Source organism: Gymnoscopelus microlampas (genome assembly GCF_963454915.1).
Source record: "Gymnoscopelus microlampas genome assembly, chromosome: 20".
NCBI lineage: Eukaryota > Metazoa > Chordata > Actinopteri > Myctophiformes > Myctophidae > Gymnoscopelus > Gymnoscopelus microlampas.
In genome coordinates this window covers 41,809,048-41,881,136 of record NC_139957.1, presented here as the reverse complement: position 1 = coordinate 41,881,136, position 72,089 = coordinate 41,809,048, and the positions used below count along the sequence as shown (strand labels likewise).

Here is a 72,089-nt window from a genome sequence, read left to right as displayed (position 1 = left end):
TGAACCGTTTGTCATGAGACCTCACTGGATCTGGTTCAGGGTCCTTTTTTTGGATTAATGAAGGAATACGTTATTGAATTGCCACCTAAATTGTGAGTGGAACATGTGTCTGTCAGATTGGATGGATTTGTAGTGAGTAGAGCTTTGGCTGCCTATCAGGCTCTGCTCGCCTCCCTACACGTACTTTTTGCTTCATAGCATTTGATAGAGGGATAATAAAAACACCAAATGTACATAAACGCTTTTATTACACTTTAAACACAGATTATAGAGAACTTTAAATCAAAACAAGAGCGTCAACTTGTATTTCTCTTTCCTGGAACAACTTCGATTCTGTGTTGTTTTTAAATTTTTTGAAATAATAAATGTTACTTGATTGTTGCTATGTCTTGGTGGAGCCTCGACCCATGATGGACTTCTTGGTGTTTAGTTCAGGTCTCAGCAGGATGGTATAACACTTTGGGCCAAACAATGCCAACAGTAGACCAAAACTAGATGCTAAAATAGCAAATACCTCCACTACATTTGCATATTTGCCTGGAGAGCTGATATATGCTGGGATGAAGGCTATCCACACGGCACAGAAGATCAACATGCTGAAAGTGATCAACTTGGCTTCATTGAAGTTGTCTGGTAGATTTCTTGCCATGAATGCTAGGATGAAGCTGAGTAGTGCCAGTAAACCAATATAACCTAGTAACACCGCAAAACCAACTGTTGATCCCACTTCACACTCATAGACTATCTTATCACTGTGGTATTGTGTGTTTTTATGAGGAGTTGGTGAGGCAGACACAAGCCAGGCTATGCAGATTATTGCCTGGATAAAAGTAAGAACCATAACTGTTCCTCTCTGCTGCATTGCACCAAACAACTTCATAATGTCTGCACCCCCAGGAGTGGAGGCCTTGAACACAGCCAACACCACCATAGTCTTTACCAGGATACACGAGACACACAGCACAAAGCTGATCCCAAATGCTGCATGCCTCAGCTGACAAGTCCAGAGTCTGGGACGGCCAATAAATAGAAGTGAACACATGAAACATAATTTCAGTGACAATAAAAGTTGAAAGCTGAGTTCTGAGTTGTTGGCGCGTACCATGGGTGTGTCTCGATGATAGATGAAGATTACCAGGACAATGGTACACATAAGTGTGCCTAGCAATGAAATGGTTGTCAAGGTGATACCCAGGGCCTCGTGGAAGGAGAGGAACTCCACGACCTTATGGATACAGTGGTCACGCTGGGGATTGGACCAGAATCCCTCTGGACAAGTGGCGCACTCTGTAGAGTCTAACAAGGAGGGCAAGGTTAAATGGACAGACTAGTACATCATCGCCCTAAAGATGACCTACTGTACATAGCTACATAATGTAGACCTACCAGTCTCATTGCTGATATCTCCCTCAGAACAAGCAATGCAGTCAAAGCAGCAGACAGGTTCCCCTTTCCTTCTGGCCAGACGGGTTCCAGGGGAACAACTCTCACTGCACACTGACCGAGGAGGCTACAGAGGAAAGCAACAGAGTAGCATTTCTATAACATATGGTGCAACTTTATGTTATTATTACGTCCCTTATGGGCAAAAGTGAAAAAGCTCTATAGAGGCATTTCACAATGATTCCAATTTGGAGTTGATTAGATGTTGCATTCATGATTAATGGCATTTCGGTAAGAAATAGGCTCCTCCCAATACTCTTTGAAGCCAATTACATGCAAATATTCTTAAATAATCTTGTTTCTTTAACACTCAGTGACATTTGAGCAAATCTGTTTTGGGTCCTTTTTCTTTTTTTCATCTCAAATGTTTTTGTAAAAGCAATCATAGCCCGTCGGGATGTAATAATCTGATAGATTGATCTTTATTACATGACTCCAGAAATGATGTGCCAAAAAAAGTAAGCCTCCTAGTAGTAGCAAAAAGTGTGCTTTAAAGAAAATAGAAAATGTTGGAAAATCGAGTTGGGCAGAAATGGGCCTATTACTTTAGTCATTTAGCAGACGCTTTTATCCAAAGCGACTTACAATAAGTGCATTCAACATAGGTAGGGAACAAAACTACTAATCACGAGAAGTCTTAAGTGCATTTTCTACAAAAACAAGCAACCAAGAGTATACCTAGCACTAAGGTAAAAGTGCAATATATCAGCTACCTACTTTATTAAACAGATGAGACAAATAGCAAAATAAAATCAGCAAGAGCTAAACAAATAAGTGTATTGACTAAACAAGATCCAATAAAACAATACAACAATAAGGCAAGGCAAAGAGGAAGAGCCTAAATGGGCAGTTACAGCATGATCCAAGAACATTTGACTGTACGACCTACAGCTCAAAAGTTATAGGCCAAAATGAAGTGGCATGTTATAGCGCCACCAAGAGGCTTATTTGAAAAATACTGGGAGTATATATGCTATGTGTCCTAGCAGAGATAATTAATTGAGTTTACATGATTAGTTCAACATTAGCTCTTGTAGAAATTAAAAGTTACCTTTGTGGATTCAAAGTTCCAGAAGATTCTGTCTTCATCAAGGATGAGTAGTTCACCCACGGAGGCTGACTTCTTGAACACACCTACCTCCTGAGACTTTGTGCTTCCATCAGGGACCAACGCCCAGTTCACAACATCATAGATTGGATAAGCATCCCCATTCTCATCAAATGATACTTCATCACCAAATGTTGTGGTGAAGTTGACCTTTTCCATGTAATACATAAGCTAGAAATGGTGATGAGCAAAGTTATGAAGAGCAAGATACTACTGCACACAATATACTAACAAGATAAGGCCCTTCCACTGGTGTGTGGTGTTTTTAGTTTTTTCAGTTTTTTTTTGTTCTATTTAATTTAATTTTTTCAGATGTTAAAAAAAACTGACAACAAAACTAGAAAAACCTGTGCCCCTCGGAGCACAGGTCTCCGCCAGGTCAGGTAGGTTATTGTGGCCTCCTGGTGGCGCTATAATAGGCCAATGTGAAAAGGGTTCCATTTCTTCATAGGTCTTGCAAGGCAATCGGACACTGCATTCATGATTTAAGGATTTGAAATTTGTACAAAAAAATTGTTTTGCTAAATTAGACCTGCTGGTGGCGCTATAACAGGCCAATGTTAAAAGGGTAGCATTTGTTCCTCAACATAGTGTGAATGTGCGTGCAAAGCTTGATCGCAATCGGACGCTGCATTCATGATTTGCGGCATTTTGTTCTATACGGGCCACTCCTGCAAACTTCAGATGTGAATCTTAGCCAATCGGTATGGAATATGAAAAATTAAACAGATCCGTCTTGATCACATGACCATAGAGATCATATGTACCGATTTGCATGAAATTTGGATAAGATCGGAAGGAGTAATGTAAAGAAATATGTTTTACATAAGTCGGCCTCCTGGTGGCGCTATAAAAGGTAGATGTGAAAAATGCAGGGCAAAGGTTTTTCCTTGACCTCTAGGGAGTGCGCATACAAAGTTTTACACAGATTGGTGCAGTTATAGGTAAAAACACGAATCGGGCTGTTATAGCGCCACCATGAGGCTGATTAGAAAAATCTCAAGTGGAATTTCTTCCTCGGCATAGTGGGAATGTGCGTGCAAAGTTTCACGGAAATTGCATGCTGTGTTCATAATTTGAGGCATTTTGTTGAAAACAAAGCAGTCCTGCAAACTTTGGAAGCCATTTTTAGCCAATCAGGGTGGAATATGAAAAATTTGAAATACTTGTTTCATTTAATGACTATAGATATATTGCGTACCGATTTGCGTGATGTTTGGACAAAATATATACTGTGAAAAAATGTGTTTTGCAAAAAGCGGCCTCCTGGTGGCGCTATAACTGGGTCATGTGAAGAAATTGGGGCAGAGGTTCTGAATTGGCATCCAGGGAGTGTGTGTGCACAGTTTGGCTGCGATCAAGCCAACGGTGCGGGAGATTAGCTGTTCACGGACGGACGGACAGACGGGCGGACGGACAGGGGGTAAAACATACTCTCTCGCCATGCCTTTCGGCCTGGCGGAGACAATAATAATAATCATGGGTCTCTGTGTGCAAGGTCCTGACAGGGACCAGATGTTTTCAAACATTTTGTGTCCAAGGCACAGCCATGGGTAAGTCAAAATCTCATGGCGAAAATAGCTGAAATACAAGCTCACATCTCATCAGAATGCAACATGTTATGAGCTTGTAGATGTACTAGAGGGTCGGGCACTCTGCCCCCTAGCCGCGCACGGGGCTCTAGTGAGGGCTCGCTTATTTTGGGGTTACAAAATTGTGGGTTAAAAATATATGTAAACATCGCGGACCCCCTGGGAGCCGCGTGAAACATCGCGGACCCCATATTGATATGTATATTATTTATATAAATCCACTGTCTTGCTCCCTCTCTCTTTTGTTTTTCATGAACCTGCTTGCTTGTTTCTGGCGCACAACCTGAATGAGTGGCGAGTGGGTAGTGTTAGAGGCTCCGTTTAGACACTGGCGCGGGTAATAATGTATTGTTTGGGATGTGCTTGGCACGAAAATGATGGACATATTAGCGTGAGTGTGGTGGGATAGAGACATTACCAAACCGAAAGCGAAAGCCAGAGCGGGGGTTGAAGTGAAGGGCTCGCGTCTGTCTGTGTTGGACGAAATTAATTATGCTCCGAGGAGGCAAATGTGTAGTGAGCAATGAAAAGTAGCCTACGCCACCCGTAAATTCATCGCACACGTCTTGGCTAGTGTTGTGGTGACATGTGATATGTTGTTGCTGTGTTTATCCCGAAACAATGAAATCAGTGTGGCGTCGGAAGCTGGGAGATTTCCTTTCTCAAATGTATAGATAGATACAGTAGACCTCCCGTCTCTTAAATGGTTGTCTGCTAATGTGCTGAGCAGGGAGTAATGTATAAGCAGAGCCTGAACACCAAGATCAAATATAATATTCACACTTGTATTTATTTATTGTATTTAGTTTTCTGACTGAACTTATGGTTATGGCTGAGTCATTGACATGAGCGGCCAGTCCTCCCGTAAGCCAATTTACATATAAGATATTATAGTTTTGGGGGTTTATCGAATTTGGCGCTGTTAATTTTACTCCGAGAGGGTACAAATGGAACCAAATGGGCCCGTAAGCCAGCTGTTTTAAGAGCCACCCGAACATAATTCCTGCTAAATAACTAGGCTACATAGTTTATGAGGAGTTGTGTGTGTGTGTTGGAGTTGCATGAATCAAGGCGTGAAGTGACGTCCTCTTCACGTTGGTTACAAATCCCCTGTCTGTCCGTCCGTCCACCGCTTTCTTTGTTACAAAAAAAGAAAAAAATGCCAACGCGCGACCCATATTTTGAGAACCTCTGGAATGGACTAGCATCTTATATAAACAAAATTGACACAAGGAATTGATAATCACTTCTGCTGATTATAGGAACATTTAAATCACAGAGATACGTGGAGAATTAGGAGAGAAGGAGACCTCTGAATGTTGTGCTGTTGTGCGCCCAGCTCGACTTGTCAACCGACATGTCCATTGCAGGCGCGCACTCTACCAAACAAATTTGGCACAGCGGTGGTTTTAGAATCCACTATGCTCTTTCCAAACGTGTTTTGGCAAGATGGAAATTTTAGGGAAAGCACACCAACACGCCCATGGGCACACCGCTAGGCGCAAATAACGGAGTCGGCATAATGAATAGTGGGTATAGTGGCTGCAAGATATCGTTTAGGGACAGTGCCCGCTCCCTTCATTCATGGGTAGTGGGCAGCGGGTGCGGGTAAGGCACCACCAAAAATAGGGCCCCATAGGCTATAATCCTAATACAGAATGTCCTTTTCCTATTGTTTTTACCAATGTCATATTTACACATTCTTTATTATTCTAAATTTGAATCCAACTAGTAACATTAACAGGTAAACTGTGAATTAATATCCCACCTGCCATGGCTGTATTGTCTGCAAACTGGCACAGCTCTGCCCAATGAAAGGCCCTCTTCCTGGCACACATTGCAACATGTCATGGAGGGCATGGGCCAGGGCATACACAGCCTTGTACACATTATAGATGATTCTTGGAACGGCAAAAAGAGTCGCCGAAAGGGCAGGTACTGTTCCTAGGTCCTCTTGTCCAGTACACACCCGTCCACCAGCATCCACCCATGCTGACGGAAGGGGTGCAAATTTGCACTGAAAAGTGTGTTCCCAAAACTGCCTCACCTGACGAAACACCATCAAGACTAAAGATCAATTTATACAGTTCATACTTTGCACAAGATAAAAGACCAAGAGCTGGGTGTGGCTGCGCACCTGTTGTGCATTGAGGAAATCGAGGCACAACAGGATTAATCAGTCATCTCCACAAACATTCAGGGAGAACCACTGTACGGACAGAAGGGTTACCATCTGCTTTCTTATGTAAAAGTTATTTTGTAGCTACAATATCGCAAGACCTAGAACCACAGCATGGCAAGCAGCATTCGATCCTGTATGGCTATGTGTGAAAATGAAGAGAACTTTGTGATTGTGAAACCTGGCTGTCATCTGTCCTACATAGGCTAGGTAGGACCTGGCTAAGATATGTATGCACTTAATTTAGGAGAGATTATCTCATCTGTCCTTGGCTAATATGACATCAAGGAACAATTTAGGAACTATGAGAAATTCTTTATCCAGGGCGAAATACTCAGAAATGACCACGCCCCCTATGAAATGACGGCTACTTCAAACATGGCTCTATCTTCTAAACCGTTGGAGCTACAGATTTTCTGAGGTGCTTTGAGCACAATACTCATGTTTAGTGAAAAATCGAAAAGTATAAAATGTCAAATTTTATATTTGATTACAGAACAGCTAAAACAAACGGCTAAAAACGGTCAACTTATTACAGTCCAGGGCCATAAGAATATCTTTGCGTGAATCAATCTAAAAGCACCAAATATGTCCCAGATATAACCCAGGGTATGTTCTGATGATGTAGCAAGGGTCCCCGTTCCAGCAACCTTTGGGATCATCATAGTCGTAGATATAGAAACCTAGATACCTCATTCGCCTCTGCAGTTCATTGGAGCGACCTGTATCGAATACACGGCTCTTCCGCAGGGCAAGCTGCTACTCAAAGTGACTACTGGCCAATCACAGCGTGTTGACTACTGGCCAATCACAGCGCGTCTTTTCCACGACTTGTCAGAATCTAGTTGTCCCGCCCCCACCTGCCTCTGATTGGCCTACCGGACGTCCCCTTCTGTGACTCACGCGGAAGTTTTCAGCTTGCCCTGCGGAAGCGGAAGCACGCTCGAGATACAGATGCCTCAGAGCCGGAGGAGGCGTCTACCTTCATATGTCTATGATCATAGTGGTCAAATCCAATATGGCCGCCACCTGAAAAAGGTTTTGGCTATGTTTGAACCAGATGAGCTACAAATGCAAACTTGGTGTCTAAATCACGTTTTTTGACCATTAGAAACATGGTGGAGTGCTTATCTTAATGATTTAATCTATCTAGAGGACTCTAATGTGCATATCACATATATGGCCACTATGTTATGAAACAACCAATGTATCTTACAGATGTAATTTTATTGAAACAATAGAATGATTTAGAGTATAACTCATTCCTAAGTATACAGCTACAGCTAGTACAGTATGTGCAACAATACACAGCATAAATGTAATCCTATCATAGGATGTCTAGAATTTGAACAATATATATTATTATACATTGTACATTATTGTCTTGGCAAAACAGCAACAGAACTGATACATAAAGTACTACACACACAAGAAAAAAACAATCATGAAAATATAAAAAGTGGTGCCTACAATATGTAAGTGAGTATAGTACTTATGTCTAGTTGTTGAGGTGACAAATGTTTTGCCTAATAACACAACCAGGTTATTCAAATATTGGCCATCATTGTTGGTGCAGGCACCCTCACCTCCACATATTGAGGTGCAACAGACTCCAGTGTTACAGCAACCTGCAGCACCCACTACATGACCTTTTGCAGCCACAGTGGAGGAGGATGGCGCAAGCTGCACTGGCATCTGCAAGATGAGTCCATTAAGGTTCCCAAGTCTTAGTCATAGAGTCACAGTACTAGCCCAACATACTGAAAACTAGGATATTTTGTTGGATGGAGGTTGCCTGATTCCAATAGAATCTTTTTTACATGCTGAATAATAGAATCTTTTTTACATGCTGAATCAGTGCAGCTTGGGCGGGAGGAACGTCCTAGAGGGACTTGGTACCATTTGAGAAAAGCCTTCATCTACTCTGCTATGGCCACAGCTCTTGCTGCATATGATGATGACCATATACTCCAATCTTTGGACATGGAAATCGGAGTTGATCTTTTCAGGCTCCAACTAAGGTGCTTTATGGACATAAAGCAAATTATGCGAAGCTGGAGTCTTTTGCACCTCGATATAGAAGTTGTATGATTAGAACAAAAAAATCTGTGATTCTAATTTAAACATAATATTGTTAAAATTCTATACACCTTTGACTAGTATGATGTTATTCAATTTATACTGAGTATTGCTCTGCATATGCTGTACTGGCTGTTGCTAATAATCATTTGGGTTCAACTCATATTGTTCTATTGTTTCAACATCTGTACACAGGTTGTTTCTTTTCTTCAGTTTGATCATTCCAACAACTCCACACTCAAATATGGATGAAACTTTATGTTACATAACATTTTTGATACAGGCCATATTTGTAATAAGCAAATCAGAGTGCTCTAGATGGCTTCAATCAATAATATGAGCGTTCTAATGTGTTTTTACAGCTCAAAAAGCATAAAATAGACACCAAGGTTGCAAAAATGACAAGGATTAACACATTGGCTGCCAAAAATGCAGATCTGCGTTCTATTGAGTCCTTAGAACGCAGGCTGCCAAAGACGCAGATCTGCGTTTTATTTTGATTTTTTTCTATTTGACCCAAAGACCAAGGAGATATGATTTTTCGAAGATTTAGACTCCCATCCACTTCCTTGTTAACTTAAAACTTAAAAAATCTGTATCTCGGCTCCTGAGTACTTTTTTGATTTCATTGAAAAAGTCTGGCAGTCTACTGTAGAAAAAAAAAATGCTGGCAGCCAAAGGGAAGTAAAACTAACTGTCAGATAGTCGCCATCTTTGAAATATGCAAAATAGAGGTCCAGCCACACCCAGTCATAAAGATAAGCCTTCCAACATGTTTCCAATTGTCAAAAAACATGATTTAGACACCAAGTTTGCATTCATAGCTCATCTGGTTCAAAAGTTATAGACAAAACCTTTTCAGGTGGCGGCCATATTGGATTTGGCCTCTATGATGACCTGTAGGGTTGCTGGGTCGGGAACGGGTTTCCCAAACATGAGTATTCTGAACATTTTGAGCACCTCAGAAAATCTCTAGCTCCAACGGTTTAGAAGATAGCGCCATGTTGGAAGTGTGGTCATTTTAAAAGGGGCGTGGTCATTTTCAGGTATTTCGCACCGGATAGAGAATTTCTCATAGTTCCTAAGTTGTTCCCTGGGGTAATATTAGCCAAAAACAGTTGAGATATTCTCTCCTAAATGAAGTGCATACATATCTTAGCCAGGTCCTCTACTAACAAGTGAACCTGACACAAGTGGTTAAAAAGCAAAAGCTGCAGCTTAAATACTACATCACATACCATGTTATTTTCTTGTCTGTAGTCAGGATGTATATTTAACATATGGTCCTTGAGACCTGGTATCTCTCCACGACGCGTGGCAAAACCCAGGGTGCCTCTCAGGTACGGCATGTAGTGAGGAGGCATAAACGGAATTGTGGTTGCCCAGTACCAAGGGGCTATCCATTGTAGACCTGTCACATTCTGCTTTACCACCTGTCAAATCGCACGCACATAAGCACGCACGCACGCATGCACGCACGCACGCACGCACGCACGCACGCACACACACACACACACACACACACACACACACACACACACACACACACACACACACACACATACACACTGTGTGTGTGTATATATACAGTTCTAAAAAGTATTAAGAAAAAAACATAACAGTTAGTTATTGCAGAGATCTGTGAATGCGCATTACTAGTACAGTGATCAAAGAAAAAGTTAAAATACTCCATACAAAATTAAAAACAAAAGCATTTAAATTCTGAGCCTAAGAAAGTAATACAATTACTTTACATTTCTATTTTTTATATAATCTTCACTTAAATATATCTCCCAAAATGAACATGAATCATGACACCAACCTCGTCCATGAGCTTAAACATATGGTACGTAGCTACAAATGTAACGACCACGCGAGCTGTGGATTTCATCATCACAGTGACAGTCCTCTGAAGGTCAGCTGGGTCACTCTCCTTTAGGTCATATGACAAAGCCTCCACATAGGCCACACAACCCACACCAGACTGGGCCAGCTCAGACTGGAATGACTGGGCAAGATCTTTGCTACTATAAACATCAACAAACAGCAATCCTATCCAGGTCCATCCAAACCTTCTCAGAATCTGGATTACAGCTCTCACCTGATTGGAGTGATAAGCAGTGGTGGAAGAAGTACTCATACTTTTTTACTTAAGTAAATGCAGCAATACCACAAAATAAAAATACTCTGTCACAAGTGAAAGGCGCATTAGCATCAATTACTTACTTAAAGACTTAACATTCTTCGAAATTTGACAAACCTTTTGAAAATAGCAGATCTACGAGCTCACAGGTCTTGATTAGACACAATCTGAGTTTGTAGATTGGCTGTTTACAATTAGATGATGTATACAATAGAGCTTAAGGGCTTAATGCATGTTTTGTGTTAATCAAAATCTTTAAAGTAACTAAAGATGTCAAATAATTGTGGTGGATTAAAACATATAAAACAGGAAACCGGTGCGGTAGTTCCTGGCCAAAGAGGAAACCGGTGCATTTCTGTTTCCGTTTCCCGGCTGGATGACGTCATTTTCACGGGAAGGACGCCCCCGCCACCGTTTCAATAGAAAATAGTTTATAAAAGGCTTTCGGGGGTGACATTCATGGAGTGAATCTCTATATAATCAGCACAACTCTTCCCAGACAGTGTGTTTTTTATTTCTTGTGCAAGCTTTGGACCCACATTGACAAAGAACTTATTGAAACCCTCAACCACATCATTCATATTGCTAATTGTTGTATCATTATCAGTAAAATGTTCAGGGTAGCTTGGTTTGGTTGGTCCGTTTTTAATAATACTGTTTAATATTTTCCACATGCCTTTAATATTATTTGTATTATTCTCTAGTATTTTGGTATAATAATTCTTCTTACATATCCTCATAATATTGGTTAATTACAGGGACAGAGCTCTCAGCTCTGTACCTGTTTTGATATTGGCAGTATTCTGTTTCTTCTGCCACTTTTCGCAGTTCTGGCTGAACCGTGCTGTCGCTTTTTACGAAACTCGGCCATATGGTAGATGGTCATGAAAAACAATCAAAAAATAATTCTCACAATCTTTCGTCCAAAGGTGGCGCTATAGCACTCAATTGAAAATGCCAACTTTGAACAGGTACAACTCATGCCCTGTTTGACCTACAGCCATGAAACTTGGATACACATATGCGTCTCCTCATGCTGAACAACTTTCACCCTCTGACTTTTGACCTCTGACCTTTAGATCTCTCACCATTTTGAATTATATGAAAAACAGTCATTGGCTCCTAACTTCTGCATTTTTTCACATATGGAAATTCCGCCGCCTAGAAGTTGTCGGCAGAGGTCCAAAGTTCAAGTGTTAAACGTTTCGTGCAGATTGCTCCAAAATCCTAGGATTCCATAGATTTTAACTATTGCAGTTTTATGAAAATTATTCATCTGCGCCTAAAACATACATGCAGACTCACATTTCTTTGAAACTTTGCAGAAATGTACAGGGTCATTCCAAATATCACTGAAACAAATCTTACTCCAATTGGCCAAAGGGGGGCGCTATAGCAATTTTTTTTTAAAGCAGACTTTAAACAGGCATAAGTCATGTCTCGTTTGGGCGAAAGTCGTGAAACTTGCTTACACTTGTGCCTTGACTCATGAGAAACACATCTATCGCTTTGACCAGTAAGCTCCGCCCTTAGATTGTCCGCAATTTTGAGCAGTTTGAAAAACACTTAAACCCAGGATTTTTCAGCTATTTGCGTGAAACTGTATCATCTGTGTGATCTCCTTTTTCACAGTTCCTTGTCTGTTGGTCCAATGGCGTCTCCCTTAAATGAGTGCCTAACAATCTCAAGGTCGTCAGTTCAAGCCTCACTTGCAGACTTCATTTAAGTTGAATTGCAAACAACATGACTGTATCAATGAATACATGTGCAAATGGCAAAGATAACCTGAAATGCATATTTGAGAGTACGTTTTTCAACGTATGACATACTTCATTCTGAAAATAGCCGATCTACAATCTCAATCTATTCCGTTTCCATGGCGCTCTCTCTCTCTCTCTCTCTCTCTCTCTCTCTCTCTCTCTCTCTCTCTCTCTCTCTCTCTCTCTCTCTCTCTCTCTCTCATCAAACTATTCCGTTTCCATGTCTCTCTCTCTCTCTCTCTCTCTCTCTCTCTCTCTCTCTCTCTCATCTATTCCGTTTCTATCTCTCTCTCTCTCTCTAGTTTCTATGTCTCTCTCTCTCTCTCTCTCTCTCTCTCTCTCTCTCTCTCTCTCTCTCTCTCTCTCTCTCTCTCTCTCTCTCCAGTTTCCATCTCTCTCTCTCTCTCTCTCTCTCTCTCTCTCTCTCTCTCTCTCTCTCTCTCTCTCTCTCTCTCTCTCTCTCTCTCCAGTTTCCATCTCTCTCTCTCTCTCTCTCTCTCTCTCTCTCTCTCTCTCTCTCTCTCTCTCTCTCTCTCTCTCTCTCTCCAGTATCCATGTCTCTCTCTCTCTCCAGTATCCATCTCTCTCTCTCTCTCTCTCCAGTATCCATCTCTCTCTCTCTCCAGTATCCATCTCTCTCTCTCTCTCTCTCTCTCTCTCTCTCTCTCTCTCTCTCTCTCTCTCTCTCTCTCTCTCTCTCTCTCTCTCTCTCTCTCCCATGATGGCTGTGTTGTGTAGTCAAATGGAGCCCCTCTCTCTCTCTCTCTCTCTCTCTCTCTCTCTCTCTCTCTCTCTCTCTCTCTCTCTCTCTCTCTCTAGTTTCCATGTCTGGCCCTGTATTATCGCTGCTTGCAGCTATATTTTATTTTTGTATTTCTTGTATTTTTGCTCTGCCTCTTTCGTTCTAGATTTTATAAATGTCCTATATAGCGTATTCTTTTTATTACAGGCACATTGCAGGCCCTTAGATATCCAAGGACTTTCTGAGTACTTGTTGTTACTGCTATATTGTTTTAATGGGCAGTTTCTATTATATAAGGTCATGAATATATCCAAGAATAAATCATATGCTTTGTCAACATGTTTATCCTTCCAATTATAATTTAGTAAATCCCTTCCAAGCATGGATACAGCTTCCTCAGTTCTCACTCTCCTGTATTTAATCTCCTTGTACTCCTTCCTCTTCTTGCGATTACAGTCATATATTATAAATACAGGCAGGTGATCACTAATGTCATTCATTAATAATCCACTCACAATATTGTCTTCCATATTATTTGTAAATATATTATCAATGGCACAGTGAGCTGTTATTCTACTTGGCTTTGTAATTGATGGAAAGAGACCCATGCTGTACATTACTTCACTAAATTCATCTGTCAATTTATGTTTGTTGGGATTTAACAAATCAATGTTGTAATCGCCACAGATAAAATTTACCTTTAGTTTTGTATCAGAAAACAACCTTTCCATATTGTAAATAAATGTTTCAATATTGGATCATGGTGTTCTATAAACACAGCTGACAATCACATTTTTCATTTTTTCCATACAAATTTCAATAGAAACTCACAAAAGATATACAATTTAACTTTAGTTTTTTTGAAAAAGTTACCTAGTATAGCTTTAAGTACAACAAGTACAACTCATATACTACCCACATCTGGTAATATGTAATATTGATTACACTCACTAGACAGCAATGAGTGTAATCAGTATTACCTAGTGTCTAGAGGGAGGTATTTCTTTAGCGTGTGGAACTGGAACATGAACTGCTTGATAACAACATATTTTGTGAAGATCTCACCTGGAAGGCATCATTTGGGATTGTTCTAAAGAATGACGGGAACTGGTTCCTCTCACTCAGACAGGAGCAGGTGTCAAGATAACTGATCTGCCAAAGACACAAAACATCTGTTCTATAATATACCACTGTTTTGAGAAACGTCCCTAATTTACAAGGCATTTAGCAGATGCTCTTATCCAGAGTGACTTACAATAAGAAAGGTAAATTATCACAACATAGAATGCAGAGAGACAGTGTTGTAGTGCCTCAGGAAACTAGGATCCCAGGTAAACCCTAAACCTAGCATCTGTGTAAACGGTATGCTATATGAATAACATACTTAACATTTGTGGTCAAGAAAAAAAAATCAAAGAAACAAAACATAAAACCTTTTTTACTGTGACCAAGATATGTGTGCATAGTAGCCATATCTTGGTCGCTATAGAATCAATCGAGAGAAGTTGGCAAGAAGTGGTACAGGGAGAGTGAAGTGTAGGGGGAGAGATGGAGTCGGACTCTCTCTTTTCCCGGTGCTTCGTCAAGGTCAACGTGTTTTTTAGGCAACATTTATAAGGTTAGGCATAGTGTTTGTGAGGTTAGGGTTAAGGTCAGGTTCAGGCATAGTTATTGTGAAGTGAAAGGTTAGGGTTTAGGCAACACACCACAAACTTAAACCCACATACAGAATTAACCACTATCAACCTGGCCATTGTAAGTGAAGATTCTTAAACATAAAAATAAAACAACCCCCACCTTTTGCAAAAGACAAAAATGAATAAAAGATTATCTGCAAGCTCACAAACTGTCAAATTGCATTGGACACAATATATTAGGGCATTTGAAAAGAAAACACACATAAAAAGATGAACAATGGAAATACAAATTTTCTGTCCTAGAGCGATGATATTTTATATTTGTAAATAATCAAATAACCTAAATTGAACATATATAAAATTGGTGATGATAAAGGTGGGTTCAAGTAGACTTACCATGGGCACTCTGTACAAACCTAATATTCTAGAGATCTGAATAGAACCTACTCCACACAACATTCCCAGCATTGGAGGGGACCCAGCACAGCTCTCATTCAGTTGAAACACCTTCTCTCTCCCACTGACCAATTTCAATGCTGCAGGGACAGCTCCAAAAGGGAAACAGCTGTCATAGAGACTATATCCCAGAGTCACATTGGGTAGAAGACTGGGGTTTCTGTTGATCTCAGTAATGGCAAAAGCCACGGTCTGGGACCATGTGAACCCTTGAATGAGAAAACTAACACACAAAATATTACTGTAACTTTGAATATTTATCTTTGTATAAATACACATCAACTATGTGGTACTATATATCTAAACAAGTTCCCTGTTCTCATGCTTGCTATTATATGTGTGATACTCACCCTTTGCAAGTGGGGTACTGTGGCTCGGAGGTGAAAGACGACTCATGGTAGACAGGCTGGTGGTAGATGGGAAACAAGCCACCCAGAACAATGTCTCCAGCCTTATACATTCTGCTGAGATTAAACTGTACCTGTAACTCACAAGAAGAGGAAGGTGAGGCAGACAAAGCAGAATATGAAGAGAACAATATCAAGGTCAAGTACAGGTATGAAAGCAGGTGTATGTCTAGAGAAGCCCTCATGACTGCCCTCCTCTGTCTGACCACTCCTTTGTCCAGTTGCTATGTTTTATAGACAGTGCTATGCCATCCCCTGTGTCAACATAGCACACTACGTAATGTTTCACAACAACATATGTGGCAGATAAATTAAGATAAATGAGCAATCCAGTCCTATCAAAATAATGTTTGTGTGTCAATGACACTATCTCACGCAACAATAATTATAACAATGACAATAATTATTATTCTGAATGGTAATAATGAATATAGTGGCAAGCAACAATACAGAGGGCCAAGCAATATTCACAGTAACATTATTCATAATAATAATAATAAATATAGCTGCAAGCAATTATACAGGGGTCCAAGCAATATTCACAATAACATTATTATTATTAATAATGATAAATATAGCTGCAAGCAGCAATACAGGGGGGCAAGCAATATACACATTAAGCCATTGCAACAGAATGGGGTGGTATTCTGTAATGACACTGTGATTATAGTATTAGGTTGAAATAAATTATAAAAATAATCTGCCTGATTCTGTAGCTTTTAAAGCAGCTGCCCACACATATCCTGCTTTAAACAGATATAGTTCTTCTCCTATGGCTTGCTAGTGCCATTTGTTACAACCTTTAATGCTACTACAACTGCTGCTATTATGACTGCTAATAGCACAACCATGATTTTGCTACGCTGTTACTGCTACAGGTAACGATATTTCTTTGATTCAAAATCTTTGTTTGGCCTTCCCAGTCGGTGATTAGTGAAACGGTGTGAATGGAGTCCTCCATACCGGAGCTGTTTATTTTGCCATAACCTTTGACCTGCTTATCATAGCCACATATGAGTTGCTTCTTTGGACTTGGTTTAGAGTCCTTGTCCTTCATTGGCGTTACTTAGATCCGCCCCGTTCTGATCGGTCGATATTTGATAGTTCCTATCCTTTGACATAACTTTACCTGCTTGTCATAGCCACATGCGAGTAGCTTCATTGGACTCGGTTTAAATTACCTGTCCTTCATTGGTGTTACTTAAATCCACCCAGTGTTCTGATTGGTCGATATTGTAGAGTTCCTATCTTCTGCCATGACTTTTGAACGGTTTGTCGTACAGAGTCATGAGACCTCACTGGATCTGGTTCAGGGTCCTTTTTTTGGATTAATGAAGGAATACGTTATTGAATTGCCACCTAAATTGTGAGTGGAACATGTGTCTGTCAGATTGGATGGATTTGTAGTGAGTAGAGCTTTGGCTGCCTATCAGGCTCTGTTTGCCTCCCGACACTTACTTTTTGCTTCATAGCATTTCATAGAGGGATAATAAAAACACCAAATGTACATAAACACTTTTATTACACTTTAAACACAGATTATAGAGAACTTCTAATTATAACAAGAGTGTCAACTTTTATTTCTCTTTCCTGCACCAAGTTTGATTCTGTGTTTGTAAAGTTTTTGAAATAATGAATGTTACTTGACTGCTGCTATGTCTTGGTGGAGCCTCGACCCATGATGGACTTCTTGGTGTTTAGTTCAGGTCTCAGCAGGATGGTATAACACTTTGGGCCAAACAATGCCAACAATAGACCAAAACTAGATGCTAAAATAGCAAATACCTCCACTACATTTGCATATTTGCCTGGAGAGCTGATATATGCTGGGATGAAGGCTATCCACACGGCACAGAAGATCAACATGCTGAAAGTGATGAACTTGGCTTCATTGAAGTTGTCTGGGAGATTTCTTGCCATGAATGCTAGGATGAAGCTGAGGAGTGCCAGTAAACCAATATAACCTAGTAACAACGCAAAACCAACTGTTGATCCCACTTCACACTCATAGACTATCTTATCACTGTGGTATTGTGTGTTTTTATGAGGAGTTGGTGAGGCAGACACAAGCCAGGCTATGCAGATTATTGCCTGGATAAAAGTAAGAACCAGAACTGTTCCTCTCTGCTGCATTGCACCAAACAACTTCATAATGTCTGCACCCCCAGGAGTGGAGGCCTTGAACACAGCCAACACCACCATAGTCTTTACCAGGATACACGAGACACACAGCACAAAGCTGATCCCAAATGCTGCATGCCTCAGCTGACAAGTCCAGAGTCTGGGACGGCCAATAAATAGAAGTGAACACATGAAACATAATTTCAGTGACAATAAAAGTTGAAAGCTGAGTTCTGAGTTGTTGGCGCGTACCATGGGTGTATCTCGATGATAGGTGAAGATTACCAGGACAATGGTACACATAAGTGTGCCTAGCAATGAAATGGTTGTCAGGGTGATACCCAGGCCCTCGTGGAAGGAGAGGAACTCCACAGCCTTAGGGACACAGTGGTCACGCTGGGGATTGGACCAGAAGCCCTCTGGACAAGTGGTGCACTCTGTAGAGTCTAACAAGGAGGGCAAGGTTAAATGGACAGACAAGTACAGCATCGCCCTAAAGATAACCTACTGTACATAGCTACATAATGTAGACCTACCAGTCTCATTGCTGATCTTTCCCTCAGAACAAGCAATGCAGTCAAAGCAGCAGACAGGTTCCCCTTTCCTTCTGGCCAGACGGGTTCCAGGGGAACAACTCTCACTGCACACTGACCGAGGAGGCTACAGAGGAAAGCAACAGGGTAGCATTTCTATAACATATGGTGCAACTTTATGTTATTATTACGTCCCTTATGGGCAAAAGTGAAAAAGCTCTATAGAGGCATTTCACAATGATTCCAATTTGGAGTTGATTAGATGTTGCATTCATGATAAATGGCATTTCGGTAAGAAATAGGCTCCTCCCAATACTCTTTAAAGCCAATTACATGCAAATATTCTTAAATAATCTTGTTTCTTCAACAATCAGTGACATTTGAGCAAATCTGTTTTGGGGCTTTTTTCTTTTTTTCATCTCAAATGTTTTTGTAAAGGCAATCATAGCCAGTCGGGATGTAATAATCTTAATGATTGATCCTTATTACATGACTACAGAAATTATTTGCTAAAAACAATAAGCCTCCTAGTAGTATCAAAAAGTGTGCTTTAAAGAAAATAGAAAATGTTGGAAAATCGAGTTGGGCAGAAATGGGCCTATATGAGCAGATGCGGCATGTTCCAAGAACGTTTGACTGTACGACCTACAGCTCAAAAGTTACAGGCCAAAATTAAGTGGCATGTTATAGAGCCACCAAGAGGCTTATTTGAAAAATACTGGGATGCCCCCCCCCCCCAGTCTGGTGGCCTAGCAGAGATAATTAATTGAGTTTACATCATCAGTTCAACATTAGCTCTTGTAGAAATTAAAAGTTACCTTTGTGGATTCAAAGTTCCAGAAGATTCTGTCTTCATCAAGGATGAGTTGTTCACCCGCGGAGGCTGACTTCTTGAACACACCTACATCCTGAGACTCTGTGCTTCCATCAGGGAGCAATGCCCAGTTCACGACATCATAGATTGGATAAGCATCACCATTCTCATCAAATGATACTTCATCACCAAATGATGTGGTGAAGTTGACCTTTTCCATGTAATACATAAGCTAGAAATGGTGATGAGCAAAGTTATGAAGAGCAAGATACTACTGTATACAATAAATATACTAACAAGAAAAGGCCCCTCCACTGATGTGTGGTGTTTTTAGTTTTTTCAACCCAGTTCTATTCCTGTATGTTTTATTTAATTACATTTTTTTCAGAAAACGGGCAAAACAATAATAAAAGTCATGGGGCACTGTGTGAAAGGTCCTGACACGGACCAGATGTTTTCAAACATTTTGAGTCCAAGGCACAGCCATGGGTAAGTCAAAATCTCATGGCGAAAATAGCTGAAATACAAGCTCACATCTCATCAGAATGCAACATGTTATGAGCTTGTAGATGTATACAGTATACCTCCCTTCTCTTAAATGGTTGTCTGCTAATGTGCTGAGCGGGGAGTAATATATAAGCAGAGCCTGAACACCAAGATCAAATATAATATTCACACTTGTGTTTACATTTAAAACAAAAATGTTCTCAAGCTATTTATTATTGGTCTCAATGTATTTGTGAGTTTTCAGACTGAACTTGTGGTTATGGCTGAGTCAGTGACATGAGCGGCCAGTCCTCCCGTAAGCCAATTTATACATAAGGTGTTGGAGTTGCATGAATCAAGTCCACCAATTTCTTTGTTTACAAAAAAAAAGAAATGAATTCCAACTTGCGACCCCAAGAGTACCTTCCCGCGACCCCACTTTGTGTCGCGACCCATATTTTGAGAGGATAGACTAGAATCTTATATAAACACAATTGACACAAGGAATTGATAATCACTTCTGCTGATTATAGGAACATTTTCATCACAGAGATACGTGAAGAATTAGGAGAGACGGAGACCTCTGAATGTTGTGCTGTTGTGCTCCCAGCTCGACTCCCGACATGTCCATTGCAGGCGCTCACTCCGCCAAACAAATTTGGCACAGCGGGTGGTTTTAGAATCCACTATGCTCTTTCCAAAACGTGTTTGGGAAAGATGGATATTTTAGGGAAAGCACACCAACACGCCCATGGGCACACCACCAGGCGCAAATAACGGAGTCGGCATAATGAATAGCGGGTATAGTGGCCGCAAGATATCGTTTAGGGACAGTGCCCGGTCCCTTGTGCGTAATTCATGGGTAGCGGGCAGCAGGTGCGGACAAGGCACCGCCAAAAATAGGGCCCCATAGGCTATAATCCTAATAAAGAATGACCTTTTCCTATTCTTTTTACCAATGTCATATTTACACATTCTTTATTATTCTAAATGTGAATCCAACTAGGAACATTAACAGGTAAACTGTGAATTAATATCCCACCTGCCATGGCTGTATTGTCTGCAAACTGGCACAGCTCTGCCCAATGAAAGGCCCTCTTCCTGGCACACATTGCATCATGTCATGGAGGGCATGGGCCAGGGCATACACAGCCTTGTACACATTATAGATGATTCTTGGATCGGCAAAAAGAGTCGCCGAAAGGGCAGGTACTGTTCCTAGGTCCTCTTGTCCAGTACACACCCGTCCACCAGCATCCACCCATGCTGACGGAAGGGGTGCAAATTTGCACTGAAAAGTGTGTTCCCAAAACTGCCTCACCTGACGAAACACCATCAAGACTAAAGATCAGTTTATACAGTACATACTTTGCACAAGATAAAAGACCAAGAGCTGGGTGTGGCTGCGCACCTGGATCGAGGCGCAACAGGATAAATCAGTCATCTCCACAAACATTCAGGGAGAACCACTGTACGGACAGAAGGGTTACCATCTGCTTTCTTGTGTAAAAGTTATTTTGTAGCTACAGGATCGCAAGACCTAGAACCACAGCATGGCAAGCAGCATGTGATCCTGTATGGCTTTGTGTGAAAATGAAGAGAACTTTGTGATTGTGAAACCTGGCTGTCATCTGTCCTACAAGTGAACCTGACACAAGTGGTTCAAAAGCAAAAGTTCCATCTTAAATACTACAGCACATACTGTACCATGTTATGTTCTTGTCTGTAGTCAGGATGTATATTTAACATATGGTCCTTGAGACCTGGTATCTCTCCACGACGTATGGCAAAACCCAGGGTGCCTCTCAGGTACGGCATGTAGTGAGGAGGCATTACCTTAATTATGTTTGCCCAGTACCAAGGGGCTATCCATTGTAGACCTGTCACATTCTGCTTTACCACCTGTCAAATCGCACGCACGCACACACACACACACACACACACACACACACACACACACACACACACACACACACACACACACACACACACACACACACACACAGTGTGTGTATATATACAGTTCTAAAAACTATTAAGACAAAAACATAACAGTTAGTTATGGCAGAGATCTCTGAATGTGCATTACTAGTACTGTGATCAAAGAAAAAGTAAAAATACTCCATACAAAATGAAATACAAAAGCATTTAAATTCTTGAGCCTAAGACAGTAATACAATTACATTACATTTCTGTTTTTATATCATATATTTAATTTCTACTTCACTTAAATATATCTCCTAAAATGAACATGAATCATGACACCAACCTCGTCCATGAGCTTAAACATATGGTACCCATTTACAAATGCAACGACCACGCGAGCTGTGGATTTCATCATCACAGTGACAGTCCTCTGAAGGCCAGCTGGGTCACTCTCCTTTAGGTCATATGACAAAGCCTCCATATAGGCCACACAACCCACACCAGACTGGGCCAGCTCAGACTGGAAGGACTGTGCAATTCTTTTGGAACTTTCACCATCAACAAACAGCAATCCTATCCAGGTCCATCCAAACCGTCTCAGAATCTGGATTACAGCTCTCACCTGATTGGAGTGATAAGCAGTGGCGGAAGAAGTACTCATACTTTTTTGCTTAATTAAATGCAGCAATACCACAAAATATAAATACACAAGTAAAAGGTGCATTAGCATCAATATTGACTTAAAGTGGTTAACATTCTTCGAAATTTGACAAACCTTTTGAAAATAGCAGATCTACAAGCTCAAGAGTCTTGATTACGCAATCTGAGTTTTGTAGATTGGCTATTTTCAATTAGATGATGTATACAATAGAGCTTAAGTGCTTAATGCATGTTTTGTGATAATCTATATCTTTAAAGTAACTAAAGATGTCAAATAATTGTGGTGGATTAAAACATATAATGTTAGTAGTGTATGTAAAACATTGCTAAGTGCTTAGGCTACCCAGATTCCACAATGAAAAGGTCTAATCATTATCTTTTGATACTGTCAACAAAGACCTTCAGCTCCAGCAGTAATGCTCACAAGTAAGTGAATAGAGGTGAATGAGGTGGGTAGAGTAGTCAATAACCGTGCTCAAGTAAAGGTATTGTTACCTTAAAATATTAAATATGCAAATGCAAGTAAACATAGACATCAAAGTAATTACAAAAGTACAACATGTTCTAATAAAGATACTACTGATTTATTTAAAATAAAATCTGATGTATTTTTGAAATAATCAGAACTTAAATGATATGTGCTTGTGCAATAGAAATACACTATAACATACCCATGTGCAAATTCTAATATTTAACTACATCCTATATCCACTATAGAATATAACACATAAGACAGTACACAAATCTCTGCAGTCTCTCTGGGAGAATTAAATAAACAGAATGTGCATTTAATTAAAAAAAGATATGTAAAAGGTACTTGGGTAAAAGACCTATAAGGTTTTCTAGTTATCAAAACATTTAAACAGCAATTACAATTCCCTAAATTAGTTATTTGTATGTTCATTGGAGTGTCACCTATTCCCTAATAATATTTATATTATTTATGAAGCCAGCAATTCTATTTTATTGTCCTTCATGTAAATGTACCCCATAAAATGTCATTCAGTGTGTTTCAATTAAATCAAATAATATGATGGCCTTTTTTCACAATCACAAGGTTGTATATCAATGCTTAGACTTTTTTCTATTTTTTTGTTAAAAACTCCACCTTTTGTGATTTGTTTTTGCCCATCTTAGTCAACAAAACAAAGTTATTGTATTTTAGTGTATTATTATTATTATTATTTAAATACTGGCATTACACTGAATGACTATTTTGTTACCCAGAATTCCACATATCACTACAGCCCATACACACTGATTAAATGTGATGAATTGTTCCAGCAGCAATAACAATTATGGACTATTATTACTAACAACACTATTCTTTTTATTTTACCTATTTTTAGGTTATACAAATGCATAATAACAGGATAAGATGTGCTTAAAAATAGCTAAAGGGAAATATTATTGCTGCTAGTAATAATAGTTAAACATTTTTATAGCAAATCTTTACTTTCACACCTTTACATTGGGCACACATGTAAAGTAAAATAAGCATTTTATTTCCTTCACAAAATATACTTAACTAAAACATATCTTACAAGTACAATCTATATATGTATAAAAAAAGTACTTTAGTACATGTTACTCATTACTACCCACATCTGGTAATATGTAATATTGATTACACTCACTAGACTGTAATGAGTGTATCAATATTACCTAGTGACTAGAGGGAGGTATTTCTCTAGTGTGTAGAACTGGAACATGAACTACTTGATAACAACATCTTTTGTGAAAATGTCACCTGGAAGGCATCACTTGGGATTGTTCTAAAGAATGACGGGAACTGGTTCCTCTCACTCAGACAGGAGCAGGTGCCAATATAACTGATCTGCCAAAGACACAAAACATCTGTTCTATAATATACCACACATTGTTTTGAGAAATGTCCCTAATTTACAAGGCATTTAGCAGATGCTCTTATCCAGAGTGACTTACAATAAGCGAGGTAAATATTTTTTTCCCAGTGCTTCGTCAAGGTCGACGTGGCTTTTAGGCAACATTTATAAGGTTAGGCATAGTGTTTGTGAGGTTAGGGTTAGGCATAGTGTGTTTGAGGTATTCAGGTTTAGGCATTGTTTTTGTGAAGTGAAAGGTTAGGGTTTAGACGACCCCTGGGCGACACACCACAAACTTAAACCCACATACAGAATTAACCACTATCAACCTGGTCCTTGTAAGTGAAGATTCTTAAACATAAAAATAAAACACCCCCCCACCCCCTGCAAAAGACAAAAGAAAAACAAATATTATCTGCAAGCTCACAAACTGTCGAATGGCATTGGACAAAATACATTAGGGCATTTGGAAAAAAACACATAAAAAGATGAACAATGGAAATACAAGTTTTCTATCCTACAGCGATACAAATGTATATTTGTAAATAATCAAATAACCTAAATTGAACATATATAAAATTGGTGATGATAAAGGTGGGTTCAAGTAGACTTACCATGGGCACTCTGTACAAACCTAATATTCTAGAGATCTGAATAGAACCTACTCCACACAACATTCCCAGCATTGGAGGGGACCCAGCACAGCTCTCATTCAGTTGAAACACCTTCTCTCTCCCACTGACCAATTTCAATGCTGCAGGGACAGCTCCAAATGGGAAACAGCTGTCATAGAGACTATATCCCAGAGTCACATTGGGTAGAAGACTGGGGTTTCTGTTGATCTCAGTAATGGCAAAAGCCACGGTCTGGGACCATGAGAACCCTTGAATGAGAAAACTAACACACAAAATATTACTGTAACTTTAAATATTTATCTTTGTATAAATACACAATCAACAATCTCAACAAATCCTATGTGGTAATACATATCTAAACAAGTTCCCTGTTCTCATGCTTACTCACCCTTTACAAGTGGGGTACTGTGGCTCGGAGGTGAAAAACAGCTCAGGGTAGACAGGCTGGTGGTAGATGGGAAACAAGCCACCCAGAACAATGTCTCCAGCCTTATACATTCTGCTGAGATTAAACTGTACCTGTAACTCACAAGAAGAGGAAGGTGAGGAAGACAAAGCAGAATATGAAGAGAACAATATCAAGGTCAAGTACAGGTATGAAAGCAGGTGTATGTCTAGAGAAGCCCTCATGACTGCCCTCCTCTGTCTGACCACTCCTTTGTCCAGTTGCTATGTTTTATAGACAGTGCTATGCCATCCCCTGTGTCAACATAGCGCACTACGTAATGTTTCACAACACCATCTGTGGCAGAGGCAGGGCTTAACATACATGAGCAATCCAGTCCTATCAAAATAATGTTTGTGTGTCATGACACTACCTCACCAGGGCTACATTGGCAATGCTTTGTCCACTGAGATCATGAAATTAATAGACAGCAAAAATAATAATTACTAGAAAAAGTGCTCCTCAGAGCACAAGTCTCCGCCAGGTCAGGTAGGTTATTGTGGCCTCCTGGTGGCGCTGTAATAGGCCAATGTGAAAAGGGTGCCATTTCTTCTTAGGCCTTGCACGACAATCGGACACTGCATTCATGATATGAGGCATTTTGTTCCAAAAATGTGGTTTGCTAAATTAGACCTGCTGGTGGCGCTATAACAGGCCAATGTGAAAAGGTTGGCATTTCTTCCTCTGCCTAGTGGGAATGTGCGTGCAAAATTTCACGGGAATCGCACTCTGCGTTCATGATTTGATGAATTTTGTTCAAAAGGGACCTATCCTGCAAATGTTTTAAGCCAATGTTAGCCAAGTAGGATGGAATATGAAATATCGGACACATCCATCTTGATCACATGACTATAGAGATACTTTGTACCGATTTGCGTGACTTGTGGACAGAATCTGAAGAAGTAAGAGCAAAAAAATTGTTTTACTAAACTCAGCCTCCTGGTGGCGCTCTAAAAGGCATATGTGAAAAGGTTTTTCCTTGGCCTCTAGGGAGTGTGCATGCAAAGTTTCACACAGATCAGTGCAGTTATAGCTAAAAACGTGAATCGGCCTGTTATAGCGCCACCATGAGGCTGATGTGAACGTTCTCAAGTGGCATTTCTTCCTGGACCAAGTGGTAATCTCTGTGGAATATTTCACGGAAATTGCATGCTGCGTTCATGATTTGAGGCATTTTGTTCAAAATGAACCAATCCTGCAAACTTTGGAAGCCAATTTTAGCCAATCATGATGGAATATGGAAAATCAGACAGATCCGTGTTGATCACGTCACGTGGCTATAGAGATACTGTGTACCGATTTGTGTGTTTTTTGGACAAAATCTGTAGGAGTAATAGTAATAACAGTATGATAAGGTTGGCAAGGAATATCACTTCAAACACTAGCCATGCTTTGTATGGAGAATATAGGTTGCTGCCTTCAGGAAGGAGATACGGTGTTCCAACATCCAATAAGGTCAAACTGAAGAGGTCCTTTGTCCATCAGACGACATTGAGGCTTAATCAGGAGTTATACTGTAGGCCAGGGGTAGGCTGAGTGGTGGGCATTGCTCTAGTCTTTGCATGTCTTTATGTATGTATGTATTTTTTTTTTTTTTTTGTGTCATGTCAAATGTGTGTACTGTTATGTGTTGCATACATGGCTGTTTGGGTCGCAAGACAAATTTCAGTGCAAACTGACAAAGTATTATCGTATCAGATCCTTATGCATTTCACACTATACAACTCACTTTCTTCAAATTGGTGTAATATCGTTTTGGTTTTCACATTATATGATTGATTGTTGACAAGGGATCACACACTGCAAGATTTCACCAGGATGCGACCCAGACCCAATGCCTTTTGTTTTATTCCAAGTCATTTCAATTAGTTTTACTTATTGTCTTTCATGTTCGTTCTACTTGATGAGGGAAACTGTAATTTCCCTCAGGGGTCAATAAAGTATTTCTATTCTATTCTATTCTATTCTACTATACTATATTCCTTTCGCTTCACCGACGTCTGTTCACAAAAACCCACAAGGTTTTATCAACTTAATCAAGTGAAAATCGTGCTGTGTGAACCTGCCATAAGGTGGATGTTGGGGGTGCCTTTTCTACCACTGTAAGAAATCTGAGGAAAAATAGGCAATGCCTTTAGGCCTAAAATATGAAATGAGCTATTTAGCGCCACTGTATGGTGGCATGGATTACAGACTATTTTACAGGTAGACCGCAGCACAGGAGACTGCACTGCAGGTATATCAGTCAGAAGTGCTAGTGACCAACATACTGTAGTTGCTCCCCAGGGCACTGTGCTGTCACTTGCTGACTACCGGTACCGGTACCTGTACCACCGGTCCCCAACATTATTATTCCCGGGAACACAAGCAACCTGAAGAGGCGGGTCAGGAAGGCTGACTCCATCATTGGAGCTACTTTGGAAGAGGTGGAGAAGGTGGCGGAAGCGTGTGTAGTGAAGTGAGGAAGCTTGATGTTATCATGGCAAACCACTCACACCCCCTCCACAGGGAGATTGTGGGGCAGTTAAGCAGGAGCGGTAATGATAGATTCATTAGACCCAGGAGGACGTTGAATAGACTTAGTCAGTCCTTTTTGCCGGTTGCCATGAAGATTTACAACAAGGCACACACTGGTCGAACTGCCCGGTCAATTGACAATACTTTTGACAGTTTTGGAATAACACCAGTACAATATCGGACGGACAATGACTCTGATAGTCTTGCATGGAGGCTGTATAATATCACTGATGTATTCCGACAATATAACGACATCTGTATTTTCTGCGATGTCGTAACGCCTGTCCGATTGCATCTCTTTGCTAACGTACTTTTATCAGTTTGGTGTGGTATTCTGTAATGACAATCTGATTACAGTATTAGGTTGAAATAAATTATGAAAAGAATCAGCTTGATTCTGTAGCTTTTCGAGCAGCTGCCCTCACATCTCCTGGATGTAACAATGGCTGCCTAGGCTGGCCCTGCTTAAACAGATATAGTTCTTCTACTATGGCTTGCTACTGCCATTTGTTACAACCTTTAATGCTATTACAACTGCTGCTATTATGACTGCTAATAGCATGAGCATGTTTTTGCTACGCTGTTACTGCTACAGGTAACAATATTTCTTTGATTCCAAATCTTTGTTTGGCCGTCCCAGTCGGTGATTAGTGAAACGGTGTGAAAGGAGTCCTACATACCAGAGCTGTTTCTTTTGCCATAACCTTTGACCTGCATGTCATAGCCACTTGTGAGTTGCTTCATTGGACTTGGTTTAGAGTCCTTGTTCTTCATTGGTGTTACTTAGATCCGTCCCTGTTCTGATTGGTCGATATTTGATAGTTCCTATCTTTTGACATAACTTTTGAACGGTTTGTCGTACAGAGTCATGACACCTCATTGAAGTAAGGGTCCTTTTTCTTCATTTGAAGTGATTCAATTTTGCCCCCTGTTCTGAAAACCCCCAGACATGTAATGTGATTCCTCTTGTACTTTGACTGGTAGCCTATTCTATTTTCCTCTCTGTAAGAGAGGAGCTGTGCAGTATTGTCAATGTATTGTGTGATCCGTCAATGTATTGTGTATTTATGTGTTGTAAGCCTTATCCTGAAATCTGCTTCAGGATAAGGCTTACAACACATAAATACACAATACATAGACGGATCAGGACAAATACAGCATCTATCTATCATAATCCAAACTAAAAGCACACAACATAATCTTTCAAAATAGAAGCTCAAGTCATAGTTAAAGAAAATGTATACCGAAAGATAATTTGCCTGCTACAGCAATATCTGAAAGGTGACGGACAACTTTTACAAAGTACTCCTGTGGTAATTGTACGGTGGGTGCTACCCCTCCCGACAAGCGCCCGGTGCTATTAACAGCACACAAACACACACACACACACACACACACACACACACACACACACACACACACACACACACACACACACACACACACACACACACACACACACACACACACACAAACACGCAACAGCTGTAAAAACATTTACTTTTTTGATTAATGAAGGAATAAGTCTTTGAATTGCCACCTAAATTGTGGGTGGAACATGCGTCTTTCAGACTGGATGGATTTGTGGTGAGTAGAGCTTTGGCTGCCGATCAGGCATGCGTATTTAATGTGCGCCCACTCGCCTCCCGGCACTTGCTTTTCGCTTCATAGCATTTGATAGAGGGATAATAAAACATGATTGATACACCGAATGAACATAAACACTTTGCAGATTATAGAGAACTTTTAATTATAACAAGAGCGTCAACTTGTATTTATTTTACCTGGAGCAAGTTTGATTCTCTGTTGTTTTTAACATTTTTGAAATAATTAATGTTACTTAACTGCTGCTATGTCTTGGCGGGGGCTCGACCCATGATGGACTTCTTAGTGTTTAGTTCAGGTCTCAGAAGGATGGTATAACACTTTGGGCCAAACAATGCCACCAATAGACCAAAACTAGATGCTAAAATAGCAAATACCTCCACTACATCTGCATATTTGCCTGGAGAGCTGATATATGCTGGGATGAAGGCTATCCACACGGCACAGAAGATCAACATGCTGAAAGTGATTAACTTGGCTTCATTGAAGTTGTCTGGGAGATTCCTTGCCATGAAAGCTAGGAGGAAGCTGAGGAGTGCCAGTAAACCAATATAACCTAGTAACACTGCAAACCCAACTGTTGATCCCACAGCACACTCATAGATTATCTTATCACTGCGGTATTGTGTGTTTTTATGAGGAGTTGGTGAGGCAGACACAAGCCAGGCTATGCAGATGATTGCCTGAATAAAAGTAAGAACCAGAACTGTTCCTCTCTGCTGCATTGCACCAAACAACTTCAGGATGTCTGCACCCCCAGGAGTGGAGGATTTGAACACAGCCAACACCACCATAGTCTTTACCAGGATACACGAGACACACAGCACAAAGCTGATCCCAAATGCTGCATGCCTCAGCTGACAAGTCCAGAGAATGGGACGGCCAATGAACAGGAGTGAACACATGAAACATAGTTTGAGTGACAATAAAAGCTGGAAGCTGAGTTCTGAGTTGTTGGCGCGTACCATGGGTGTGTCTCGATAATAGATGAAGATTCCTAGGACAATGGCACACATAAATGTGCCTAGCAATGCGATGGTTGTCAAGGAGATACCCAGGGCTTCGTGGTAGGAGAGGAACTCCACAACCTTAGGGACACAGTGGTCACGCTGGGGATTGGGCCAGGATTCATCTGGACAACTGGTGCACTCTGTAGAGCCTAACAAAGAGTTCAAGGTTAAATGAACATATAAGTACAGTATCTTCCTAAATGTCTGTACATAGCTACATAATGTAGACCTACCAGTCTCATTGCTGATCTTTCCCTCAGAACAAGCAATGCAGTCAAAGCAGCAGACAGGTTCCCCTTTCCTTCTGGCCAGACGGGTTCCAGGGGAACAACTCTCACTGCACACTGACCGAGGAAGCTACAGAGGAAAGCAACACTGATCATTTCAGTCTAAACTTAGAATAACGTGTCCCTCGGACCACATATCTCCACCAGGCTGGGTTGCCAACGTTGTTTAAGTCATGGGTTGCGGCCATCATGGCATGAGGAAGATGGAGGTGATTGCATGTCTACATTATATGGTGCCACTTTATGCACTTGTGAGTCTAGGGGCAAAAGTGAAAAAGCTCTATATTGGCCTTTCAAATGCAATTCCATTTTGGGGTTGATTGGATGGACTTTTTCTTTTTTCTCAGAAAAAAGAAAATTGTAAGGCAATCACAGCAAATTGGCATGTAATATGAACTATCTGAATTATACATGTTTATTTCATAACTTCTCTTCTGAAATAATGTGAACCGATTTGTGTGATTTTCCGTATGTAAATCTAGTTAGGCAGAAATGGGCGTAGCCTATAGCTATGTAGGCTATATAGATATAGTAGCCTAAAAATGAATTGTACGACCTACGGTTAAACAGTTATAGTCCAAAATGAAAATGTTATAGCGCCACCATGAGGTTGATGCGAAAAGTGTTTTTCTTGGCCTACTGGCAGTGTGTGTGCAAAAGTTTAGAAAGATCTGTCAAGCTGTGTCCCAAGATTAGCTGCATACAGACGGACGGCCACAAACACACGGACAGGGGCGAAAACATCATCTCCATCTTCCGGCCTGGCCGTGTAGCGGAGATAATAAATGATATTCACATCATTAGCTCAATATTAGCCTGGGATCAATACCATTTTCTGTTTTCTGATCCGGTCTGGAGCGGAAATAACTTTACGTCATCAGGTGGCCGGAACCCACGACCGGGATCTCCGGTACCGGGCACCTCCAAAATGATTCCCCTTAGTTTAAAATGTTTTTAGTTTGGTATAATCTTTTCTGTTCTTTTCGTATATCGTTTGGTATGTCCATCTTTTATTCTAACTCGTAGCGCAGGGGCGAGAGTAAACTAATTGATTCGCATTATGTGGGGAACCAAAACAATGCGACGTCAACTGGAACACATCACCGGAGCACAATTCCCCCCCCCCCCCCCCCCCCACCCTTTTTTTTCCTAACCCGGTTCAGTTTTAGAATGAATACCAGGCTTTCCTCCGTGGTGGAAAGCCTGGTGACACAAGGTTAGCTCAAACTATTGTAGAAAGTAAAATTAACCTTTTTGGATTCCAAGTTCCAGAAGATTCTGTCTTCATCAAGAATGAGTTCTTCACCTGCGGAGGCTGAACTCTTGAACACACCCACATTCTGAACCTTTGCGCTTCCATCAGGGAGCCACACCCAGTTCACAACATCATAGATTGGTAAAGCATCACCATTTTCATCAAATGATACATCATCACCAAATGATGTGGTGAAGTTGATCTTTTCCAGGTAATACATAAGCTAGAAATGGTGGTGATGAAAGTTATGAAGAGCAAGAGACCACATTCAAAAAAGAGAGACAACTAAATGGGAAAGAATTCAACACATTTCTCTATGATGTCTTGCATACTTACTCCGTAATTGTCATCGGACAAGTACTTGCAATGGTGTGTTTTTAAATTTAAATGTTTTAATTGAACGTTTTTTCAGAAGTGTTAAAGACTGATTGACCAATCAAAAAATCACATCATTGTTCAAAGGGCCTGACTTGGACTGTTTACTCGTTACACCAGTGGTTTTCAAACATTTTGTGCCCAAGGAACAGCAAATGAGCAAGTCAAAATCTCAAGGCACACTTGAATTCATAGTAAAAATTGCTGAAATACAAGCTCACTTCTCATCACAATGCTGTGAGCTTGTAGATCTTATCTATCTGCTTTTTTGAACATTTGTGAAATAAATAAATCATTGAATACTATTGAAGCATGTACTGTCAGGAAATTAGAATTACTATACATCACTATAAGAATATTAATCTTCATTTAATTCATATTCATTATTATTCAAAATTTTAATCCAACTAGAAACATTAACAAGTACACTGTGAATTAATATCACACCTGCCATGGCTGTATTGTCTGCAAACTGGCACAGCTCTGCCCAATGAATGGCCCTCTTCCTGGCACACATTGCAGCATGTCATGGAAGGCATGGGCCAGGGCATACACAGCCTTGTATACGTTATACACGATTCTGAGGTCAGACAGATCCAAAAGGGAAGTTTGTGCTGTTCCAAGGTCCTCTTGTCCAGTGCAAACCCGTCCACCAGCATCCACCCACTCTGAGGGAAGGGGCGCAAATTTACACTGAAATGTGTGTTCCCAAAACTTCCTCACCTGAAGAAACACCATCAAGACTGAAGATCAGTTCATAATTTGCACGACAAGTGCAAGAAACGGCATGTCACACTATCGACCCTATTTTCACTGAATGGCGCAATGTGATATCACTTACTTAGCATCTTGTCCCGGCCGTTGATGATATCTTCCCCACGCGCAAGTGCTTTGCGTTTAAGATTAACTGGACACCAAAGTGCCGTACACCAACTCTGCGTATGGAGGTGTGGTGTTCCGCTATCACAGCGCTAAGCTATCTTCCTCACAGACTCTGCACTTAAGACGACCCTTGGAGCTCGTCGTATCCGCAGAGTGCAATGATTTGGTTGAACACAAGAGCGCACCTTGGCAGGTGGGTGCACAAACCGTGCACAGGACACTGGCCCTTCCGAATTAAGCGATTGTGATTGTGATTCAAATTTTCCTGCAATCTGCAAAAGTGTGACTCTTGTGTCAATTGTGTTTGTATCACCACTTAGGCTAATCAAAGACAATGTTTTTTAAATGAAGTGGTTCTGTGTTCGCTCCTCACACCATTCAGTTTCATTAATCCATCTATACGGCACCCAATTATCAACCGATTGCTGTATAATTCAAAGTTCTCTGTAATCAGAAAAGTGTTGTTGTGTTGTTGCCCCTTTTAATCCTCACGATTGAGATTTCAATTAATTATTCTCATGAAATAAAAGAAAAGGGTTACCGCTTCCTGATAGATGAGCTGCTAAGGAAACAGATGGAGCGCCTGTTTTACTTGAGTTGTGAGCCAGTGTTTCTCAGTGTTTTGTGCTTAATGGAAGATAGTGAAGAAGCGCTGGGAAACAACCCCATGGCGCAAGTTAAGACATAGCGCCTGGCATTAAGTTTTGCCGTCAAAATAGGGCCCTACGCCTACGTGTCTCACAGCATTGTGAGTTTTGAACATTCATACTGAATCGCTGATAGCGTCGCCACAAAATGTAAAGAAGGAAGTGACTGGGATCTCAGTAGTAAAGGAGCTTACAAGTATTCCAAACAAATCAGAGTACGTGACCTCACTTGCGTCATGTGATGTGACATTCAAAACTTGTCACGCAAACCATGAATTGATCTTTAAGCTTTTAAACTTTACTTTAAACATTAGTTAAATGTAAAGCTTTGCTTTAAACATTACACCTTGTGAATATTTTCTTTTGGCAAATTACAGATGGCAGCTCTACAAGCTCAAAACATGTTGCGTTGTGAGCTTGAAGATCTGTGGCTTGTAGATTTTCGGCAAATACATAAAGTGTCTAGAACAAGAGATGGGCCGTACTATAGGGCCATGAGAGACTCTGATCAAGTATGTAGGGTTTAAGTGGTTAAAAAAACAGACGTCAATTTGAAATTGCAGCTTAAATACTACAGTACATACCATGCTATGTTCATTTATGTAGTCAGGGTCATTGTCAGGATGTATTTTTAACAAGTAGTCCTTGAGACCTGGTATCTCTCCACGACGGATGGCAAAACCCATGGCGCCTCTTAGGTAGGGCATGTAGTGAGACTGGAGTATGGTATTGTTTGACCAGTGCCAAGTTGCTATCCATTGCAGACCTGTCACATTCTGATTTACCACCTGAAATTACAATTATTTTTAAGGCAAAGTATTTTGTTCTAAAACACTATTAACACATCGGGTGCCAGCATTGTATAATAACAGATTACGTTCGGTGCCGAAATCTCACCGTTGAGCTGCGCAGCGCTGTTTAAACTGTAGACCCCACGACGTGCATTCCATGAGAAAAAAAGCATGTCTCCATTTTAGCCGATGGTGCTGGCTAACGACTGGAACGATAACATCGCTCACGCGAGTAACAATGGCGGAGCGATCGTGCACACAAAATGAGTCGTTTTCCCCAGCATAAAAAGTTTCGGCGTTATAAGGGTTTAAGAGAAGGAAATAGAGCGGAAGCGGATGTGCGCCATGTTTTTTGACACGATGATGCATCTGGCCCATCCTTCTCAGATTCACCGTGGGTGATCCCAGAGCTGCTCCAGCCCCTCCCGTATGGGAAAAAACAAAAAAAACAAAAAGACACCAAACACGGTTCGGACCGTGTTCAGCACCAGAGCACTACTATGTGAAAACACGGTCCAGACCGTGATCGGCACCCGATGTGTTAAGACAATGACGATATAACAGTCATAGTACAGACTTGAATGCTTCTTACTAGTTCGCTGATCGAATGGAAAAAGAAAAAAGTATGAAAGATGTACAAGCGATAGCGTTTACATTGATTAACCTATGGCAAGATGCATTGCAACTTAAAAATGTCAACCTATTTTTTCTAACCCGGATCACACGTCTGTTTTAGAATGAATACCATTCATTTAACCCATTAAGACCTGAGGCGATTCTTAAAAAACAGTTTTTTGAAAAAAATAAATGTTTCAAGATTTTTCAAAAATAGCAGATCTACAAGCTCATAGCGCGGCACTCGGTGCCGCGCTATGAGCTTGTATATCTGCTATTTTTGAATAGCCGAAGAAATCTAAAGTGACACAGACGCGTCCCTGGTCTTAATGGGTTAATTATGAATACCAAAATGAACATGAATCATGACACCAACCTCCTCCATGAGCTTAACCATATGGTGTCCATATACAAATGGAACAACCACGCGAGCTGTGGATCTCTTCATCACAGTGACAGTCCTCTGAAGGTCAGCTGGGTCACTCTTCCTTAGGTCATATGGCAGAACCTCCACATAGGCTAGACAGCCCACACCAGACTGGGCCAGCTCAGCCTGGAAGGACTGGGCAGGATTGCTTGTAGCTTCATCATCAAGATAGAGCAATCCCACCCAGGTCCATCCGAACCGCCTCAGAATCTGGAGCACGGCTCTCACCTGATTAGATAATGAACAGAGTGATACATACATTTAATGAAAGTAGCAATACCACAATATAAAAAACATACTCTATGACAAGTAAACGGCCTGTAATAAAAATTGTACTTGAGTGTAAGTACAGCATAAACTTACTACTACTTTCAAGTATTGACATTTTTCAAAATCTGTCAAATGAAAATAGCAGATCTACGAGCTCACTATTTTGTGATAATAATCTAAATCTACAAAGTAACAAGTAGCTAAAGTTGTCAAATACGTTTAGTACAATATTTGTCAGTTGCTTTCCAACACTGGTGATAAGTGTTTAGGTTAGATTATTCATAGTAGCAAATCAGTGAATCTCCTACACAGATTCCACAATGAAAAGGTCTAATCATTCTCTATCCACTATAGAATATATCACTTTAAATAAAACAATACACAAATATCTGCAGTCTCTCTGAGAGAATTAAGTAAATTGAATAAAAAAAGTTGTTTAAAAAGCTATATAATAGGTATATACAAAATAGGTATATAATAGGTACGGTATATAGAAACTAACTTGCTGAGTATAGTCAATTTATTTGAGAAATGCTACGTATAAAAACATGTTGCATTAAAACATATCTCATATAAGTACAATTTATTCAATAAGCTACTTAACCCTTTTCGATTCTAAAACGCCTTCTAAATCCTGACCTAAGTTCTCTGAAAAACAAAAAGGGGATAAATCAAATCTTGACCACCAACATTCGTGTCAGATCCTGTGTCTACTGTAGGTGAGACATGAACTTTTTGTCTCAATAGAAGAGCAGGGAGACAAAATACAACCACCCCAATTGTATAAGTTATGCAAGGGATAATTGTCAGTGTGCTGGTTAGTTGTTGAAAAATAACCCCCGACAGCATGATTAAACTCAGAGACAATAGCCGAGGTGTTTAATCATCCTAAAGCAGGTTATTTTTAAATAACGACCAGCGCACTGACAATTATCCCGCTTATGACATGGTTACTTAATAAATAAATTAGTAAATTGACCCAAAAGTACCAACAAAACAAAGTATTAAGGTAATGAAAGTATTCCAAGTGTTGCGCTGGGCTGGGCCGTAGCCTCGGAAAACAAGGAAGTGTATAGTTGATCAAATATAATATATTTTTGGTTACTGCATTGTCTATTTATCGCTTCAAATGTGTTAAAAAACATTCTTGAGAGCAAAGTTTAGTTGTAAATGACATGGTGTGTTTGTTTACATGGCCATCATGTTGGATACAGCATAAAATCAAGCGGCGCAGATTGATATGAGCAGGTGCTCTGAGTCTTTGATTAGACAGCGGTCTGTTATTGAGATCACCAGTGACCAATCAGAATCAAGCATTCAACCAAGCCGTGTAATAAATTGTATTAACATACTCAACCATACAGATTGGACAAAATTATATTTTATTCATTAAAACAAAGTTGCATAGTGACGCATTAAGTAAATGTAACTCATTACTACCCACACCTCTATGTAATATTATTGATTACACGTACTAGAGGGGAGGTATTTGTCAAGTGTGTGTGTGTGTGTGTAACTGGAACATGAACTTGATACCAACATAATATTGTGTGTTGCGGTTCACCTGGAAGGCGTCACTTGGTATTGTTCTAAAGAAGGACGGGAACTGGTTCCTCTCACTCATACAGGGGCAGGTGTCAGCATAACTGACCTGCCAAAGAAGACACAATAGACACACAATAAAGACACAAAACAAACATATTATCTCTTCTATAATATACACCCAGTGGTAGAAAGTAGCTAAGCATATTTACTGAAGTACTGTACTTTTGATGTTTTTTTTCTTCTTCACTGGAGTGTTTCCAATTTACATTACTTTTACTTCTACTCCACCACATCGCAGAGGCAAACATTGTACTATCCACTACACGTATTTGAATATTTTGGTTTCTAGTTACGTTGTCGATTTTGATTATGATTATTATGACAAAACATACATTAACTACTTCAGACATATACTGTATATGCTTCGGCTATTTGAAAATAATATCTGCATAGTAGCCATATATCTTGGGCCTTATAGCAACAATTGAGAGATAAGTTGGCAAAAACGGGCACAGGGAGAGTGAAGTGCTGGGGGGAGTCTTCAGATTACGGCAGGACATTGGGAGTGATTCTGCTGTTCCCTACAAGCAGAGTGGAGCGGGGAGAAACAAAAGAAAGGAGGGAAAAAAAACTGTGTTTTGTCAAATACAATCCACTCATCTGACCACAAGTCTGGCCCAACTCTCAGCACTGGGCAAAGAATCAAACCACTAACACTGACAAGTCCTGTTGAAAACCTGCCCACTCCACACTCACATGCCTGAAATAAATATTTCAAGCTGTAAAAAATAAATGAAAAATAAGTACTATATAACTACATCGCTTATCATATTTTTTCTACTTGATGATGAATGAAATAACCACAATCGGTCAAATGGGCAAGTGTCGCCGGAAAAAAATCTTGGTTTTGGACAGACACGATTTCCACACGTGTCGGGTGGAAATCTTGTCTGTCCAAAACCAATCATTTTCAAGAAAAAAAAAAAAATCTGTGTTCAATGTACTTATTACTTAGTCACAAGCTCTAATACTTTTAATTGGTTAAATATTCATAAAACCCTCAGACAGACTTTCATCCTGACCTTCTTGGACATGTGATTATAGGTGAAGATTCTCAAACATAAAAAAATGCGATAATAGACGATCTACAAGCTCACAAAGTGTCACAATGTGGACAAAATACTATAGGGCACTCATTTAAAAAAAAAGAAAAAGAAACAAAAGAAGCACACGTAACAAGATGAAATATGGAGAGGATAAGGATAAGGATAATTCCTTTTAACAGGTCGTTCATGAAAGTCCTTGCGGTCTTGTTTCCAATGAGAACCTGTGAGCAATTAGGGGTTAAGAGTCTTGCTCAGGGACAAATTTCATTTCATCGACACATATGCTGACCTGGCCTGGAATCGAACCTGGGGCAACCAGGGCCTCTGGCTCCCTAGGCGGGCTCACTAACCATTCAGCTATGGCCGCCCCTCATATACATAGATACAAGGTTTCCGTCTGAGTCTGAACGTGATGGTATTTTAAATTTTCAAATGATCAAATAACCTAAATTAAACATAATATACAATTGGTGATGGTCAAAGGGGGGTTCAAGTTGATAACTTACCATGGGCACTCTGTACAAACCTAATATTCTAGAGATGTGGTTAGAGCGTGCACACACCATTCCCAGCATCGGAGGGGACCCAGCACAGCTCTCATTCAGCTGAAACACCTTCTCTCTCCCACTGACCAACGTCAAGGCTGCAGGGACAGCTCCAAATGGGATACAGCTGTCATAGAGACTATATCCCAGAGTCACGTTGGGTAGAAGACTGGGGTTTCTGTTGATCTCGGTAATGGCAAAAGCCATGGTCTGGGAATATCTGAACGCTTGCATGAGAAACCTTAACACACAAAATATCACTGTAACTTTGAATACTCGAAATACACATCAACTTATCTTATCACAATACTATCTATTAAAAAATCAAAAATTCTGATGCTTGCTATTGTATGTGTGATACTCACCTAGGCCTGTCACAATTATTATTACATCATTGTCTAATCACAATTATTTGAGATAATCACAATTGTTTTGCATAATCGTCATAATCGTTTCCATGTTGAAAAATGTTCATACATTTTCAAATAGTTAAAGAAAAGCAGAAATAGCTGATCTACAAGCTGCCGTGTTGCAAGCTCGTAGATAAACTATTTTAACTTTTTTTTAAAGAATATAAATTATATCTTCTTTGCATATTTTAAGTTACTTGTTATATCTGCCCTTTGAAATATTTGATTACAAAGCCTAAAAACCAAATTACATTTGTATTCATATGTTCCAATGTTCAATGCAAAAAACACAGTTAAATCGTTAATTGCAATTATTTGATTGACAATTAATCGTCAAAATAAATGTGTATATACTCACCCTTTACAAGTGGGGTATTGTGGCTCAGAGATGAAAGACGACTCATGGAATACAGCCTGGTAGTAGAAGGGAAACAAGCCACCCAGAACAATATCTCCATCCTTATACATTCTACTGAGATTAAACTGTGCCTGTAACTCACAAGAAGAGGAAGGTGAGGAAGACAAAGCAGAATATGTAGAGAACAATATCAAGGTCAAGTACAGGTATGAAAGCAGGTATATGTCTAGAGAAGCCCTCATGACTGCCCTCCTCTGTCTGACCACTCCTTTGTCCAGTTGTAACGTTTTATAGACATGCTATGCCATCCCCTGTGTCAACATAGCGCACTACGTAATGTTTCACAACACCATCTGTGGCAGAGGCAGGGCTTAACATATTAGTACATTAGCAATACCGTCATATCAAAATAATGTGTTTGTCCCGTAATGACACTATCTCACGGTCATGATTTTTTTTACAACAACAATAATCTTACAATAAATGCACAGAATATCTGTATGTATGTATCTGTACTCCTTAGTGGGTTGGTCCTCCTTAACATCTCATAGGTTGCTACACTGGTATACTCTCATTTACAAAGCTATTCTCGGTAATCTCCGATCTTTCATTTGTTCTAAATTTGAACTAGTCCAAAACTCTCTCAATCTCATATCAAATGCTTGGCTGTACTCCCAACAAAATCTGAAGCTGGACAAAGAAGCCTTTCGTACTTTAGGCCCTGTTCGTGGAATGACCTGCAGACCAGACTCAAATTGGCTTTATGTGATCCCTCTAGTGAGTTTTAAAAGGATTGCCATGGGCACACTTCCCAGACATTGCTCCTGCTTTGAAGTATAACAAATGTTGTTGCTTTTAGTTTTATATTTTTTTATATAGTTTTACACTTTGTAGATTCTCTGTTTTTCCTTTAGCTTCCTAGGTAGTGGGTATAGTTTTTACGGATGTTATATGTCTGTCATTGTTATTGTCCTGTATTTGTTGTTGGCAGAGCTGTGAGCTGTGTAACATGTATTGCCTCTTCTCTTTGCCAGTTAACACTCGTAAAAGAGACTTTGTCTCAAAGTGAGTTTTTACTGGTTAAATAATAAATAAAGGTTAAATAAAAAAATACGTATGTATGTTTGTATATATGTATCTCGAGGACCGACCGACTTCAAACCTGTCACGTTCATGTACGTATCTCGAGAAGTTCCGTCTGACCGAGTTGAGTGCATGGTGGCAAGTCGGTCGGCTATTACAAACCCAGAGAGGCATGCATTGTTCCCGACTTGCATTGTTCCCGAGTAGGCCCCGAGCAGGTAGTAGTAGTAGTATTAATACTACTACTAATAATAATAATAACAAAGCAATATGCACAATAAGCCATGACAACAAAATGCGGTCAGTCGGCTTCATATGGGGGTGCCCTTCTACCACCACAAGAAGTTTGAGGAAAACATAGGAATTGCCTTTAGTCCTAAAATATTAAATTTGCTATTTAGCATTGTGGTATGGTGGCATGGATTACAGACTATGTTACAGGTATAATGCAGCATGTGAGACTGCAGGGATGTCAGTCTGATGTGCTATTGACCAACACAGGTTCTCCCCAGTACACTTTGCTGTCACCCTTCCTGTTCCCCGTCTACACCTCTGACTTCCACTTCAGTGGTTCAGGAGCTAGAACGTCCACTTGGGAATTGTGAGGTTCACGGTTCGATCCCTGACTTGGTGTCGAATTGTCCTTAAGCAAGACACTGACTGAACCCCTACCTGCTCCCGATGAGCAGGTTGGTGCTTTGCAGGGTTTCCTCAGCCACTCTGGGGTAGATTGGCCGGTAGAGGGGCCGAATGTGAACCTCAAGATTCCCAGTTCAATCCCAGGCTCCCCCAGAGTTAGTGTCGAAGTGTCCTTGAGCAAGACGCTGAACCCCTAAATTGCTCCTGATGAGCAGGTTGGTTCCTTGCATGGTTTCCTCCGCCATCTGTGTATGAATGTGTGTGTGAATGGTGAATGTAATGCACAATCTATGTAAAGCACTTTTGCTATATAAATGCACCATTACACGTCCTTTGCAGTCTGAGCCTTTGGAAAAAAAACACGTAAAACAAGTCCTTGACAGTGAATGAGTTAAGCAGGAGGGGTAATGATATATTCATTTACCCCATGCAGGAGGAAGTTAAAAAGACTTAGTCAGTCCTGTGTGCCGGTTGCCATGTAGATCTACAATGAGGCTCTGACCTGTCAATTACCTATTTTATTTACCGTTTTAGAATCACACCAGTACAATACATGTGCGGATGCTGACTCTGATAGTCTTGCATGGAGGCTGTATATAATGTCACCCGTGTATTCCATTCAGCAGTAACACTGCAGTGTGTGGTTTGCATTCTGATTATACTTGACAATGTAACAATATGTGTTTACTGTGATATCATAACGCCCGTCTGTATACATGTATTTGCTAGCTTATGTTTCTCAGCTTGGGGTGGTATTGAGACACTGTGATTATAGGCTATTGTATAGTGTGTGTGTATATTGCTCATACACCGTTTGCTTACATAGTTGTCGTTGCTCTGGGCGGGATACTGTTTTAAAATCCACTGCTACTGAAACCTCTCATATAGCTGCTGATTCTCATACCACCACTACTAGGCCTGTAACTATACTGTAAATCCACAATAGGATATCACGATAGCAAGTCCACGATATGATACATATTATATAGCATGATCAAAAAAATATATACAAAACAAAAACCTTTTTTGTTTGGCCGTCCCAGAGTGTGATTTGTGACAGGAGTGAAAGGAGTCCTCCACACTAGAGCTGTTAGGTCGATATTTGATAGTTCCTATATTTTGCAGTAACCTTTGACCTGCTTGTCATAGTCACTTGTGAGTCGCCTCATTAGACTTGGTTTAAATCGTCAATCGTTATAACCACACAGTTTTTCCAAAGAAAACCCCCAGACATAGTTTTGAAGAAGAAAAACACCAACACAGTTTTTATTTTTCAAAATAAAGCATCCACCAAAGGTTGTTTTTTTCCCCCTCCAAAATGAAAGCACACAACGGTGTTTGTCAGAATAGGAGCACTAGACATAATGGAGAAAAAAAGAAAACATTTTCACACCGGAAAATAACATAGCAACATAATAATAAGCAATAATTACAACAATATCTGAAAGGTGGCGTAGACCTTTTACAAAGTATTCCTGTGGTAGCTGCTCGGCCGATGCTGCCCCTACCGACGAGGGCCCGGTCAGCGCTACTTGCAGTTTTAATTATAATTATTTATATTTAAACACACACACACACACACACACACACACACACACACACACACACACACACACACACACACACACACACACACACACACACACACACACACACACACACACACACACACACACCAGGTTGGTCTTTTTTTCATAATTTTTTTCCATGTTGAATTAATTACTTGCTAAATGATGAGCACTTGTAAACTATAGATATACTGTAACTCTTTCATTCTTGCAGTTTATAGGTCAATAGCCATAGCCATTGCGTGAAATGTGTTCAACCTGAAACCTGAAAAGGCTAGACGCAGGGACACCACCAGCTTTACAATACATGACTGACTGAAGAGTCAACTTTTATTTCACTTTCCTGGAGCAAGTTTTTTAAAGACTACCATACTGCTGCTATGACTTGGTGGAGCCTCGACCCATGATGGACTTCTTAGTGTTTAGTTCAGGTCTCAGAAGGATGGTATAGCATTTTGGGCCAAACAATGCCACCAATAGACCAAAACTAGATGCTAAAATAGCGAATACCTCCACTACATCTGCATATTTGCCGGGAGAGCTGATATATGCTGGGATGAAGGCTATCCACACGGCACAGAAGATCAACATGCTGAACGTGATGAACTTGGCTTCATTGAAGTTGTCTGGTAGATTTCTTGCCATGAATGCTAGGACGAAGCTGAGGAGTGCCAGTAAACCAATATAACCTAGTAAAACCGCAAAACCAACTGTTGATCCTACAGCACACTCATAGACTATCTTATCACTGTGGTATTGTGTGTTTTTATGAGGAGTTGGTGAGGCAAACACAAGCCAGGCTATGCAGATGATTGCCTGGATGAAAGTAAGAACCAGAACTGTTCCTCTCTGCTGCATTGCACCAAACAACTTCAGGATGTCGGCACTCCCAGGCTTGGAGGCCTTGAACACAGCCAACACCACCATAGTCTTTACCAGGATACACGAGACACACAGCACAAAGCTGATCCCAAATGCTGCATGCCTCAGCTGACAAGTCCAGAGTCTGGGACGGCCAATAAATAGAAGTGAACACATGAAACATAGTTTGAGTGCCATTAAAAGTTGGAAGCTGAGTTCTGAGTTGTTGGCGCGTACCATGGGTGTGTCTCGATGATAGATGAAGATTACCAGGACAATGGCACACATAAGTGTGCCTAGCAATGCAATGGTTGTCAAGGAGATACCCATGCTATCATTGTAGGAGAGGAACTCCATGCTCTTAGGGATACAGTGGTCACGCTGGGGATTGGACCAGAAGCCCTCTAGACAAGCGGTGCACTCTGTAGAGTCTAATAAGGAGGACAAGGTTAAATGGACAGACAAGTACAGCATCGCCCTAAAGATAACCTACTGTACATAGCTACATAATGTAGACCTACCAGTCTCATTGCTGATCTTTCCCTCAGAACAAGCAATGCAGTCAAAGCAGCAGACAGGTTCCCCTTTCCTTCTGGCCAGACGGGTTCCAGGGGAACAACTCTCACTGCACACTGACCGAGGAGGCTACAGAGGAAAGCAACAGTGAAAAAAGAAACAAGAAAAGTGTGCTCCTCGGAGCACATATCTCCACCAGCTAGGTTGCCTAGCCAAGGCTGTTTAAGTCTTGGGTTTCGGCTATCAGGGCAAAATTGAAAATGCTTTTGGAAGTGTGCTCTATTAGAGGGCCCTCTAAATGGCATTTTTGTTTTTGTTGCAAGAAATAGGCCCCCCCTAATAATCTTTAAAGCTAATTACGCGTGGACATTACACACGATCATTCGGGATTATCAAAACCCTGTTTGAAAGTCATGAGACCATTTGTTGCTAAAATGGTGTAAAAACAAATCGTGTTTCTGCAACAATCAGTGACATTTGTAGCAAATCTCTTTCTGCTATGTGTTTAGAGGTCCCTCATGTAAATTTGGAGTAGATTGGAATGCTGCATTCATGTTTATGGCATTGTGTTTTTTTGTAAAATAGGCCCGTCCCCCCCAAAAAAAAGAAAAATCATCCGCTCAACATTAGCTATTGTAGAAAGTGAAAGTGACCTTTGTGGGTTCACGGTTCCAGAAGATTCTGTCTTCATCAAGGATGAGTTGTTCACCTGCGGAGGCTGACTTCTTGAACACACCTACTTTCTGAGTCTTTGTGCTTCCGTCAGGGAGCCACGCCCAGTTTATGATATCATAGATTGGTAAAGCATCACCATTCTCATCAAATGATACATCATCACCAAATGATGTGGTGAAGTTGACCTTTTCCAGGTAATATATGAGCTGGAAAAGGTGATGAGCATAGTTATGAAGAGCAAGATATTACTGCATACAATATGCTGACTTGTTAAGGCCCTTCGTGCCAATGAGTGGCTGCAATGGTGCTTTTTTTTATTTAAATGAACCCTGTTTTTTTCAGATGTGTTAACTGATTGACTAATAAATAAATAGAACACACCATGGGGCTCTGTGTGTAACGGCCTGACAGGGACTGTTGTACTAATATACACCAGTGGGCAAGTAAAATCTCAAGGCTCACTTAAATTCATACCCAAAATAGTTGATACATGCTAACAACTCATCACAATGCCACTTGTTGTGATCTCTTCTTGCTTTTTTCTTTTCTTCTATTTGTTTTTGTTTTGTTTTACATTTGTGGAATGAATGGATAAAAGAAGGAGTGAATGAATGAAAGCATCTCTGTAACTTCATTACGACTCCATATACACTGATAAGCATTTTTCTTATTATACTATACTATACTATACTATACTATACATCACTATATATACACAAATCCACAGAGCGCTGCCCTGTAGGTGGCGCCGCCATTGCTGCGGTGTCTTTACCTGCTTGGCTGTTGGAGCAGCCATAAACTACACAGGTTCATCCCGCTTTTCTGTACATCTTTGTAAAGTTAGTGTTAGTAAAAGTTAGTAAAAAGCAGGTACGTGAGCAGTCAGTGACTGCAGCTGACTGACACCGCGCAGCAGCAGCTGACCAAGTCTGACACCGCAGCAATGGCGGCGCCACCTACAGGGCAGCGCTCTGTGGATTCGTGTATACAAACAATACCTTTTTTCATCCTAGTACAGTATGTCCTTTTCCCATGCTTTTTTTAACCAATATCATATTACGTATGAATTATTCAAAATTTGAATACAACTGGAAAGATTAACTGGAAAACTGAATTAATATCCCACCTGCCATGGCTTTAGTGTCTGCAAACTGGCACAGCTCTGCCCAAGGAAAGGCCCTCTTCCTGGCACACATTGCAACATGTCATGGAGGGCATGGGCCAGGGCATACACGGCCTTGTACACATTATACATGAATCCGTCGGGCAGATCCAAAAGGGAAGTTCCTGCTGTTCCTAGGTCCTCTTGTCCAGTACACGCCCGTCCACCAGCGTCCACCCACTCTGACGGAAGGGGTGCAAATTTACACTGAAATGTGCGCTCCCAAAACTGCCTCACCTGAAGAAACACCATCAACACTGAAGATCAGTTCATATATTCATACTTTGCACTGTAGTGCAAGTGCTGTAACGAACAAAACGTTCTGCGTTTTGAGCATTCATACTGTCCACGACTCGCCGACAGCGTGGTGACAACGCGTTAACAACAAAGTGAATGTAATTTCAGTGGTAAAGCAGCAGAGTATGCAGTCATTTTGACCTCACTTTCATCACGCGACGTGTCACAACAATGTCACGCAAAGCATACATTAACATTTAACTTGAATTTCTTTACTTCCAAAATATGGGTTAAATTTACTTTACTTTAAATATAATACCTTGTGAATATTAGGTTGATTGAATATTTTATTGACATTCTCAAGAGTACAGCAATGGTTTAATGGACCATTGTGGTCCCACACATCGGGACGAACAACAGTAAAAACAAACAACGATAAAATAAAAATAACAATTCATGATAAATTAACTTGAATCCTAATGTCCCAAGACATGGGGTGAACATTTGTCGAAAACAGGAGGGGCCCTACTATTGAGTCTTTGAACACGCCGGTCAACTAAGCATAAAGGGTTTAAGTGGTTAAAAGACAGGTGTCAGTTTTAAAATTTCAACTTAAATACTACAGCACATACCATGCTATGTTCATGTCTGTTGTCAGGGTTATCGCCAGGATGTATTTTTAACATGTATTCCCTGAGGCCCGGTACCGCTCCACGACGGATGTCAAAACCCAGGGTGCCTCTCAGGTATGGCATGTACTTATCAGACTGAAGTCCGATATAGTTTGACCAGAACCAAGTGGCTATCCATTGCAGACCTGTCACATTCTGCTCCACCACCTGTTAAACACACACACACACACACACACACACACACACACACACACACACACACACACACACACACACACACACACACATATATATATATTTATACGTATATATATATATATTTATTCATCTGTTCAATATAACTCATTTGTCGTCATGACACCGACCTCTCTCATTAGCTTAACCATATGAGGCGCATATATAAATGAAAGGACCACGCGAGCTGTGGATTTCTTCATCACAGTGACGATCCTCTTGAGTTTAGCTGGGTCATTCTTCTGTTGTTCAAATGGCAGAACCTCCACGTAGGCCAGACAACCCACACCAGACTGGGCAAGCTCAGACTGGAAGGACTGGGCAAGTTTGTTGATAACTTCATTATCAACAAACAGCAGTCCTACCCAGGTCCATCCGAACCGCCTCATAATCTGGAGCACAGCTCTCACCTGATTGGATATGGAATGGAGAATCAAATAAACAAAGTTTGCATTTTTTTTAAGTGTTTAAAAAGTATGTACAAATGTAACAAGCTGCCAAAAATCATTTGCAAAAATGTTACTTTTAAACCGTTATATTTGACCCAAATATAAAGGAGTAAAAGTAACATTTGTTCTTTACAAATATTACTTAAAAGTGAAAAGTGTGCTGCTAAAACGTATACTTCTACTAATAATATTAATAATAATTATAATAATAATAATAATAATAGTAAATGTTATTTGTATAGCACCTGTCATGACATGAGATGCAGCTCAAAGTGCTTCACAGAGCAAGAATACAATTACAGAAAAAATACAAATAATTTAACAATAAAGCAAAAAAGAAAAGCAAGAGCATAAAACATACAATAATAGCAAAAAAAACTCTGAATCAGGCAAACAGTGATGACATGAATAACAACAGATATTTAAAAATCAAATAAAAGAAAGAGTGAATAAGTACAATTTATTCAAACAGGTATTTAAGTAAATGCAACTCATTACTACTCATGTATGGTGAAATCTAATATTGATTACACTCACTAGAATGTGGACCATGAACTACATGATACCATCATATTTCTTTCTGTGTAGGGGTTTACCTGGAAGGCATCACTTGGCATTGTTCTAAAGAAAGTTGGGAATTGGTTCCTGTCACTCAGACAGGGGCAGGTGGCAATACTACTGACCTGTCAAAAACACAACATCTGTTCTATAATATACCACATTGTTTTGAGAAATGTCCCCTACAGTTTACAATTTAGGCATTTATACAGAGTGACTTACAATAAGCAAGGTAAATAATCACATACAAAGAATGCGGAGAGACTTAAGAAACGGAGGTCCCAGGTAAACCATGAACCTAGCATTTGTCTAAACAATAATACTGCAATATAGAACTACTCCGTTACAAGTAAATGTCTGAAATTCAAAATGTACTTGAGTAAAAGTACAAAAGTTTTGACATCAAAATGTACTTCAAGTACCAAAAGTAAAAGTACTCAGTACGCAGAATGTCCCATTTCAAGTTTTCAAAATGTATAAACATCACATCACAATGCGTCGCATCGCGACGCATTGAGCTTGTAGATCTGCTATTTTCAAATGTCCGAAATGTATAGGGCTGAGGTGGTTAATGTATGTTTTGTAATAAAACTAAAAATCTAAAAAGTAACTAAAGTTTTCAAATAATTGTGGTGGAGTCAAAGTACAAAATTTGCCTCTGAGATGTAGTGGAGTGGAAGTAAAAGCTTTTGAAATTGGAAATACTCAAGGCCTATGGCCCGACTCAGGGCCGTAGTATTCTAACCATCAGCTTTAGGCAAAGAATCAAACCTCTAACACAGACAAGACCTGTTGAAAACCTGCCCACTCCTCTCTGCTCACATGCTCTGCCAATACTGTAAATATGTTTTTTAAGCATTTTAGATGTGTAAATAATCAAATAACCAAAATTAGGCATAGCGGTGTCGAGTGGAACCTTGTCTGTATAAAACCATTATTTTTCAGGAAAAAAATAGCAGATATACAATAGCAGATATACAAGCTTGTAGATCTGCTACTTTTGAAAAATCTTGATTTCTTTTTTTTTTCTTAAAAAAAAAAAAAAACGTTAAAAAAAGAATCGCCTCAGGTCTTAATGGCTTAATACTTCTCAATGGTTCAATATTTATAAAACCCACAGACACACTTAGCCACTTTCAACCTGGCCTGAATAACACACATCTCAAATAGGGAGAATAGACAATCTACAAGCTCACAAAGTGTCAAATCAAAATGCACAAAATATAATGGGACATTCATTTATGAAACACCCGAAAAAAATAAATATGGAGATACAAAGTCTCTGTAAATAATCAAATAAACAAATTAAACATAATACAATTGATTATGGTAAAGGGGGTTTCAAGTAGATAACTTACTGTGGGCACGCTGTACGAACCTAACATTCTGGAGAAGTGTATAGAATTTGAGATGGTTGCACCCACAATTCCCAGCATTGGAGGGGACCCAGCACAGCTCTCATCCAGTTTAAGCACCTTCTCTGTCCCACTGACCAACGTCAACGCTGCAGGGACACCTCCATGTGGGATACAGCTGTCATAGAGACTATATCCCAGAGTCACGTTTGGTAGAAGACTGGGGTTTCTGTTGATCTCAGTAATGGCAAAAGCCATGGTCTGGGACCATCTGAACCCTTGAATGAGAAAACTAACACGAATAATATTACTGTGACTTTGAATATATATCTTTGTAGAAATACACAAGATCAATGCCAACGTATCTTATGGTACTATCTATTAAAACAAGTTCCCTGTTCTCATGCTTGCTGTTGAATTCGTGATACTCACCCTTTGCAAGTGGGATACTGTGGCTTGGAGGTGAAAGACGACTCGGGGAAGGCAGGCTGGTAGTAGATGGGAAACACGCCACCCAGAACAACGTCTCCAGCCTTATACATTCTGCTGAGATTAAACTGTGCCTGTAACTCACAAGAAGAGGAAGGTGAGGAAGACGAAGCAGAATATGAAGAGAACACTATCCAGGTCAAGTACAAGTATGAAAGCAGGTGTATGTCTAGAGAAGCCCTCATGACTGACTGCCCTCCTCTCTCTGACCCACTTCTTTGTCCAGTTGCTACGTTTTATACACAGTGCTATTGCCATTCCCACATATGCCACTACGTAATCTTTCACAACACCCATCTGGGCAGAGGCAGATGCACAAAGAGGCAGGGCTTAACACATACATCAGCAATCCATCCATATCAAAATAATGTTGTGTTTGTCCTGTACTGTTTCAATGACACTATCGCACCAGGGCTACATTGGTAACGATTTGCCAACTGTGTAGGTCATGGAATGTATTTAACAACAGCACCAACAACAATGAATATAGCTGCAAGCAAGGGGGGCAAGTAATATGCACAACAAGCCATAGCAACAGAATGTGGTCAGTCGGCTTGATATTTCTACAGTGGATGTTTGGGGTATAGTCCAGCAGATTAAGTCAACATTTCTGAAGAATCGTTCACTTTGTGATACAAGCACCACATTTGGCATGAATAAATGCCTAGGACCTACTTTTTCAGAAAAGCCTGTTATCCACCTGAAAATTCAAGATGGCGGCCAATTTTCAAGATGGCTGTCGAATCAAAATGTAAAACAAGGTTTATCAGAGTAGAACTTGAATTTCTGAACATGTTTGAATGATCTAGTTATAAAAAAATAGGTATTTTGTCATGACAAATTCAATGGTGCCAGTAAAAAATCTATATGGCTTCTAATCACCATTACACCACTGGTCCAAGGTCTAAGCAGTCTTTCGATCTACATTACAATGTTGTAATCAATGTCAAATAGTTGACATTATTTTTATAAGAAAGTGATGTCAAAGCACAACCAGGGCACATTGGTGACATCATTGGTGTGAGACTCAGCATGTTCAGTGTCGGCTAAGTTGTGTACTCTACTTACTAACTGTCTATCTTATTAGCCCTGTATATACACCCACTAGTAGTTTAGTTAGTTGTAGTTTTGTAGTTAAATAACCGCTCCTGAATTAACAGGATGTAGTAGTAGTAAGCCTTGCCGAGCCATGAAGACCATAGGCCAGGAGCCCATCTCCTGTTTCTGTAGTGTGATGCGACTTGATGTACAAATACACCCCCTGGACATGACGCAAGTATGTCAACCTTTGATGCTGAGTGCCAAGCAGGGAGGCATCGGTCCCATTTTTAGAGTCTTTGGTGTGAAGCGACCGGGGATCGAACCCCGACCTACCAATCTCAGGGCGGACAATCTAACTGCAAGGCCACTGAGCTTATGTGCCAGTGCAGGAAAGTGGCCGAGCCAAGGGTAATGGGGCTGCAATTACCCGGATGGTGTACAGATCACACCGGACTTAATGGCACTGGATGAACGATCGGGATAAGTGTAGAGCAATTCGTTTGAACCTAGTTGTATCCCATACCTGAATGTGCTTACAGTAGATATTCTGTACAGATAGGTGGTAAAAGGATAGCCCCTCTGCCTAAACAGTTAATAACCGTTCCAGACCACGACTGGAGCGGCGTTCAACACAGATAGGAGGTCCCCGTCCTCAGGGACCTTTTAAACATGCAACACACAGAAGTGCAGTAAACTGTATATTTACTTGTGGCGACGGGAGAACTACCTTTTCTCCGTCATGGCGATTTCAGAGCAAATTCGACCGTGTTAGCAGGCCCGTGGCCTCCGGGGAATTAGCGGCTAATTTTTTGTCTAAGTCTGGTCACCATCCGTAAGCCCTTTAATAACTTGATCCACTACCACAATATCCAGTCCCCGATTTAAGACAACCTATGGATCTGAGGATAACAGTGTTATAAGAAAGGCAGGAGGCAGAGGGGCCCCCTAAACTTACTGGCCAGCTTCAACAGAAACGTCAACTTGATGAACTTCACTCACTCAATCAAGAGACTCCACTTGATGAACTTCACTCACTCGATCAAGAGGCTCTACTGAAACAACCTATCTTACTCCTCTGACTAGAGAAATGCACTGAAGCTCATGCGTTACACCAACCCATTACATCCCCATTAACCTGACACCGTCAAATGGAAGAAGCTTGCGACACAACTTTGTTTCACAGGCTACTTCCATCTGAGACTCCGTAGGCAGAATCGATGACAGAGGTTTTTTCTTTTTTTCAAGCTGGCCTGCCACCCAGAACTTCACTCTCTCTTGAGTCCAGTCACACATAGGGATAATGAGCCAACACATGCAAACCATCTCACTCTTCACGCCACCATGCCAACTCACAGCACATCATCATCGCATACAGTCCTTGCAAAACAACGAAATGTTCACAATTCATTGCATACAAAACATTTGCGCTCCAAAAACATTTGCTCAATACATCACTCCGCCCAGCATTGCATCAAACGTTGGCATCAATCTTAGCTTCAATTACAAATCTCTACCTGTATGGGGTGTGTATTGAATGTGTATGTATGTTGCCGTAGTGTGGAATTCTCATACTCACCGAGGGCTTGGTGGTGTCCTTCAGAAGAAACCCCTAGTCTAATTATCTTTATAACACTAACTCAGAAAATGAGGCTTTTTGGAAGATTAAAAGCTTCCCTTTATTTGCTCAGTTCATAGTGGGATTACAGATGTGTATTTAGCAATACAAAATACAAATACAAAATACCAATAGAAATGAAATCTAGTAAGGTTTCGTTTCATGTCTGTCTGGTCAGATTACAAATGCCTTAATTTAGGCTTGTCCTAAACTCATTTAGAATTTAGATTAAAAAGAGGAGGTTCCATTTAGACCTCATTCAGCCTGAAATACAGGCTAGTCTAAATTTGGTAATTCCAAAAATGTCCTTAAAGTAGCACTAAATAGGTTTATTCTCAAAATAGAGAAATTTACCCTTTTTGATTTAATTAATTATTTAAGTAATATTTTACCATCTCAATTTAAGTAATGTTTTACCTTCTTAATTTAAGTAATGTTTTACCTTCCTCCATGTGGAGCCATGACTGTTTAACATCTGAGCAAGGTGCAATAGAAGAAGCCCCAAAATCCTAAGAGCCCAAGGGGCCCAAAGGGCCCCCAACAGCCGTCCGTGTCCAAAACCTCCCAAGTCTCCCTCAGCCTCTGTCTCCCCAGCCTCTGCTTCGTGATGCTCTTGTGAGCGCCCCTTTATACGGTGGTACGGAAAAAAATAAATATGGAGATACAAAGTCTCTGTAAATAATCAAATAAACAAATTAAACATAATACAATTGATGATGGTAAAGGGGGTTTCAAGCAGATAACTTACTGTGGGCACGCTGTACGAACCTAACATTCTGGAGAAGTGTATAGAATTTGAGATGGTTGCACCCACAATTCCCAGCATTGGAGGGGACCCAGCACAGCTCTCATCCAGTTTAAGCACCTTCTCTGTCCCACTGACCAACGTCAACGCTGCAGGGACACCTCCATGTGGGATACAGCTGTCATAGAGACTATATCCCAGAGTCACGTTAGGTAGAAGGCTGGGGTTTCTGTTGATCTCAGTAATGGCAAAAGCCATGGTCTGGGACCATCTGAACCCTTGAATGAGAAAACTAACACGCATAATATTACTGTGACTTTGAATATGTATCTTTGTAGAAATACACAAGATCAATGCCAACGTATCTTATGGTACTATCTATTAAAACAAGTTCCCTGTTCTCATGCTTGCTGTTGTATTCGTGATACTCACCCTTTGCAAGTGGGGTACTGTGGCTTGGAGGTGAAAGACGACTCAGGGAAGGCAGGCTGGTAGTAGATGGGAAACACGCCACCCAGAACAACGTCTCCAGCCTTATACATTCTGCTGAGATTAAACTGTGCCTGTAACTCACAAGAAGAGGAAGGTGAGGAAGACGAAGCAGAATATGAAGAGAACACTATCAAGGTCAAGTACAGGTATGAAAGCAGGTGTATTTCTAGAGAAGCCCTCATGACTGCCCTCCTCTCTCTGACCCACTTCTTTGTCCAGTTGCTACGTTTTATACACAGTGCTATTGCCATTCCCACATATGCCACTACGTAATCTTTCACAACACCGATCTGGGCAGAGGCAGAAGTACAAAGAGGCAGGGCTTAACACATACATCAGCAATCCAGCCATATCAAAATAATGTTGTGTTTGTCCTGTAATGTTTCAATGACACTATCGCACCAGGGCTACATTGGTAACAATTTGCCAACTGTGTAGGTCATGGAATGCATTTAACAACAGCACCAACAACAATAAATATAGCTGCAAGCAAGGGGGGCAGTAATATGCACAACAAGCCATAGCAACAGAATGTGGTCAGTCGGCTTGATATTTCTACAGTGGATGTCTGGGGTGCTCTTCTATAGTCCAGCAGATTAAGTCAACATTTCTGAAGAATCGTTCACTTTGTGATACAAGCACCAAATTTGGCATGAATAAATGCCTAGGACCTACTTTTTCAGAAAAGCCTGTTATCCACCTGAAAATCAAAGATGGTGACCATTTTTTCAAGATGGCTGTTGCATCAAAAAAGTGCGAAAGTCATGGAAAGAAATAGTCTATGAACAGGTCGATAAGTATCTTGAGGAGAAAAATCGAATTTACAAATTCCAATCTGGTTTCAGAAAAAAACACTCCACTGACACATGCCTTCTCTATATGAACGACTTTATCAAACAAGAGGTCGACAATGGCAAATGTTGCGGCATGGTCATGCTGGACCTCCAGAAGGCCTTTGACACCGTTACCCAATTATGATCGATAAGCTTAAACCAATAGGTTTTGATGATACGACGGTGAGCTGGATGAGATCCTATCTGGAAGGGAGGGAACAAGTGGTGGATGTAAACGGCACCCAGTCCCCTCCCCTCCCAGTGACTTGTGGTGTTCCGCAACGAAGTATACTAGGACCTTTACTGTTCCTGATATATGTGAACGATATGTCTTCAGCTTGCGACTGCAAGCTCTTCCTGTTCGCAGATGACTCGGCTCTGCTGGTCTCGGACAGGGACAGGTTGCAGGTTGAGAGAACTCTCAGCTCTGAACTCGGCACGATCCGTATCTGGCTCTCCGACAACAAGCTGTCATTACACCTGGGTAAAACTGAATCCATCCTCTTTGGGCCCATTACTAACCTTAGCAAGGCTGAGAGTTTCACGATCAAAGCGGGTGATGATGTTATCACAAGAAAGGAGAAAATGACCTACCTGGGTTCCATCTTGGAGGCAAACCTCTCCGGTGACAAAATGGCCGAAAGAGTGATTAAAAAGGTCAACCAAAGAACACGCTTTTTGTATAGGATTGGTTGTCTAGTCAGTAAGAATACTTTGAAGATTCTTGCAGGGGCCCTCATACAAGGTCATTATGATTATGCATGCTCCTTATGGTATCACAATACCACCAAGGCCTTAAAAACAAGGCTCCAAACATCCCAAAACAAACTAGTAAGGCTACTTCTTGGCCTCAATCACAAAACCCATCTAACCCCTGCTCATTTTGCTAGGATTAGATGGCTTAGGGTTGAGGACAGAGTACAGCAACTTACAATGGGCCTGGTCTTCAAGATACACCACAACATTGGGATCCACCTGTATTTGTCAAAATACTTCCAAAACGTTAATGAAGTCCACGATCATAACACCAGAGGCAGCTCCACAAATCATGTTGGAACACAGATTTGGCTCAACAAAGGGAATGAACTCGTTCTCATGCTATTCAACAAAAATGTGGAATGCCCTACCAAAAGGAGTAAAGGAGTGTAAAACCCTACTCACTTTCAAAACTGCCCTAAAGATACACCTTCAGGAGGCTGCAATTCGAAAATGGCCCCTGTCAAAGTCTTAACCTGTACTAAAAAAACGATATGGCTTATAGTTTTCAAGATGGCGGACATTTTTGACTACAATTCACAGTTTACTGTCGTAATTTGATCAGAAAGTTTAAAACCGAATGTACAGTAGTCCAAGGCAGTGGTGTTTTTGTCGTTGGATGGGACACCAGAGCATGTGGCCAGTTTTTTTTCACGCACATGTACGGCACGGTGCACGAGCATGCACACCACCGCCGTACTGCCTTACCGTACCACCGGGAAAGAAATCACAATTACACCACTTGTCCAAGTTCTAAGCAGTCTTTTGATCTACATTACAATGTTGTAATCAATGTCAATTAGGTGACATTCTTTTTTAAGTACATTACTCAAGTGTACTTACTGTGATTGTCCACCACGGCAAGTTAGAACAATTTGACCAGGCTGATAATTCTCACCTGTCATTTGAGTCACAGTCAGAGTAAGGGTTCAGCCTAATTGAGCATCTTGTGAACATTCAGGACGGTAGAACTTAGGATCACACTTTTCGATTGCCTGCCAGTTTGGCCTTTCTTCCTGCTCCGGCAGAAACCATATACATCAGATGAAACATGGCTGCTCCTTATCTTGATCAGATCCTCACAGAGTTTGATGCACAATTTACTTCCCTATGAGTCATCTCCTCGACGCTGCTTGGGCATGCAAAGTTAAGGGGTTAATCTCCACAACAGCACTCAGACCTGTGAGAGCAGACTATTCACTTGGCTAGATGGCACCATGTGGGGCAGAGCTCGACACAAGACAGAAAGTGGGCATTGTGGACACTTTCGATCCGTTTCCATAGGGGGCAAGAGATCAAAATGGCAGGGCCGTTGCCCGATTTGGCCAGTAGCTAACCCCGCCCTGTTACAAGCCACAACGCGGTGTGCCGAATGATTGTTTATCTTTGAGGATTGTTCACCTAAAGCCCAGGATAGGGATGCTGTGGTTTGTTCAAGTGGTTAGTGGGATGCACTCTGCTCGTTTGATGCGTTGTGTCACTTTAGTTTTTATCTCTTGATACAGAGCTGGTAGCATTGTTTGTCTAAATCTATCTAATGGTAAGGCCATGTTGCTCAGCCAAAAACAATGGTTTGACTCTTTAGCTAAATAACCAAGTAATTAAGAGTCGCTACAAAGTAGAGAGAGACAATACTTAGTAGTGATAGTGTGTGTTTGTCACAACGATGTAATACGATTAAAGCACAGCTTCGAACAAGGGTTCTGTTATTAGTTTGCAATGATAATAATTAAAAGATGAGTGTTAAAATCTTTTATTGCTTTCTATCGTTATAGCGAGTTTTAACTGGGGGCGGGGGCATTCAGGTAATTAGTATTTTTTTTTTATTTTTTTTTACACAATAAGCAGGCTATTTTTATATCCGCAAGGCCGAAGGCCTGCTTACAACAATAAGCAGGCTATTTTTATATCCGCAAGGCCGAAGGCCTGCTTACAACAATAAGCAGGGTATTTTTATATCCGCAAGGCCGAAGTCACAGAGGTCTGGGCAGAACCTCTCTCCACATTGGTTTATTATAGCGCCACCAGGAGGCAGATTTTTGCAAAACAGATTTGTTGATATCACTCCTGGGCCTAGTGGGGATGTGCGCACAAGGTTTCACGGAAATCGGACGCTGTGTTCATGATCTGAGGCATTTTGTACAAAACGGGCCACTCCTGCAAATTTTGGAAGCCATCTTAGCCAATCAGGATGGAATATGAAAAATCCGACAAATGTCTTGATCACATGACTATACAGATACTGTGTACCGATTTGTGTAATGTCAGGACAAAATGTGTATGATGAGTAATATTAAAAAAACAGTTTTGCAAAAATCGACCACCTGATGGCGCTATAACAGACCAATGTGAAATAGTCGGGGCAGAGTTGACACTTTTTTGGACCTTAATGTCTAATCTCATGTACGGTCGATTGTGCACAATTCATAATTGTAATAGAAATAGTAATATAAGTACATTATATTAGAATTATAAGCCATGTCAATTTTAATACCTGCCCACGATTCCAAATCCAAACACACATTTCTGAATACACGCATGCCTACATTTTAATTGTAGGCCTACCAAAGAATAAATGCATGTGATAAAATTTATGAATGTCACTATGTTTGTGGATATGTTCTATAGTCTACAACACTTTAAGATACGATATTAATAAGATCATCCTTTAGTAGCTACTCACGTTTCTTTGTGTCTTTAAATGTGTGCAATGTGCATTGCTGCTCCATATACTGTAGTGATGCTTTTTGTCCTCATGTATCGGTGAATAACTGTAACTTTGAAACTCGGGTGACTGTTTGGTTCAAATGAAATCCGTCATTTTACAGGATGAATTTTCCTCCGTCAAGGTGACTGTGGGCAGCATTTAGAAATGGCAACGATGATGTGCGCGGCCTCCCCGGTTTGCGCTCATAATTCCGACATCCCACTACTCCACTACACTACGACTACGTGGCTTCCGCGTGCGGTTAGGGTTAGGGTTAAGGTTAGGTATAGGGTTAGTAACCGTCGGAAAGGCGACATGTCGGAAAGCCGACATGTAACCGGCCTCCCCACATAAGTAGATTTTCCCACCTGAGTGCTCAGGTGGGAAAATATGTTAAAACTGGCAACCTGTACTGTTGAGTACCGACCCAATTCAAGCATTTCTGTAACTTAATGTTGTTCACAGTATTTCTAGACAGCCTGATTGAAAGAGATGTTTCACAGCCTCTGCTCAACCAGTGGACTTCAGTTTGTAGCCCAATGGGAAACCAGGCAGTCCATGTAAAATATGAATTTCAAACAAAAGAGCATCAATCATCTAATAATATACGTCTCACCTGACTGGCAAAATATTGTCACTTACTCCATCTCCAAATAATCACATTAGGGTAGTGGATGGGAATGTGCATGAATACACATTACTTTGCAGACTTTGTTAAAATGTTGTTCATATTTGGGTGTACTTTCATGTACTTTATTTTATAGAATTGTTTGCTTTTATATCTGGCTTTTTATAACTATATTTTGAAGTAATTATTCATGTTTATCTCATTTCCATTGTGTTAGTGGTACATAGCCAGAATAACAGTCAGTATTGTCCCCTAGAGGAACAGGTTGTTTGTCAGGTCCAGCACCTGGAAAATTACCAGTGACACCTCATTCAACTAGAGCATGATGCAATCTCTTGGATTGCATTGCTAAGACTGGGTGGAAACAATTAGAGAGTTAAAAAATAATGCATTGCAGAACCAATCCAAAGGCCTTTAGGGCGGTCCTTCATATTGGGGTGGTGACATAATTGGTGTCTAAAGCAGTGGGTGGAGCTTTGTGTTCTCGCCGGTGTTCGTCCTACTATCTTGCGTTCAGAAGTGTCCAGACATGTCGGTAGGCGGACATCTCTGATCGCCTGGCAACACCAGACTATACCCAGGTGGGTACAAATTAAACGTGAGCTCCAGTGATGACATCTGGCCCAGGGGTGATGAAATAGTGGATCAACAGGTGTAATGTTGGATCGTAATTAATTTACTGTCTCTGGAGATTGTTTCAAAACATGCAAACATTAATTAACAATGACACATGGATGCTACTGTAGCTACTGTAGGTCTGTTGTACAGTGTCCATAATACAGAGAGGGATGAGCAACAATACATCACAATTCTTGATACAAAAAATATGTATGTAATATATATGCGTGTGTGCGTGCGTGCGTGCGTGCGTGCGTGCGTGCGTGCGTGCGTGCGTGCGTGCGCGTGTGCGCTTTGGTTCTTTTACCAAATAAGCCTGTACCATTACATTACGTGGTCAACAACATAGACATGGATGTGTTCAGCAACAAGACCTATACTATCACAAGCTTTTTAAACTGCAACACTACCCATGTTGTATATCGACTTGAATGTACTTGTGGATGTTTCTACATAGGTCTTACGAAAAGGAAACTGCGTGACAGGGTAGCTGAACATAGGTATGCTATTCGCTCTGCTAATATGAAGTACCCCATGGCCAAACATTATATTGAAGCTCAACATGGGAGTGATGCAACCCTAAGAGTGTCTGGTATTGAAGCCATAAGCTCTGATACAAGGGGTGGGGATAAAATCAAGCGCCTCAAACAAAGAGAGGCATATTGGATTTATACTCTCAAGGCCACTTATTACCCGGGTCTAAATGAGGACTTTGACCTCTCATCATTCTTATAATCTAATTTCCTCTAAATATAATTTCCTCTAAAGAAACTACTCAACTGGGTTCATATATGGTGTACAGTACCTGTGACCTATGACTTACTTAAGTTGTTCTTAGATCTGTTGTATTGCACATCAGTCGTAATGTTGTTATCTAAACCTTTACAACCATTGTTGAATTTTAAAATGTTTTAATCTTCTTTCATTCATGTGTAGATAACATGTGCATGATGCCACCAGGGGGCCTGCAGGCTGCAGACTGCAGGTCCTCACTGTGGACACACCTGGTAGGCCTATAATTAAGCCTACATCCTGTCTATGTTCAGCAACACCCTGAAGAAGGCGTTTGCCGAAACGCGTTGGTGTTTTTAATGTTCTGTAAGCCCATTGCCCAATAAAGGCTTTTTAATTTCAAATCCACCTGAGTGCCTGGACCTGGATGATTTTTGTGCCTTTTTGGCACTTTCTGTCCTTTTTTGCTCATTCATTGTATTCCCTTTCATGAGCACCGGTGGTTTGAGGGATACCAGTAGCGCTCCTGCCATCTCTCTCTCTCTCAACATAGACATGTAACTCGCTTGTAGGCAGTGGTTCTCAACCTGTGGGTCGGGACCACAACGAAGATCACGATGCCTCGCGAGCCTGCAGATCTGCTATTTTCACAATATTCATCTGTGGAACTGAGTCAAACAAAATGGGGGTCGCCAGTTCAAATATGATTATTTTGGGGGGGTCACGGCCTGAAAAGGTTGAGAACCACTGCTTTAATGCAGTGAACATGAACGTAGTGTTTACCGTGGTGAAGTGTTGGATGATTAACCCAGCTGGGTTTAACGAGACAGCGGCGCAAAGTGAAAATCCAACGTTTCCAAAACGTGCCGGAGATTCCTTTGCGGGAGGGGACAGGGGAGTGGAAGTTTTTTGGGTATTTCATTCATTAATATGTAAAAAAAAAACACACAATATTGTTTTCTAAATACTAGTTTTTCAAAAATAAAATTTCCCAACAAAATGTTAAAGGATGACTTCACCCATTTTAAACCTATAAAATGTTATAATTTTCTTCTACTCGGTCTGTATCTCATAGTAAGGCTGGAGACACTTCAGAAACCCGCCTACCAGTGACATCATCGTGAGGCAGATTACTTTTTTTTTAAACTAAATTTAACGTTTTTAATTTAGATTTTTATCAACACCAGAACAATGGCTTTCATTATAGCATGCTAACTTTCCAGGAATAGAAAGCCTGCAGTTTCTATTAGCTTGGATTCCCTGTCGATGATGTCACTGGTAGGCAGGTGTCTGAACTGCCCACAGCCCTCCTCTGAGACACAGACCGAGTTGACTAAAATGGTACCATATTATAATGAGCATTAGTGAGGACCAATACTATGAAGATAGGCTGAAAATGGGTGAAGTCGTCCTTTAAGTGTTCAACCTCAGCAACCTGAAAAGGCTAGACACAGGGAGACCAGCTTACATGACTGAAGAGTCAATTTTTATTTCTCTTTCCTGGTGCAAGTTTGATTCTTTGTTGTTTAAAAATGTAAAAGAACTGATGTCACTATACTACTGCTATGTCTTGGCGGGGGCTCGACCCATGATGGACTTCTTGGTGTTTAGTTCAGGTCTCAGCAGCATGGTATAGCACTTTGGGCCAAACAATGCCAACAATAAACCAAAACTAGATGCTAAAATAGCAAAAACCTCCACTACATCTGCATATTTGCCAGGAGAGCTGATATATGCTGGGATGAAACCTATCCACACGGCACAGAAGATCAACATGCTGAACGTGATTAACTTGGCTTCATTGAAGTTGTCTGGGAGATTTCTTGCCATGAAAGCTAGGCCGAAGCTGAGGAGTGCCAGTAAACCAATATAACCTAGTAACACTGCAAAACCAACTGTTGATCCCACTTCACACTCATAGATTATCTTATCACTGCGGTATTGTGTGTTTTTATGAGGAGTTGGTGAGGCAGACACAAGCCAGGCTATGCAGATGATTGCCTGGATGAAAGTAAGAAACAGAACTGTTCCTCTCTGCTGCATTGCACCAAACAACTTCATAATATCTGCACCCCCAGGAGTGGAGGATTTGAACACAGCCAACACCACCATAGTCTTTACCAGGATACACGAGACACACAGCACAAAGCTGATCCCAAATGCTGCATGCCTAAGCTGACAAGTCCAGAGTCTGGGACGGCCAATAAATAGAAGTGAACACATGAAACATAGTTTGAGTGACAATAAAAGTTGGAAGCTGAGTTCTGAGTTGTTGGCGCGTACCATGGGTGTGTCTCGATGATAGATGAAGATCCCCAAGACAATGGCACACATAAGTGTGCCTAGCAATGAGATGGTTGTCAAGGAGATACCCAGGGCCTCGTGGTAGGAGAGGAACTCCACAACCTTAGGGACACAGTGGTCACGCTGGGGATTGGGCCAGGATTCATCTGGACAACTGGTGCACTCTGTAGAGTCTAACAAGGAGTGCAAGGTTAAATGGACAGATAAGTACAGTATCGTCCTAAAGATGACCTACTGTACATGGCTACATAATATAAACCTACCAGTCTCATTGCTGATCTTTCCCTCAGAACAAGCGATGCAGTCAAAGCAGCAGACAGGTTCCCCTTTCCTTCTGGCCAGACGGGTTCCAGGGGAACAGCTCTCACTGCACACTGACCGAGGAGGCTACAGAGGAAAGCAACAGTGATCAATTTCAGTCTAAACCTAGAAAAGGAGCACAATCTTCACCAGACTGGGTTGCCTAGCCAAGGCTGTTAAAGTCATGGGTTGCAGCCTCCAGGGCACGACATATGGTGCAACTTTATGCAATGCTTACGCCTCCTAATAGCCAAACGTGAAAATTCTCTGTAGAGGCCCTTCAAAATGCAATTCTAATGTGGGGTTGATTGGATGTTGCGTTCATGATAAATGGCATTTTGGTAAGAAATAAGCCCCTCTCATCTTAGACGCAAACATTATGGAACATCAAAACCCTGTTTGACAGTCATGGTCACATGACTATTTTTAGCTACAAGGTAAAAATCACACCCTGTGTGAAGGAAGCGGTGCCTTTGGGACGGGGCTTAACTCATTTCAGTTCGTCCCTATTGGTGGTCTGAGTCCACTTACCAAATTTGTACTTGGTAGCATGCTGCAAACTTGAGTTATGGCTGTTTAAAGGCCAGCCAATGGGAAGACAGAGGGGGCGGGGCTTCAGCAATTCAAGCTCGTCCCTATTGGTGGTCTAAGTCCACATACCAAATTTGGACTTGGTGGCATGCTGCAAACTGGAGTTATAGCTGTTTAAAATCCCGTGCTCATCCCGTGCTCATACAGGCGGACGGACATAACATACGCGGGGGGTCCCTGGACCCCTCTTTGATAACTTCAGCAATTCATGCTCGTCCCTATTGGTGGTCTAAGTCCACATACCAAATGTGGACTTGGTGGCATGCTGCAAACTGGAGTTATAGCTGTTTAAAATCCCGTGCTCATCCCGTGCTCATACGGGCGGACAGACATAACATACGCTGGGGGTCCCTGGACCCCTCTTTGATAACTTCAGCAATTCATGCTCGTCCCTATTGGTGGTCTAAGTCCACATACCAAATTTGGACTTGGTGGCATGCTGCAAACTGGAGTTACAGCTGTTTAAAATCCCGTGCTCATACGGGCGGACGGACATAACATACGCTGGGGGTCCCTGGAGCCCTCTTTGATAACTTCAGCAATTCATGCTCGTCCCTATTGGTGGTCTAAGTCCACATACCAAATTTGGACTTGGTGGCATGCTGCAAACTGGAGTTACAGCTGTTTAAAATCCCGTGCTCATACGGGCGGACGGACATAACATACGCTGGGGGTCCCTGGACCCCTCTTTGATAACTTCAGCAATTCATGCTCGTCCCTATTGGTGGTCTAAGTCCACATACCAAATTTGGACTTGGTGGCATGCTGCAAACTGGAGTTACAGCTGTTTAAAATCCCATGCTCATACGGGCGGACGGACATAACATACGCTGGGGGTCCCTGGACCCCTCTTTGATAACCAGTGGCACGTGTGGCCAATGAGAGGAGAGATGGCGTAGGCAATCTCCAAGTCCGTGTGTGTGTGTGTGTGTGTGTGTGTGTGTGTGTGTGTGTGCATGTGTTTGTATGTGTTGCTTCTTTGCCATGCTCATCCCGTGCTCATACGGACGGACGGACGGACGGACATACGGACAAAGTCAAGTGTAGAGCGGTTGGCACCGCTAAAAAAAAAACATGTTTCTGCAACAATCAGTAATATTTGTAGCATTCTTTTTTTGTCGTTTAGAGGCCCTCCATTCAAATTAGGGGTAGATTTATTTAATTTTTTTAATATCTATTTTTTAGAAGGCAACCATAGCCAATCGGCATGTAATATGAAACATCTGAATGATACATGTTTATTACATGACTCCAGAAAAACCATTGAACCGATTTGTGTGATTAGAAAAAGTTGTTGAAGCAAAAAGTAAGACTGAAAGAATATACAAATTGTATTGGAAAATCTAGTTAGGCGGACATGGGCGTAGCTTATATGGGGAGTTTCGGCATGATCTATGGAATCCAGGGGGAATCATTTTTGATTGTACAACCTACAGTACAGTTCAGTAGTTACAGTCCAAAATGAAACGCCACCATGAGGCTGATTTGAAAAAGTCTTTAGTCGTTGGAGTGTTTTCCTTGGCCTACTGGGAGTATGCGTGCAAAGTTTGACCAATATCATCGGTCCAGCGTTGCCCAAGATTAGCTACCCACGTTGATAATGAATACACATCATTAGCTCAACATTAGCTTTTGTAGAAAGTGAAAGTGACTCACGTAAAGTGATTCACGGCTCCAGAAGATTTTGTCTTCATCAAGGATGAGTTGTTCACCCCCGGAGGCTGACTTCTTGAACACGCCTACATACTGAAAGTTTGTGCTTCCATCAGGGAGCCACGCCCAGTTTACGACATCATAGATTGGTAAAGCATCACCATTCTCATCAAATGATACATCATCACCAAACGATGTGGTGAAGTTGACCCTTTCCAGGTAATACATAAGCTAGAAATGGCGATGAGCAAAGTTATGAAGAGCAAGATACTACTGCATTCAATATACTCAATAGTTAAGGCCCTTCCACACAGTCAGATTTTTATGTGTAAGAAAAGAAAAATGGACACAAAATGTAAAGGAACACACATCTCTCACCTCTTGCATACCTACTCTGGAATTGTCGTCCAAAGAGTGGCTGCAATGGTGCATAGTTTATTTGTTTTCATTGAACCCAGTTTGATTCCTGCGTTTTTTTGTATGTGTTAAAAACTGATTGACCGGAAGAAAAAAAAGAAGAAAATAAACACATCATGGGGCTCTGTGTGCAAGGGCCCACTGAAAGCTTCTGTGTAACTGCCTTACTGCTCCTAACACTAATAAGCATTTACTGTCAGGAAGTTACAACAGTATGTCCTTTTTCCATGCTGTATTATTCAACATTTCTATCAAACTATAAATATAAAAGGTAAACTGTGAATTAATATCACACCTGCCATGGCTTTATTGTCTGCAAACTGGCACAGCTCTGCCCTCTGAAAGGCCCTCTTCCTGGCACACATTGCAACGTGTCATGGAAGGCATGGGCCAGGGCATACACGGCCTTGTACACAGTATAGATGTGCCTGAAGTCAGACACATCGTACATGTTAGGCGCTGTTCCTCGGTCCTCTTGTCCAGTACACACCCGTCCACCAGCATCCACCCACTCTGACGGAAGGGGTGGAAATTTACACTCAAATGTGTGCTCCCAAAACTGCCTCACCTGAAGAAGCACCATCAACACTGAGCATCAACTTATACTTTGCACGACAAGTGTCGAACGACACGTCGCAGTACGTGTCTCACAGCGTTCAGAGTTTTGAGCATTCATACTGTCTGAGACTCGCCGACAGTGTGGTCACAACATGTAAACAAGGAAGTGAACGTGATCTCCGTGGTAAAGGAGTGTACTCCTTCATTACCTAATATAATTACGAAATGTTATCTCTGTGGAAAAGGAGCTTACTCCTTTTGAAGGAGCCATTCTACCTGTGTTTCTGTTGATGGGCGTGTTTACCCTGGGGGGAGGGGTGCCACGGCATGAGCCGGCAGTTTTAAGTGTCACAGGTGAAGCAGGAGGGTTGGAATGAAGGAAATGGCTTGGGCACACGGGAGACTTTACGTTTTTTACCGTCATTAATATGGGTGTTTGCAAAATATAAAACATGCTGTGAAGCCTACACTCGACATCTGTAATAAACGGGAACCTCACCCAACAGCAGTTTATTGTTTGGGCATTCCATTATTATTTGAACGCATCAAAAACAGGTTTCAAGTGCCCAGCCGAGTGGCGAAATGTTTGCATATAGGATCGCCACTACACCTTTATTCCCAAACAATCAGAGTACTTGACCAATGACCATTCATTTTTCCAGAGGTGCGTGATTCACTTTTGTCATTACGTGTCATTCTTGTCACGCAAATAATAAATTGACCTTTAAGCTTAAATTTATTTACTTCAAATATGAGTTAAATTTAAAGATTTACTTTAAATATAATACCTTTTGAATATTTAAAAACAAGCCCAGCGTCCCTATTATGGGATGAATGTTTGGCAAAAAATATATAATAAATAGCAGATCTACAAGCTAAAGTGAAAACAGGAGGGGCCCTACCATAGAGCCCTGGGGGTCTCCGGTCAACTAACTATAGAGGGTTTAAGACGTTAAAAAAACGGACGTCAGTTTGAAATTGCAGCTTAAGTACTACAGTAGCCTACATACCATGCTATGTTCATGTAAGTAGTCAGGGTCATTGTCAGGATGTATTTTTAAGATGAAGTCCATGAGACCTGGTATCTCTCTGTGATGGATGTTTATACCCAGGGTGCCTCTCACGTATGGCATGTACTTAGGAGACTGGAGTACGGTAAAGTCTGCCCAGTACCAAGTGGCTATCCATTGCAGGCCTGTGGCATTCTGCTTCACCACCTGTGAAATGTGTTGATAGATACTGTATGTGTAGGAAAAGAGATTGTGTTCTAAAAGCTATCAAGACAAATGCATTGTAACAGTCAGTCATAGCAGTGAGACGTGTGAATGCTTATTACTAGTACTGCGATCAAAGGGAAAAGAAAAAGAGAACGTATGAAAGAAATCTACAATTGCTGAGCACCAATGAACCTAAGAAAGTAATCAAATTGTAATTTACAATTACGTTTCAACCTATTTTTTTAATATATATATATTCTTCACTTCAATACACAAACGGTAACTTGTTTAATGATGAATCCCTAACTGAACATGAATCATATAACCCCAACCTCTTCCAGGAACGGGCTCATATGGGGCCCGTATACAAATGCAACGACCACCCGAGCTGTGGATTTCTTCATCACAGCGACGGTCCTCTGAAGGCTATCTGGGCCACTTCCCCACAAGTCATATGGCAGAACCTCCACATAGGCCAGACAACCCAGACCAGACCGGACCAGCTCAGACTGGAAGGCCTGGACAGCATCTTTGGTATCTGCACTATCAACATACACCACTCCTACCCAGGTCCATCCGAACCGCTTCAGAATCTGGAGCACAGCTCTCACCTGATTGGATACAGAATGGAGTGATAAGTAGTTGTCAAAGTACTCAGATTTAAGTAAAAGTAGCGATACCACAATATAAAAAAGTAATTAAAAGACCTGTGTTCGGAATTTTACTTGAGTAAAAGTACAATAGTTTTAGCATCAGTGTAGACTTCAACTACCAAAGTAAAAGTACTAACATTAAATGTGTCAAACTTGAACGATTCATCATAGGTTCTATGAACGATGAATATCAGTCCGACGCGGTTTGAGCTTGATTGGCTCAGCCAAAGTATAAAATAGAGCTTAAGTGGTTTATGAATGTTTCATGACAATAATCTAAATCTGCCAAAATAAATGAGTAAATGTACGCAGATGCTTTCCACCATTGCTGGTAAATGCTTAGGTTAGATTATTCATAGAGGCAAATCAGTGAATCTCCTACGCATTGAGTATACGAGTAAGGTATAAAGTATCTTACTTCATACCATCTGATGTGTTGCTTAAATAATCAAAACTTAATTGAAATGTCTAAAATATGAAATTAGTAAGTGGTAAAATAGAAATGAACCAAGTAAGTGCCATGTGCAAATTCAAATATATGATTATATCCTATTCACAATAGAATATATAACTTTAAATAAAACAGTTAAAATACAATGTTTGTTGCGAAACCTATATTACGAGTACAGTGTTTTCAAAAATATGTCTTAAGTAAATGTAATAGAGTAAATGTAACTACAGTACTACCCAGATCTGGTGATATGTAATATTGATTACACTCACTAGAGGGGAGGTGTTTGTCAAGTGTGTGGAACAAGAACATGAACTACTTGATAACATCATATTTTGTGAATATTTCACCTGGAAGGCATCACTTGGGATTGTTCTAAAGAATGACGGGAACTGGTTCCTCTCGCTCAGAGACGGGTGGGTGGCAATGTAACTGATCTAAGACACAAAATATCTGTTACATAATATTCCACATTGTTTTTTTTCCCCCTACAATTTACAATTCACAGCTTGGGCATTTAGCTGACGCTCTTATCCAGAGCGACTTGCAACAAGAAGCAAGGTAGATAATCACATACAGAGACAGTGTAGGGCAACTAGGATCCCAGCTTAAACCATGAACCTACCTACCTGTAGCATCTGTCTAAACAATATTCTTAATAACAATATTCTAAATCTGAACATTGAAACTATATACGTGGCACACAATGAACCGAAAAACAAACCAAAATAATTATTAGTATCAAATGTAATTATTTGGCATCGGGAAGGAGAGCTGAGTCTGACATCATTCTTCCTAATTTGTCAAACGTAGGCCTCGTTAGTTATAGGCTGCTGTAGCCTACGGATTCTGTGTTAATAAACATATTTACAAAAAAAAAAATGATGACGATCGACACATCGTTAAATGGCCCCGACAAGTCGACTCGCAAAATATGAGTCGTTTAACATCCCTACTGAAGAGGTGAGTCATCAGATTACGGCAGAAAATTGGGAGTGAGTCTGCAGTGCCCTACAAGCAGAGCGAAGAGGGGGGAGAGAGGGAAAAGAGTCCCTCCGTCCCTCTAACCCCCTCTCTCTCTCTCTCTCTCTCTCTCTCTCCTTAATGGTACAATGTTATAATACATACAGCATTCTATAGATCACTCAAATAGCTTGCTTTCGATCCCATTCATTAAAAAAAAACAAAAAAAAACAAGACATCATCTGACCACAATTCTGGCCCAACCCTTAGGATTCCAACTCTCTGGTCTAGGCAAAGAATCAAACCTCCAACACAGACAAGACCAGTTGAAAACCTGCCCACTCCACTCTGCTCACATGCTCTGCCTACAATAAATATGTCTTATGAGCTGTAAGAAAAGATATATACTACGTACATTAATGCTTACCGTATAATCAAATAACCAAAATTAGGCATATCGGTGTCGGATGTCCAAAACCATGACTCTGTGTTCAATGTGGTTATTTTTTTGTCACAAGCTCTTGTTAATACTTATTAGTTAAATATTTATTATAAAAACCCACAGACAGACTTAACAACTTTCAATAAGTAAGGTAAATAATCACAGACATTGAATGAAGAGAGACAGTGTAGAGCCTCAAGTAACTAGGATCCCACATAAACCATGAACATGACAGCTAAACAATATGCAATCTAAATTGCATTCTTAACATTGTAGTCAAGGTATCCCTTTAAGATTATGGCAGAAAATTGGGAGTGAGTCTGCCATTCCCTAAGCAGAGCATGTGAACAGAGAGAGAAAAACAAAAGAGCTGTGTTTTGTTTTGCTGCAAAGACACGGTAGCCCTAACCCTAACCCTCTACCTCTCTCTCTCTCTCTCTCTCTCTACATACATGCCCCATACAGCATTCTGTAGAACAGTGACTGCTCATAAGTCCGACATCCCACACTACTCCGACTACGTGGCTTCTGCGTGCGGTTAGGGTTAGGGATAGGGTTAGTAATGTCGAAACAATGACATGTTGGAACAATGACATGTAACCCTATAGATCGTTGAGTGAGTGAGTCTGCAGTTCCCTACAAGCAGAGCATGCGAGCAGATTGGAGAGTGGAGAAAAAAAACACACAGTGACAATTCACCTAGTGCTCCCCCTCCTCTCTCTCTCCCAGAATTGGGCATATCGATGTCGGGTGGAAACCTTGTATGTCTAAAACCATTACTCTTCATGAAATGGAAAAGAAAATAATCGGTGTTCAATGTAGTCTTAATTTAGTCACAATGTGTTGTTAATACTTATCATTCGTTAAATATGTATACAACTCACAGTCAGACTTACCAATTTGAACTTGGCCTCCCTATTTTTGAACAGGTGAAGATTCTAAAACGCTAAAATAAAAAATAGCAAACATAGACAATCTACAAGCTACAAGCTCACAAAGTGGAAAATATTTACTGTAGATGCAAGGTTTCTGTCTTACAGTGATGATACGTTAGATGTGTAAATAATCAAATAGCCTGAATTAAACATACTGTATATACAATTGGTGAAGGTGAAGGACGTTTCAAATACATAACTTACCATAGGCACTCTGTACAAACCTAATATTCTTTGTATGTCAATACAATTTGCTGTGCCAGCTGCACCCACAAGTCCCAGCATTGGAGGGGACCCGACGCAGCTCTCATTCATTTGATACACTTTCTCTTTCCCACTGACCAATGTCAAGGCTCCAGGGGGGCCTCCAAATGGGGAACAGCTATCAAGGATACTATATCCTAGAGTCACATTGGGTAGAATACTGGGGTTTTTGTTGATTTCAGCAATGGCAAAAGCCATGGTATTGGACCATCCGAATGCTTGAATGAGAAAACTAACACACACAATATCACTGTAACTTTGAATATTTGTCTTTGTAGAAAATACATAGACTAAGCTTATGGTATCAAAACAAGTTCCCTGTTCTCATGCATGCTGTTGTATATTTGTGATACTCACCCTTGACAAGTGGGGTACTGTGGCTTGGAGGTGAAAGACGACTCATGGTAGACAGGCTGGTAGTAGAAGGGAAACAAGCCACCCAGAACAACGTCTCCAGCCTTATACATTCTGCTAAGACTAAACTGTGCCTGTAACTCACAAGAAGAGGAAGGTGAGGAAGACAAAACAGAGAATGAAGAGAACAATATCCAGGTCAAGTACAAGTATGAAAGCAGGTGTATGTCTAGAGAAGCCCTCATGACTGCCCTCCTCTGTCTGACCACTCCTTTGTCCAGTTGCTATGTTTTATAGACAGTGCTATGCCCTCCCCTGTGTCAACATAGCGCACTACGTAATGTTTCACAACAACATCTGTGGCAGAGGCAGGGCTTAACATAGCAATGCAGTAAAAATTATGTTTGTGTGTCAATGACATTATCTCACCAGGGCTACATCGTCCACTGTATAGGTCATGGAAATGCATGATAGATTTAATAACAACAACAACAACAATAACTAGAAAATTGTGCTCGGGTGGCCTACCCATGCAGGGCCCACAAACTTTGAAACGCAGTCATTACCACCTAGGAATATGATCTGGAAAATATAACTGATATATATTGATCACATTACCCCAGAGATAATGTGAACCGATGTGTGTGAGTTTTGGATAAAATATGTAGGCGTAGTAGCAAAAAGTGTTTTTTGAAGAAAAAAAACGC

At 40.8% G+C, this 72,089-nt stretch overlaps 1 protein-coding gene across 1 annotated transcript; it reads right to left on the bottom strand.

Moving 5' to 3' along the window:
• Positions 1-17,199: 17,199 nt before the first annotated feature.
• Positions 17,200-39,094, bottom strand: LOC311036142 (extracellular calcium-sensing receptor-like; the record flags this gene model as incomplete). The annotated part of the gene is made up of 12 exons (XM_084044666.1): positions 17,200-18,113; positions 18,204-18,327; positions 19,019-19,246; positions 21,770-22,048; positions 23,837-23,923; positions 24,674-24,796; positions 29,840-29,929; positions 30,098-30,282; positions 31,736-31,907; positions 35,371-35,649; positions 37,256-37,342; positions 38,849-39,094. The coding sequence occupies 12 exons, from the start codon at positions 39,092-39,094 to the stop codon at positions 17,200-17,202; spliced, it is 2,814 nt and encodes a 937-aa protein (XP_083900792.1).
• Between the last annotated feature and the right edge of the window lie 32,995 nt (positions 39,095-72,089).